The sequence below is a fragment of the Condylostylus longicornis genome, unplaced genomic scaffold (assembly GCF_029603195.1).
Source record: "Condylostylus longicornis isolate FDR11 unplaced genomic scaffold, ASM2960319v2 ptg000044l, whole genome shotgun sequence".
NCBI lineage: Eukaryota > Metazoa > Arthropoda > Insecta > Diptera > Dolichopodidae > Condylostylus > Condylostylus longicornis.
The window spans coordinates 1,847,109-1,915,061 of NW_026578013.1; the positions used below are offsets into that span (position 1 = coordinate 1,847,109).

The 67,953-nt window shown below is 25.3% G+C and overlaps 1 protein-coding gene across 1 annotated transcript; it reads left to right on the plus strand.

Moving 5' to 3' along the window:
* Positions 1–10,946: 10,946 nt before the first annotated feature.
* On the plus strand, positions 10,947–60,647 carry LOC129610381 (carboxypeptidase A2). Its single transcript, XM_055522948.1, has 10 exons — positions 10,947–11,100; positions 11,161–11,406; positions 11,473–11,926; positions 12,022–12,302; positions 14,928–14,946; positions 39,647–39,747; positions 59,256–59,519; positions 59,991–60,095; positions 60,429–60,547; positions 60,633–60,647. The coding sequence occupies exons 1-10, from the start codon at positions 10,947–10,949 to the stop codon at positions 60,645–60,647; spliced, it is 1,758 nt and encodes a 585-aa protein (XP_055378923.1).
* Positions 60,648–67,953: the final 7,306 nt, after the last annotated feature.

The window sequence follows — 67,953 nt, forward strand, 5'->3', positions numbered from 1 at the left end:
CAATAGTTTGTTTTCAACAGAGGACCTGGAAACTTTGATATATGGGAGTTATTTAAGTTGCTATACTGGCTCAAAGAAAAGCTGCCTTATGTTAATATTTGCAGCAAAATCTTGTATTCCGTCTTTTCAATCATTTTTTTTTATAAACTGACAGATCAAACGAAATACCTTACCCTTAGCGCTCCGTGCGTTTTTGTACAACTGCTTACCAGCAAATTCGGCACATTTTCGCAGCGGAACGAGTGAGAAAAAAGGCTCTTATTTTAAGTGAGAAGAATTACACGTGCTTGTGAATGTTTTTGATTTTATTTATTTTATATATGTATATGCACTTTCTTCTTGTAAATGAACGATAAATTTTAAATTTTGTAATTCACCATTGTGTGATATCTTTGGAAACAATCTCTTAACATCTTAAGCGTAATCATGTTAAAAACATTGGGCTCCTCAGCGGAGCCCACGGAGTTATGGAACAAATGACTGACGGCTCCATAGCGGAGCCAACGGAGCGCTAAGGGTTAAATTGAATTTGTTACTTACACTAATAACAACTTGTAACCTTACAAAAACAAAGTGACACGACAAAATTCTTCTTATTTGAAAATTAAATTACAAGAACATAATAATGCGCAGTACTCAACCCACTTTCTTCTCACTCTGTGAGTAAAAAGGCGTGATACATAATCAAGCTTTTAGTATTTTTTTTTGCTCATACTGATATACGTATGTTAGTGTGAAAATTAGTTCACTCTGATGTATGCGACTGCATATCCGAATAAAAATTGAAGTATATTCGACTCTTACTGGCTGTCAGTATGGCAAATACTTTTTAACGTAAACCAATTGAATTTATTAAAAAATATTTCGATCTCTGAGAAAATAACATTTTGGTAAACCCAAATAAAATATTCAATTTTGATTTTCTCAAGCGCAACATTTTTATAAACAAAAAACAAAAATATGGGATTCCGACCTTTATTCAAATGAATGAATTTTGTCGAAATTTTTGCATTTTATTTTTCCTCTTTTTTCTTCTTTTTATTTATTTATTTTTTTTTTCGTTTTAGGTCTCCATTTAATAAGTGCAAAATATTAAATCACTTAAAAAGAAAACGCATGAAACGTAACGATTTTCAAAAAGAAAAAACAAAAAAAAGTTCAAGGATTTTCAAATTTTTTTTTTTCACATTAAATTTTGTTTTTGGTGAAATTTTTGTTTTATTTACTTTGAGGTTTTAGGTATACATTGGAATTTTAAAAATGCCCTTGAGGTTAACTTTAATGTATAATTTTTTTTTTAGACCTTAAATATTTTTTGTCAAATTAATTTGAATTTTTAATGAGGATTATCTATGTATGTATGCAGGGGGGTTTTAAAAAAATATTTTGCGAAATGACCTTTTTCATTTTTTGGTATACAAGCGAATATGGTATTTTGGCTTTAAATTCTTATACCTATGACAATTATTGCTATTGTAAAATAATTATAAAAAAAAATTATTTAAAAAATAACAATTTAAACGAAATTCATTAAAATTCAAATTTCATTTCTCATTTTACAATTTATAGAACGGCGAAATGTAATTGTGATTTTTTAATAATTTAAATTAGTCTCAATTTTTGAATTTTTTTAATAACATTACATGAGGACTTGGTGACTTGGTCTTAAAACAAATAGAAATTAATTAATTCGACAACTAATTTGTAAAGATTTTATTGTAACAATTGTTTCGCAGGTCCTAGGAGAATATTGGTACTTTTTGGGAGCTAGTTTAAATTAAAATTCTTAATTTATCTAAAAATTAATTAGATCGGAACATAAAATTATTAAATAAATTATAATTGCAAATAATTCAGTCATACAAGCTGAATAACAAGAATGACAACTGAATTTAACAATTCCAGCTTTCTAAATTAATTTAGAAAGTAAAAATTATGAGTAAAATACCAAGTAACAACACCATATTTAAAAAGTTAATGTAAAATTTCTTATTGTTACAATTGATAATTAATTTTTAATATTTAATTATAATACCTACCCAACTAGCACTCCAGCTTACAAAAGTGGATTTTATGAATCCAGTTGTCGGTCACTTTATATAAAATACATATGTGAGATCATTTTCGTAACATAATCAATTCATACACTTTTCATATAATAAATTGATTTTTTGATGCGTTATGTAGATGAAAACATATGGTACATAAATTCATATACCCATCTAATTGGGTCATAGAAGAATTACTTTTATATCGACATATAGTGCTCCAGGTAACGATTTCTTATTTCTTATTAGCATAAACAGCAAGTCCAATGGTTCAAAGTTTAGTGGTTTATAATTACTTGAACAGTTCATAAATAAAATCATTATGAAATTATAGAAAAAAAATCTACTCCTAAAAAATTTATGCTAATGATAAATCGATGTGAATTGACTTCACGTATAGCTATCCACACCCAACGCCAGATCTATGCAAAGTAAAGTATATGCAATAAACGCCGAAATGGAAATGGCGTCTTGAATAAAGTTAAAAAAAAAATTGGTATTAAAAAATAGAAATTTTTTCAATTAATTCTAGAATTTAATTTTATAACTAGTCTTACATTCAGCTTGATAAAGTTACATGAAAGTGATTTATTATTCGCAATGCATAATGTTTATTGCAGGAGGAGGAATAGAAGGAGTAGGAAAGGACCCTTTTTGAAAACCGCCAAATGTAGAACGTCAAATAAGTTAGAATTGAGCTCGACAGCACTAATACTCTGAAATTCAAAACGTTTATATTGAAAATTCCATTATTTTAATAACGAATATGTCTAGTTGGTTATCAATTTGTCTGGTCGTCTTACTTTATTTTATTTGATCTATTTTTTCGTTAATTTAATAGAATTCGCATAAAATTCCATTTTAAATTGAAATTCTACTCCTTGGTAAATCAAAATAAGAAAATAATTTTAAATAAATTTTTCAAATTAAATTCGAATAAATTAATGTTAATATTTTCATTTTAATTTCTCATATTTCAACTAACAAAATCTCCATGAAAAGACACGCACAGCATAAATATAGATGTTACTTCAACACCAACGTAAATTTCTATTCCAGCATAGACAACTAAAATTCAAGTCATTGTTGTTTTAAATTTCAAAAATTTTTAATAAATTAAACAGAAAAATTATTACTATTTTTCTTTCCAAAAAAAAGAGATAACAAACTCTTTCTCACCTTACCTTTACCAAAATACCCTTACTCATAATCTATACAACATATGAGTTCTTTAATAACTATAATTTTATTGATAATGATTATGATGATAAACTAGAAATTCACAGATTTTAAATTCACATAAGTTTTTACCAAAAAAGGCAGAATTACATATGTATGTGAATACGTGTATATTAAATCATTCGCTTGAAGTCTACATACATACGAGTACATTGCAATCTCATCCCAAATTTTTTGTTTTTATGAAAATTAAAATAAATTTTCCTTTAGCACACAATAGCAATAACATGAATGAAATGAAAAAGAAGAAAACAACAAACAAACGACAAAAAAAAGAACATGAATAATTTGTGTTGCCAAAAATGTATTTACTTTCATCACCTTCATAAGTCCTTCAAAACATATAAAAATACAAAGAGAATAAGAAAAATATGAAAATGAAATAAGAAAAACCTTAAAATTACAAGGATACACACAAGTTTGCATACACACATTTTAAAATCATTTTTTTTTCTTTTTCTTTTTAAAATTTTATTCTCTGCTTTTCTTTACGTTTTATTTTTTTCTCATTCTTTGTTTAGAATGAAAATGAAGAGAACATGAATTTCAGAGGGATCCTTTTTATTTTTTGTTTTTCTTATGAATTTTTGAAATCTTGTTCAACAGTAACGTTGCATATGTTGAAATGTAAGCATATATGTAATTTTTGGGGTGAATTTTTTTTAAGAAACGTGAATTTTACGTTGTGATATATGAGATGGATTAAGTACATTTTTAACTAACCTAGGTACCGAATCATACCTATATACATACATGAATATTAAACGCTTTTATGTATGCAATAAATTTTTACAATTTATACATATATATGTACATATATGAATAATATGCGAGTAACATGTTTTGCTCACCTCATTAAAATACTTAAAAATTTTATTTTATCCAAGGATTATTTTATGTTTTCTTTTGGTGTGGTTTAGTTTCAAAAAGGACTTAATATATTGTATGTTGGTGGTTAATGATTGTGTTACAAGTATTTTATATTTTATAATATATAAAGATGTATAAAGTATATTTATAACGGGTATATATTCGAATTTGCATAAACATACACTGTTATGGAAAGTTTAAAAAGTTTAAGAAATTACAAGATTTTCTATTTTATTTACAATAGGTTTTTATTTATTGTAGATCATTTAAATTTCCCATATAATACTAATTTAATCATCAATATACTATGTAATCCACAAGATATCCATGTGGTCTTAAACATAATATTAAGATTGAATATATACGAGGTATTGTATGTAATTTATAACTTTATAATTTCAATATTGTCATCGATTTCGTTTGTTTAGCTGAGAATTTAAGATTATGTACAAAACAAGATTTTTAAGAAGACAAAACAAGATTATGTATTTTAGGGAAATTTAATATAATATTAAGTAATATACGTTACATATATACAACTTATAAATTTGATTTTACTCATAAAATGATTTTCGTTTTTATTTTTTACTGGAGATGATAACCCTGAAAACAGGAGCACAGTATACGCATTTAATGTATAAGATATGGGACATTGGGTTGTTAAAAAATTGCTTAATTGAAGTCGTCGTAAGAATGTCGAAGCTGCAAATAGGGTAAATGTTGCAATAACTAGAGAACGGTTGGCAGTTTATCTTCTCTTTTAAATTGTTTTATTCGAAATTATATTTATTGCTACATTTGAGCTTATTCCAAATATCGAATAACTGAATGATGATAAAATTAATTCATTGTAAAACTTTGAAATTTCTTATTCATTTAAAAACTTGGAATTCATTTAAATTTCTAAAACTTTATTATAGACAATAATAATACCGAATTGTTTACAATACAATATCATTATCATTTAATCATTAGTGATTCGATTCTCTTCAAAACTTATTTTGAATTTTTCGGTATCTAGGACTCAAAAAGTACGATTTCGAAAAGTAAGGTTCAAAAAGAACTTTTCGTTGATGTTATACAGGATAATATTCACTTTAATTTAATTATTAAATATTTACAATAGTTTAAACAGAAAGGTACTACTTTAACCGAGTTCGAGCGATCTCTGTTAGTCCAAGCTATTCTAGATTATTAAAATTAGCTAAAAATTACGAATTAACAGTAATTAATTTTTTGATCTAATAATTTTTTTCGTGAAAATACATAGTCTTTTGTTAAAAACCATTTTAAATGGACATTGCGTTAAATAAGCAATAGACTTTTCTACAGCTAGATGACAATAGGTTGAATAGAATACTGAGATCTGAGAAGCTTAACTCTGCAGGTATTAATATTGCTCCAAATTTATATTTAAATTATGTAATTTTTTTTTGGTGTTACATATGTAATAATTTTAAAGAAAAATACCATACATACTTACATAGAGCTTGCGTGTCAAAAAATCTATTTTATATAACTATGCATGCCATCAGATTTGCTCAATAATTTAATGCATCTACACAAAAATATAAGCAAATTTGCAACAAATTGATGAATTCAATTATTCTATAATATCTTAGAATTTGTTTACATGTACGGCTAAATATAAGATTTAATCTGAGTGCAATGAAAGCCTTATATCACATGTAAAGTTTTATCAGAACAGTTTACATCAGAATTTGTTTGGTGGCAAATAGTAGAAATTACTCTATTCTTATAAGATTTACTCTCAGATTTTTTAAACTGAAAAATGTCAACAATTAATTTTATGTCACAGTTCTGGATACTGATCAGCTAATTTCGGTAAATACACATCTTTTTTTAGCAAATTGTTAAGTCTAAACCCTATCAGATAATTTCTTTCTGACATGTAAGCAGTCATTAGACTTTGTCTTAAATTTAGTCTTAAATTTTCTCGTATATGTAATCGACATTTTACATGTATTTAAATTTCTTAAATGTCAACCATTTGAAAAAAAAACAACCATTTAGGATTTAAAATTCTTCTTTTCATTCGTGACAACAAAATTTTAAAGGTTGTTAAAAAGTAAAAAAAAATTACTTTCTAATTAAAAATAAAAAATTGTTTACTTTTCGTTACTTTAAGTTAGTACTGACACACTTTTCTTCTCATTTAATGAATCGCATGAAACCATAAAAATTATTAAGGCGCAATAAAGAAAAAAGTAGTCCAACTATTTATAGAAATCCTTGAAATAATTATAAACTAGTTTAACTCTTTTAACTCTTCATTTTCGTTCAACACAATTTCATGTTCCCCTACAATTCCGTATCCCTTTGTATTTCTAAATTTTCTCTATATAAAATATTAAATTAACTTTCAATTTATGTACTGTACTCAATTTAATTGTCACAAGGTCTAATTATTTACATAATTATTTTTAAATTAATTTCATTTACCCTTTTCCCTCATATAATGTTGACATTCTATATAACATAAACCGCCACAATTTTTTTTTTATATAACTGCGCCTGTTATAAGGCAATTTAAATAAACTGAAAGAACGAAATATTTTTTGAAAATTTTATTATTATTTATTAGTTTTGTTTCAAGAAAGTAAAAAAAAAACGAGTATTTGTTAAAAATAATGAAGAAAATTATCTTTTTATTGTAAAAAAATGCAATAAATAAAGAATATTAAAAAAAAAGAAATCGGATTGGTTTTGTACAGAACCACATTTCCTATAAATTAGTTACTGCATATCATTAGGAAGAGGACATAAGGGAAATATCAACATAATAGCCAAATTATGTGGCAATAGTTAAGTCAACTAATAGTCGAGGAGATGAAAGATTAAAGTCTTTGCCAGGAAAACATTTTTCTGTTAGTTCTTTAGGAGATAAGTTGTCGAAAATTGAAATTTTGTAACTTTTCAGGAGTTATAATTTATGAAGAGAGGAAAGTAAATCAACTAGTAGAAGAGGAAAGTAGATCAACTCTTACAATTTATAATCAAAGAAAAAATATAGTGTTAAAATTCAAAAGCAACTTGATCTAATTTAGGGATTTGGCTTTGATGCCGAATAATCACGGCTTGAGCACGTTAAGTGTTTCGAAAAAATTAACTTTTAAGGATTGGATGAACGAGCCACAAATTTGTGAAGGGGGTAAGAATAAACAATACTTTCTAGAGGAATGCTTTTCTCACAAAAATAAATTTGTGTGTCAGCATTCATTAAGAAATTTATATAGGACAGGGGAAGAAAAACGAAGGAATTTATAAAGGAGAGAAGGACGAAATGAAAATGTAGTAAGAACTTTTTCTTTTAAACAAGAACAAAAAAAAAAACCTCAATTAAAGGAAATTTTACAAGTTAAATAATTTCCTTCTTTCTTTGCCTCATTTGCTTCTTTCTTTACAGGTAGGCTGATTATTTTTCTTGTTTTGAGGGGACAAAATTTCATTCATATTTATTAACTTTTTAAATTTTATAGTCACGAAATTATTTTTTATTTTTTTAGTACCATTAAAAGTTATTGATTAGTTTATACAGTTATGAAAAGGTGAAAACAGCAAATTCCAAATAGGCTTCAACGCAAAATAGATTGTTCTGTTTTTTTTTTGTATTTCGCATACATTCAACGTTTTATATTTGTTTTCAACCTACCTACATAATATTTCCAATTGGAATACAGAACCTTTAAATATCCTTATTAAATATGCAAGAAGTTTTCTTTTTTTGATTTTTTGGGACACAGCAATACTATAAATATATACAGTGAAACACAAATAAATGCAGTATGGATAAATGTAAGTAAACAGTTTTGCTATTTATATGTACAGAGTTTTAATGAATTACGTTGGGTAAGTGTAATACGAACAATTTCCTGTACATATTAAGTATACAAAAAAAATTTATATACTAATTTTAACATGTTGTAAAGTGCATATTTTATTTTTTGACAGATATTACATTCATGACACTTTATCTCCATACCTAAAATATTTAAAGCCGTGCGAATTCTGTTCCACATAATTATCATAATTGACAAACAGCACTGTTAAAAATGAAAGCTTTGATTACGTGTTAGTGCGCATTTTTGTCCACTTATGCATAAGCATTTAAAATATCCGAGTGTTCATTTATTTGTGCTGTACTGTATTTACTATGTGGTTAGAATAGTGTTGATTTGATTTTACGTTATATATATCCTGATTTCTTTTATTGTAATACTGATAAAAATATAACAAAATTATAAAATATAAAAATTTGGGGTTCTGTTTGAACTTAATATGAAATAAATAGAACTAATAGATTTTATAGATTATTATTATTATTATTAGTATATAGGAAGGAAATATAGCGTAAGGGTGAGAATAAATGAGAGTAACACAGGGGACAGAAATATAATTTTAGATAGAAATATTTCATTTTATATTACATGCTACATTTATAACTACAAGTTATAAATAGATATATAGATACATAATATATAAGAATATCGTTTATTTGCTGAGTTAAAGTTTAAAATAGTTTTCACCTTTATTAAATTGGGGTAGGATTTATATAATAATTATTTTACTGTTAAAACGTAAACCCAATTGACAATATTATTATTTGTATTGAGACAAATTGGTAAAATCTTGTAGTTAAACAAAAAGCATGGGAAGATTCTGTATATTCCAATCAGTATATTCGAGTTTTGTGAACTTTATTTGCCCGAATATCAAGTAGCACACTGATGGGTGAATAATTTGTATGGTGATGAATGCAGTAAGGCTTGTATTTGGGCAAATTTCTGACATTTGATATTTTTAAACAGTAAGTGCACTTGTCAGCTTTGATACTTCTCATTTATTTTAGGGGTTCGTTGTTTTGCTTGATTTCAAATTGCCATGTTCATCATAATCTTCTAATTCGTATTTTATGATTTTGGTATACATATTTCAAGCAACACCATTAATTGAATCAGAAATTTTCGTTCATAAAATTAATGTGAATTATTTCATATTTAATAAGTTTATAAGCTGCGACCTTTAAAATAGTGTATACTGCCGTTTAGCAAGATTGCTTTTCCATTTATAAAATATTTGCAATTAATCTTTGAAGTTCTTTTAATGAAAATGAAAAATTTAAAAATTCTGGTACGGAATACGTATGTATGTATGTATGTATGTATGTATACACTAAATCTTCTTATTGAATCTAACATCAATTAAATGAACTTCTAATAGAAAATTCAAATTCAAAAAAATTTTTTTAATACCGATATGAAAAAAAAAATCAAATCCTCTTGACAAATTTGTCAAAATTTGAAATCATTACAAGTAATTTTGTAAGTTATAACCTTTTAATATAAGCATATAATAGACACATACATTACAGGTACTTGTAACAATCCTTATACCATTGACAGATAGATGGACAAGTATAACAAACAGTAAAAATATAAGAAAAACAAAATATATAAAACACGAATTGACATTTACATTACACGTCACAGGAAACAATTATTAAATAACGGTAAAAAAAACAAAGCATATGTTTTGTTTTTAAATCCATATTCATACGAATTTTATACCTATATGTGGCAGGTACCAGAATATATGTATATTATGAAAACAATACCTATGTATGTTTAAGTAGTGTACAGTTTGTACAGTAGTGTTCGCTTTGTTAATTCTTCACAAGTTCTTCCTCATTATTATACCTGAACAGCACTCTAAATGAATACATCATTTAGTAATTCCGTTGATTTTGTGAGTCGATAACAGTTTTAAAATCGATTATAAATGAATTACCGTTAAATATATATCTATATATGTCCACATTAGTAGAGTCTATGTGTATGTATGCACGAGTATATAATTGCATGTACTATTATATAATAGACTTATCTACACATTAGCTACACATTATTGTACACATATTTCATAAGCATAATACTTAAATAGCTAGTTTAGTTTTAGTTAACATTAAATGTACTTGCTAAATATTTTGCATGCTAAAATGAAATTTGGGGCGTTTTGATCTTTTCACTATTATACTTCCCTTATGACTTCGTTTCTCTTCTATGTATATACCCATACTACTTTTAATAAAATATTTTATTCTTATTGTGCTTCTTCTTCTTCTTCTTCTTGTTATAAGCTCATTTACATATTTAGGTATACCAATACCTAGTATATTTTTGTGGTAATGTCTGTGTCTTGTATGTGCTTCTCAATGTAATAATTATTATCCTTGTTATTTTTATATAAAACGATATAAAATAGTGTTTTTAAATCAAAAAGTATTTAAGGAATAAAAATATTATAAATAAACATTGGAAAATAAAAGAGAGCAATTCAACATAAATAAAAATAATAAGAAAAACAAAAAAAATATAAGCATTTTAGTGATAACCGTTAACAACCGCAGCAAGCAACCTAAACAAAAAATCTGAAAACTCTATATACAATGCTTTTAAAACAAGGAAGAATAAAATTATTGTACGAAAGACAAAATTATGTAGTTCCCAGTTTTTATAGTAAATTAACGCAGTTAACATCGTCACGCCGTATTAACGTTGTCTCTAGACTGTGGTACCTACCTACCATTGCTCTATACAAATAGAATTAAAAAAAATTTTTTTTTTTGTTTTGAATTGTAAAGTCAATTTCGAAAATTATTAAATTTGTTTTTAAATTTTTTATAAAATATTTAATTAGTTTAGTAAAATTGTCACTTAATTTCAAAAAATCAAATTTTTAAATTGACAGTTGAAATTGTTTAAAATTAGAATGAATATTATTAGACCTGACATTCTAAATAATTATTTACGTCATGTTGAAGTTAACAGTTATTTGGATTATTTAGGAAATCGTTATAAATCATTTGTAAGCGTTTATACAATTGGTAAATCATATGAAGGGCGAATAATAAAAGCAATTAAAATTGATTTATTAAAAGATAAAAAATATAAAGAACAACTTAAAGAAAATAAAATAATTAAAGAGAATCTAATAGAATCAGGACCGATTTCACGAAAACAACAATCAAAAAGTGCCAATATAATTAAATCACAATCATCACAATCACAATTAAATAATAGAAAATTTATAAAATCTTCAACTCTTAATAATACTGGTAATAGTAGTAGTAATGTTAGTAGCAGTAAATCTGCTAGAAATCCATCAACAAAATCTTTAACAATATCTTTAACAACAAATTCTAGTTCAACTAATGATGACGATAATTTAAGTATACCCGATTGTAACAATAATAATAATGACACAAAAAATAATAATAATTCAAATAATATAAAAAAATTACCAAAACGAAAATGGATTGTTATTGAAGGTGGTACACATGCCAGAGAATGGACATCAATTACTGTCGCCCTATATTGTATTTATCAATTAACTGAGAAATTTTGTCGTAATATTGAAATATTACAAAAAGTAAAATTTTTAATTATACCATTAGTTAATAGTGATGGTTATGAATATTCACGTTTAAAAAATCGTAGATGGCGTAAAAATCGTAAACCAAATTCTATAACACGTTCAATTGGTACAGATTGTAATCGTAATTATGATATACATTGGGAGAATGGTACAAAACAAACATTTAAATGTACATATCGTGGTGATACACCATTTTCAGAACCAGAAACACGTGCAATTAAACATGTATTAGAACGTTTAGGTTCTAATTTAATATTTTATTTGTCATTGCATTCGTGTGCACAAGCAATTATGTATCCATGGGGTTATACAAGGTAAAAAGTGATGTGCACAGAATTTGAAATAAAATGCATTCAACTTTTTAAGAAAATTAATTATTTAAATTTTTGTTTTTCAATAATTAATATAGGGAATTACCAGAAACATGGTCTAAATTACATAATCTTGCTGAATATGGTAAAAAAGCGATACAATATGCTACTGGAAGAAAATATCGTTGTGGTAGTATATCACAAGTAACAAATCGTACATATTCTGGATCAATTGCTGATTATGCTTTTGGTATACAAAAAGTTCCATATGCAATTGTTATGGAATTACCATCGAAAAAATTAGGTTTTCAGCCGCCACAAGATAAATTACAAAAATTAAGTGAAGAAAGTTGGATTGGTATAAAAGCAATGTGCCAACGTGTTTTAGAATTATGATGAAATTATAATAGAACAAAATAAATGCTAAAAGAAAACATTGTGAAAAAAATTTCGAACCAAATTAAAAATGAAACTTTTGTATAAATTTTGAAAACCAGTCTCTTTACAATAAATTCACTACAACTCCTAGCTCTAAATGGCCAATGCATTTTTTTGTGTTTGAAAGGAGTTTCATATCATACAAGTTGAAGGGTTTCAAACTTTAAAATTTTATTTGTGTAGGATTTTAAAAAATACATTCAATCTTACATTTTCCAAATAAACTGAAAACATCAAAGCCTACAATGCGGAGCCGTATATTAAGTAACAACGGCGACTTATCACAAAAAACAATGAGAACGAAAATTGCTATTCGAGAAATTAAGCAATTGCGAATTTCAAAATATTAAAAATTTAAAAATTTATTAAAAAATTATCAGCGTCATTAAATAGTGAAGGTCTAAAAATTTAAGAAACAAAACGGTAAAGGACCAAAATTAATCTTTAATATTTAAATGGTTTCTACAAGAAATAAAAATTTACATAAGAAAAAGTGTTAAAAATTACCATAAAACATACGCACATATGCAAATCTACACCCACACTTCTTTTATACTCCTGTCTCATTTATACTCGTAAATATGAGTATTAGAACGTATATATGTTGGTATTTTAATATTGTCATATTGTATATGTACATAATACATTGTGTACATGTGTATCAACCGTATTTAAGTATGTGAAACATTTATGATTTCAAGGGTTAAAATAATTTATTATTCCTTTTTATTTTAATATTCCTTTTGGAATAAAATTATACAAATTTGGTTTTTTACTTTCTTTGTTTTTTTTTTCTATAAATAAAATGTTATGAAAGGAATACATAAAATATAACGGTAAAATCACAAGGGACATGAAAGACTACACTATACAATATGTTCGGATTCATTTTCCTTTATATACTCTGGTTGCATCAATTTAAAATTTATAATATCGTTAAAATATTCATAATTTTTATTTGAAATATGTACTCTGAGTATAGATTGTATAATCTGTAATAAATTTTGACCCTACTCTGTCAAATTAAAATTAGACGGTCAAATTGAGGTTGAAACGATTTGAAAATTTTCTCTTTTCAGTTAATTTCCCGCACTTTTAGAAAATCTTACTTTACCGCAAATTCTTTAACGTCAAAATTTTGATTTTAGTCTGCAAACTGTCTGAAACTAAAACTTTTACGGACAGAAATGTAGTAAACTTTTTACCCGTAATTGACTTTGAATTTTGATCATCCGTAAACGTCAAAAAAAAAATTTTTTTTAGATTTAAAATAATTTTATACTTACATATTAAAAATTAATAAAAAAAGTATTTTTTATATTATTTTTAACGTAATGATAGTCACTCAATACATCAAATTTATTTACTGAATTACTACGTCAGACTGTCTGCATATAAAAAAAAAAAATCTACAATTTTGACGCTTAATTGACTTTTTTTAAACGTTTAAGAATTTAAACTTTGACTGAGAGTAAAAACGTAGTAGAGTATCCGTAAACTCAGACAACTCAGATTTTGTAAAATTTGACGTTTAAGAATTTACCATTAACTTTGTAAAAAGGCTTCCTTTGTTTGCAACTTTTAGGAGTCACGCAACCAGCAATTTATAGATTACACTTACAGTTTTGCAAGATAATATTTTAGAAAGTGCGAAAAATTTTGGGTTAGAAGAGTCGTTTTTAATTTATAAGACAATATTTAATCCCAAGACTGTACAATAGTCCACTATTATAATTACCTCAGAACAATTGAACTCCTTGCAAGTACAAATAAATAATTTGGATAGCAAAAAGGAAATAACTGAAAATTACCATTACCATAAAGAGGTCTTCGTGTAAACTATTAAGATAAAATTTGGAATATTTTTTTTTATTTTTAAAAACTAAAATTTTGTGTGTTGAAGTCAAAGGTGGATCGGATCGCGTTTTCACGTTCAGTAATAGTATATATGAGTGTTTTGGAATAATGTGAAAGTTGGTTATTTATTGAATTTCTTATCGTGAAGCTTGCATATACATAATTTATTGTTTATAGTTTCTGTAGTAATGCAAGTAAATTTCATATATTTTGAGTTATAAGGAAAATACGTCAATTGATGCTTTGGCCAATTCATAATTTAATGAGTAGAGTTATGTAAAATAAGGTAGATAATATACAAAAAATTTGTAAAAATCTTAACTAAATGTGCTTTTGAAATATCTCTGGGGCAGACAAAGGCATGTCGAGTAGAAATAAACGTCTTTAAAGGCATCTTAAATCTTTCAGCGTTACAAAAGGACTGGGTAATTTTACCGAATACCTTTCATAAGAAGGCCGATACCTTAATTATAATTGGAATTGCATTATTCAAATTTATAGGGGACGTTGTTATAATATTATATTTATGTATGTGGTTCCCACTTTCTTCTAATTCAATTAAAAAAATTTCAAGATACTATAAGAATTAGGAATTAATCTCAAAGAAATCTGTTTTAAATTACTTCACTTCACTATATATCACTTTGAAATTGCTATACTTCGATATTTTACTTATCGTTACACCTACTCATGGTATATACTGTACAAGAACTCTTGCAAAAATACTCGTATTTTTTTTTAATCCCACTCATCATTAATCAAAATATTTCAACAAAATTTTTGACGTCATCATTTTTAATGTTAATCCCCAAGTTGTATATATGAATTGTATTCCAAATAACCTTAAGAATCTAAAATAAAAAAAAAAATCATTTAACACCTACACAGTATATTTTTACGTTATTATCTCACATTTTACAAGGACTTTTGACGTCATCATCATATTATTGTAATTTAGTAAGAAGTTCTTAGAATTTTACTATAATTTTTAATTAAGGTACGAATATTATATAAAATTAAAGAAAGAGCAAAGTTTTCATAGAAATATTCAAAAAAAAGTATAAAAATTATTTTTATATCTCTTATAAAATTGTGTAGGCGAAACACGATTACCTACTATAAGTTAGTAAAATTTATCAAGTACGTCAAGGAAGTCTGATTTATTTTTTTGTATTTAATGTATTTCAGATTAAATTTTAAGTAATTTTTTGAATGCTTCTGGTAAAATATAAAAAAAGGAAGAAATTTAAAAAATTTTTGAACTTTTGATATGAAATGGAAGCCTTTGCACATTTGTGTACTATGCAAGGTACAAGTGTGCAAGACACTAATCCAAGTATTTCAAATTATTTAAATTGTTTTGTTTAACAATACGGTTTGCAATTAATTTCAACCAATATTTTCATAAAATTTCATAGCTATTCCCAGATAATTTTTAAAAACACAAGCTTTCCAAAGGTCAGGGTTGTATACTGTTTCTGACTATGCTTATAACAATATTATAGAAATTTTTGACGTCTCCTTGAACTGAAATCTCTTTTGAATTAATGTTCCCAAATGTTTTGTTTTATAAACCTAATTTAATCTCGACTATTCTTAATAGTTGGGTCAAACCAATGGTTTGTAATGAAACACTTTTCTCTTCAGCATGTGAAAATGGTGGTTTTAAAAACAATCTGTGTACCTAGTATCTACGTTGTTAAAATTACTTTCATTCGCATACGAAGCTCAAGTATGGTATGCCGCAATAGAAGAAGCCAGCCAGTATTTTTCTGCTTTTAAAAAATTTGAAAAATACTTATTGTTTTGTTGCAATGATTACTTGAAAAGTGACATTTTTAGGGTTTTGCGGGGCTATAATTTTTAGAGAGGGAGGAGATAGGTAAAAGTTTTCTTCTACGGATATAATTTTCTAGTAAAGATCTATGTACGTTACATATAATTTAATTTAATTTCAGCTTTTTGCCTTCAAGGATGTAGAAATTTTGTAGACATGGCCAGGGACGAATGGCCGGACAGTGTGAAACTAATATGCATACAAACATTAAATTTTTAAAAATTTTTGAAAATTTTATTTAAAAAACCCTTTCTTAATTTTATAAAATTTTAATTTAAAAAGCAAAATTATAAACAATTTATCAAAATGTCAGATTTTTACATAACGCAATTCATTTAAACCAAAAAAAAAAGTTTTCGATTAAAACTCTAACGATAAACTTTTTTAAAAAAAAATTTCATGTAAAAATTGAACCATACAAATAAAGGACAAATTTATTTTCTATTTTAAAGAAATTCAGATAGTAAAAGTTTCCATTTCAATTTTTTCTATTCTAAAGTGTAATCCTTTTCAATGTTGATTCTGTTTAGGTTAACGACAATAAACTAGCTATTTTTGTGTTTCATACATAATCAAATTTTAAAAGTTACTCTTCCCTTTTTTTTCTAACAATACCAATTGTATTACTGAGCTGCAACTGTAATGTACAACTTTTGTTCTATAATAGAATTTAGAAAAGTGAATGCAATTTTAAGAAGTTTTAACATGCGAGACGAACGTTTTTATAAGTCATTATTAAAATACCGTGTTATGAATTAAAAATTAAAAGGAAAATGTTAAAGAAACGAAAGATATTAGAAAAATTAAATTAGAAATTAACTAATTGTTTGTATCTATATAAATAAACCAAGAGCTAACCAATGCTTGATAAATAATTGAAAACAGTTTTAAGTAGAAAGAATGTTCATTTACATTATTCTCCTTTTAACAATAGATTTGCCAATTGCATAATTTCAGGATGAAAAAGAATAAAGAATTACAAGAGGCGTAAAACAAATTTTGCAATTAATTAAATCAATTTAAATATATCGTAATATTTTCTAATAAGCTTCTACAGTTTTAAAGAAATTGGTAATTGGCAAAAAAATTAAAACTTTAAATTATCAAATATAAAAACACAAAATACTTAAGTTAAGTACAGTAACTAACTTTTACAAAAATGAATCAAGGCCAAAATTATTTTCAGAAATTTAGATATGCCTACTTACAATTAATTTTATGTGATTTTGTCGATCAGACTACAAATTTATCTCAAAATTATAAAAAAATAAGTGGTCCGTTTTTGCATGGATTTGTTCTCTATAGCGGTTGAGTTTTGGATTACAAAAGAGATTCTTATAAAAATATTGTATTTGTTATACATAGCTTTTGTTATACGACTAACGAGTATTACCAAAGTCTGGCTGAATAAAAACTGTGATTATTAAATCGTACTGCACAACAGTCTGCCAACAATATACAACTGTTGACAATTCAACTAAAATGTTTATTACTATGTATGTATATTAATCTATATTTTATGTGGTAACTTCAAAGTATACATATATGACAAACAAACAGAATAAATGGTATAAATTGCAAGTTTAGGAATTAAAATAAAATTATCCTGTTGTTGTTGCTCTGTTCTGACTTTGAATTGAAATTGTCCTAGACATTTTAGTTACCAAAAACAAAACAAAAAAAAAAATCTTTTTCTTTTCTCATTCTTCCTGTTCTTTTGTAATGCAAAATGTTCCGTGAGTTTTTCAAATCCCGCATACAATTAATTAGAAACTTTGTTTTTTTGTTTTTTTTTTCTTTTTTTAATTTTGTTACTCAATTGCTTTTATACACTTATTTTTTTTTCGATTTGAGTTTCTGGAATTCACTTTTGTTTAAGGGTTTTATTAAAACAATGAAACTTAAGATAAAATGAATAGGAAAAAAAATAAAAAACAAATTGAAAGAAAACATGAAAAAGAGAAGTAGGACTTATGTGTACGAAAAGGAATATACTGGGCTTTGTGTGGGTTTTTTGTATGTATGTATAGAAGAATGAAATAAAAAAATCATTTAATTTTACTTTAATAAATAGTTGTTCTCATGAGTAAGTAAATTAAAGGATTTGTCTTTTGCTATCGCTCGAACAAATTTTGTTGGTTTAGTCATTATAAAGTTAGAATTCTATTTTGAAACCCTAAGACGGTATGAGATATATAGACATTGAATCAAATTGCAGCGTTAAATCTTGCATCCATTTCGCAATGCCCGTTTTTCTATCTCTAAGTATACATTTTCACATATTGATGTTGAAAATAATTCTGTAGAAATTTGCCAAAGCTCAGTATCACAAAATTTGTAGAGTTGTAGAGAGGGAAGTTTATGTAAAATATGCATTTTTCGCATGTCTTTTCAACACGTTTTACTGGCAAAACTACAAGTGAGATAGAAGGAAATATCAAAAGAATTCACTTAAAACAAAATACTGAATGAGGCGAGCTTCATCTCGAAAAGTATGGCTCAAATCAAAATGATTGCAATAAAAAAATTAAAAAACAATCAGTCACCTGTAAAAAAAAAAGGCTCGATGGTTACTTTATGTCGTTATATGCATTTATATATATGCGGGAAAAATCTGGTAACTGTTAAACAGGCCGTAACTCACAAACGAGTACATCTGAACCCTTCTTCCCTTTCAGGCGATCGTTGTCTAAATAATTAATTTTTTTGTTTAACACGTTAGCAAAGAGAACAATAGAATATTAATTAAAAATTACCTAATTATTTAGGTGCATAAATAGTCCAACTTTTAAGCATTAAACAAAAAACCATTAACCGTTCCTTTGCGTGAAGTTATGAAAAGTTTTTTTGAACAAATTTTTTGTACCATTTTAGATGTTAGTTTAAAATTCCTTTTTACCGACCGTATTGTGTAAACAATAGGTAGGTTATTTTTATTAATTTTATTCATGCTGCTGGATCTTTTTTTTTCTGGTTCACTATTTGGGCTATTTTCAGAGTCATCAGAGCTGTTTCCACAATTTTTTGATGCGTTATCTTTATCACCAGAAGAACATTCTTTTGTATTACCATTACGTATGCTTAGAAACGCATTTTTAAAAATTTAAGAGATTCAAATAATATCCATTCTGAAAGATTTTGTAAATCTTTTAAATTACTAGTTGTTAATAAATTTTGACAGGATACAAGAGCTGCACAATCAAAACAAAATACAATGCGGTAACGAGATTTTTCTGTATATACTCTCAAATACGCCCATTCATTTTCATAGGAACCCAATATAAAAACATATTAATAGCTGCAACTAATTTATTAAAATCAAATTTTAGCATCCAATTAAAATTCGAACTGAACATATAACTTCCCATCGGCGTGATTTCTTTACCAGCTATCCCTATGGTTGGTAAGATCCATGAGAACTCTATAAGAACTCCAACCATCTGTTAATTTTTGCTTAATATTTTCTGTCATGAATAAAGACAGATATAAGAGTGAATGTTCAAGTTTAAGACGTCGGTTTTTAATTTCATAAATAATAATGTTTCGTAGCTCATCTAAACCAGTTTCTTGAAATTTTATATGAACAGTACCATAAGCTGTAAACCATTCTTTGGGATATTTGTAAGTTATTCTAAAGTTTTTTTTTACCCTTTAAAGTTTGTTAGATTTCCTTGTTATTCATATAATAAAGATGTATACAATATAATATTTGACAATATTTGAGTGATATGGTTGACATTTTCCGGTTTTACAAGAAAATTCCTAAAAAAAAAAAATAAAATGTCATATTGTACTCGTAGTAAAAATTTAATACAAATGAAAATTCATGTAAAAAATTTAAGTATTGGTTTTTTGTTCTATAATGAAAATGTTGCAGCAAAATGAAAATGATCATTTCTATCTATTCATCTTACCAACCTATTCAAAATTTCATACCATTTATGCTATTATAGTCTTAGCGGTACTTGATTAAATCTTTAAATTTTTTTAAATAAAAAGCGCAGAGTGTATAAAAATAATTGTTTTCTAAGTATGATTTAATTGGTTCACCAGTGATACTTAAAATTTTTGCTTGCCAAAAATTTTCGTTGATATCTTCAATACCTACATAACGAACTTTCATTCAGTATATACAAAACATATGCCGATTTACAGACCATTTACTCTAACAACAAATTTTGACAAAAATTCAAAATAGAAATGAATGAAAATAAAATTGTGAATGATTTTTTTTTTGTTCTTATTTCAAATCATTCAATTAAATTTCTCTTAATTTACTTAATATTTGAAAAAATTTCTGAAATGGATTAAAATTCCATTATGTATTAAAATCAAAATATTTCAAATATGTAAAATTCATATATTAAAAATTTGATGTGGTCCGCGTATAATCGACAGAATAATTGTGAATTTTTTAATAATATTTAAAAATTCCAATAAAACGGAGTGAAATTTGTTCTTAATATTTTTTTAGATACAATAGAATGAATGCCAAAAAAGCATTCAAATTTTCTTAAGAAGTTTATCATTAGAATCGTTACCCAAGAGAATTCATTAATTTTGAAAGAAGTTATTTTAATTATTTGACTAGATATATGGACAAAAATTTGAATGAAATTTAAGTGTTTATGTCCCGTATATTTTTGTAACAAACGCAATTTTCTTATGAACAGCTAAAAAATAAAGTATTTGTTGGTATCTGGTAAAATTAAATTTTTACTAACTGATTTTCCCTGAAAAACCTTAATGACTCATTATAATTTGATTTTCTTAATTATTTTAAAATAACTAAAACTGTTAAATTACCCTACAATAAATATCTGATTGCAGGCTTCTATAGCATTTATGCCAAAAGTTTGAATCTAAGCTATAAATTCAGATATGCGACATGACAAAATATTTTCTTCCGAAAACAATACCTCCTTTATTGTATGTAATACGGCCCAATGAAAAATATTACCTTAAAGTAAAATCTTATTTTACATTATCAAATTTAATAATACGAGTATAAAATAATTTCATTCATTACAAATTTGTTTTATAATACTATTCATACATATATAAATATATACATATATTCACTTATGTATGTACTGAATGCTACTCATAATGCCAAGCATTACCAAAATATTCAGTAGCTATACGTAACGTAAGTAATGTACTCGAACTCAATAAATTTTAGTCATCATAGTTTAAAAATTCAAGTACAGTGTTATATGTATATTTTGTTATATAGGATAAGTATATTGTAATAATGTGATATGTATGTATATATATGTATGTATATAAAGATTCTATAAATTTTATGCCATGGCTATTTTCACATGGAGAATAGAAATTCTATTAATACATACTTATAAAAGTAATACCATAAATATGTTAATAATTGTGTGGATTTGAAGAAATATACACATAAGATGAATGTATGTGTTAAAGAACGTGTAAAGAAGAAAAGATTTTAAAAGTTGCCAACAACTTGTTTATTGCAATTTTTGGACTATAAATGAATCGTTTTCTTTTTAACATTATTGCTATAACTTGTATAGTATTAGATTTGCTTTGTGTACATTATATTTATCTTTATTTGAATACATGTATATTCGTTTTGTTCATAAATTCCTGATCTGCAAACTTTAAGTTTTCCACAAATTTTTGTTTTTTCTAAATAAATATTTCATTTTCGCTTCTTTTCTCTTTGTTAGGATAGGAATTTTTTTTGGTTTGATATAACTTGAGTGTTACCAGACTTGAAACATTTTAGGAGCCAAATTCAAAAAAAAATTAGACATTAAATTAAATGGAGACATTGAATTTCAAAAACCACAAACTGATGAACCGTGTGATTAAATTTTTTAATATGTTAGTGCAAAAAGAACAGAAAGAGATAAAAAATTTTTGACCACCATTGTTGTAGTATTCCAACTAGAATTCAGAAATTGGAAAACTAATCTAATTTATAGCAAAACTACAACATATTGACAAAAACGGCAACACTTTTTGTAATTTGTATATGTATAAGAAGATTAATAAAATAATTTTTTTCGTACTTATAATTTTATTCTAATTTCTCTTTTAAGAATGTTATGTTTTCTTGTATTTTGCCGGTGCTTTTCTATTTAATCTAATCTCATTTTCTTTTCTTACTCATTTAATAAAATGCTCTTCCATAAGTTAAAACCATTTTGGCAAAAGAAGAAATAATTTTTAAATTTGAGAAATACAGTGGTGCCTCTACAACTCGAAACTCTACAACTCGAAAATCTCCTTACTTCGAAGTCATAACTCATATGGTCTTGAATATTGGCATAACTTTTTTTTTCTTTTCAACTCGGAATCTCCATAATTTCGAACTGCTTTAGCATGTGACTTCCAGTTATAGAGGTTCTACTGTATTTAGAAAATAAATATTGCCCCTTCATTATTTTCTCGGCCTTGCTCTGTTTATTTTGTTCTCATGAATTCCATAAAATAAGTAAATGAAACTAAAACTATGCCTTTAACATTGCATGAGTCCGCATTTTCGAGTTTTTATCAATAGAAATAAGATTTAAAAAGAAGTTTTAAACGTGTGAAAATGGTTATATGCCAGGGCAATGATCAAATGCCTACACTTAAATTAAAGTTCAAAATACTAAAATAGCTCGAATTTTCCTTTAAACTAATAGGTTTTTAAAATGGGATGAGACAAAAGTTTTAAATTAAAGTGTTTCGAAATTTTAAGGAGTCATAGTGTAAGTGCGGAACGATTTTCGAAAAACTCTTGCTCCAATCAATCAAAAGCTGTAAAACTATAGATTTATGGTATTTAATGTCTAAAAACAAAAGAAACAGATTCTAATTAAAAAGTACGTTTTGCAGATTTTGAAACTTTTTACAGATACGACATTGTAAGTTATTCAAATTTAACATTTTTAAAACTTTGAGAGGCTGCAATTTTAAGAGTGAAATATTTATATAAGCTATAGAAAAATTAATTTTTTTATTTACAAATTTTTGTGTATAAAAATTGTTGATCACAACAGAACACATTAACATTTACAAACGGCAAAGGCTTTTGTTAATCGCCGTCTGTCATTTTTGCTTTCGCATTATCCATTATTTTTGTCATAAGTTTAAAATAAACTTAAAAGGAAGGTTAAAATAACATATTCTTGTAGATGCTATAAAATATAATATTGTTGCTGCTAAATGGTGTGTAAAGTGCATTTATTTAATGTAAAATTTTTGCATAAAATCTGTACGCGTCTCACAACTTTCACGAATGTTATATTGAATTTACATTGAATATAGAATATATAATAAAAAAATCACATGATGATGATTTCATAGAAAATCATAAACTATCAACAGAGTACCCTTTTCTTAGTAGGTATAGGAGTAGATTTTTTTTCTATACAAGCCAATGTGTACATCATGTTGTGTATTTTCTTTTTTGCCTGGATCAAATATAAAGCACTTAAAAATGAATTGCTTAAGCAGTGTGCAAAGTAAATTGTAAAGAAAAATATAAAAAAAAAGATATAAAAAAACAAGTAAATTTTGAACACTATGCACCGCCCCCTTGCAAGTCTCATGTTCATGTGTTCATAGTGTTCTTAGCATTACTATGTTGTTTTGCTACTATAACGGTTTACTATTACACTGGATTATACTATAACTATTTATTATTGTTATTGTCGTTTCAAATAATTTTAAATGAAAAGCGAAAATAGAAAGTTTCACTGAAATAAAAAAAAAATCACAAACAAAAGCATTTTGTACAGATTGTTTAATTCCTTTGTTTGTGGTCTCATTTTGATATATTGATGGTAATAAAATTACTGACGAAAAAAAAATAAAATACAAACTCAATGAAAAGGTAAAAAGAATTGTACATAAAATTAAACCGCAATTTATACCATATATTTACATATTAACATACATAACGGTAATACATAAGTATATATACAGTCGGACCCGTTGATAGACACATTTCGTGCAGTTTTCGATTACTTATATCTGATTTTTCATTATACACGAATTCAGTTTTAAGTACAATTTTAGAGCTCTCTTATATTTAGAGAAAATTTTCTTAGATTTTCTATTCATGAACGTAGCTTGTCAAAGATTTTAAAAAGTTACGCACATGAGATTTCGAATAGAAAATTTTGTTTAAGCTTATTGAAATTTAATTTATGACAACTGTAATGTCAGTATTGGATTTTAGATGAAATTAAGAAAAAATTTGTGCTAATTTTTTTTTTTGCTTTTAAAAAGGCCTCAATATTGGAAAAAAGAAGAGGTAAATGCGACAAATTTATTTGTGTTAATTAAAGATCTTTGCTTGTAACTTGCTAATAAAAGAGTTTTGCTTTTATGCAAGTTGCTTATCATCCGGCAAAATACATATATGTACAAACATGCTATTCTATTTTGGAAAATCAACCTTAAATTTTTTTTAATTAAAATGGCAACTTTATAAATATTCCCGACATATTGGGTATTCTTTTTGCAGAAACTCCACTGCTTATGGATTCATAATTCTAATTCACTAGTTTTACTAAAAGTTTTATTAGATCAGAAAATTTTAGAAAAGATTGTATTCTTTAAGATACGCTGAGGTAAGCACTATCAAAATCTGTATTTTTTTATTAGGGTAAGTTCAAATGTTTTAAATTTCTAAAGCTTTTCTCTATAAAAGCGAATTTTACTCTTATCCCCGAAATTTTTTTAATTTTTTTTTCGTTTCTTCAATTTGTAAATGTAGACGAAGTGCATATAATATTATCTATTATTTCAAACAAGCTTACAACTTAACTTTATTAAATTTGTGAAGGTTATTGAATAAAATGTAGAAAAATGTTTTCAAAATAATTTTTGCTTAAGTACGCCAACTAAGTATGCTGAAATATTGAAACTGAAATTTTTTGCAATTAACAAAATTCTATAAATATTTTTCTATAAATATACACATTATACATATAAATACCATATACATACACATTATTTATGCGTATAATATTTGAAGGTATGCCAAAAAATAAAAAAAAATACAACTAAGAAAAACAAAATAAAAATATACGAGACGGCAGCCCAAATAAATCAATAATTAAATTTTTTCGACAATTTATTGGTCTAACAAATTTTTTTACCGTTTTTTCCATATAGTATAACATAAGCACATACTTATACACAGCATTATTTTGGCATTCAAATGTTTTGTACTCACTGATATTTTGACATTCATATTCTATATAGCGTCAAAGGTCATTTTCAATTTACATTTCTGCTCACAAGCGTATGTGCATATAAAAATAAAATCATATAAAAAGATGACCGATACATTTCATTGCAATTAACCAGCTTAATTTTTCATTATATTTTAAAATTTTTAATTTTTTTTTAATTTTCTCGAATGAAAATTTTATATTAATTCTAATAATATTCATTGTTAATATAATTTTCAAATAAAAACCGTGTCAACTATTTATATACACATACGGTTATACTTTCAACGAGACCATACTCTATCTATTGTAAATTTGATTATTAGGTAGTATATAAGACCACCACTTCATAATTCGTAAATCAATTACAAAAATATGATTAAGGGTTAACCCAATATATTTTACATCAAAAAATTGAATTACGTAATTAATATAAATAAAACTACCTCAGAAGTAGACTCCAACCCGACCTTTGAGGAAAACTTATTCCTAATATTACATGAACAAGACAACCAAAAAATCGAATGTAAATGAGGAAATTTTACCTATATAGACGAATAGGTTATCGCAGCAGAGTGCACGAAGGGAAGTTCAATAACTGTCAAACATTTTGATGATTTTTGGACGAAGTTTTTCAATGTTACACAATTTAATTAAAATTATACGATTATCGTAAAATTATACGATTATCGTAAAATTTTACTTATGTAAAATTTTACTTCAATACTTTAAAAATATTTGAAATATTTTAATATTTAAATTCAAATTACTTCACTTGCAAATGCCAACATTATTTAAAATTTTTTTATAATAGGAAATTAAAAACGATTGTGAATGATTTGGTAGTTTTTACTTTATTGCAAAATATTAAAAAAAATAAAATGTAATAAAAAGTAAAGTCATGAAAATAAATTTAATAAAAGCGTACAGCGTTAAGTAATTATTACTTTTATGATAATTTTTTTTTTTTAGTACAAATTCATTTTCGAAACATTGTGTTGTTAGAAAAATTACATTTCGTATTTAAGTCTAAATAAAATACGACAGAAACCATTTTTCATTTAGTTTTTATTCAAAACCTTATGTTAAATAATATAAAATTTGCAAATAATGCTCTAATAATGATTTTGTATAAAGCACTTTAATTTAAAAATAAAGAGAATTAATAATTTTAATTTCAGTTTTGAATACATTTCAAGGAAGGCTGGTCTAAATATAAGGTGTGTTTACACTTAAAAATACAACAAAAATTTTATGCCTTAAATTATTCCCACGCATTTACCACCAAATTATAATAATGAAATTAAATAAAATTAATTTTAAAAGCAATTTGTTTTTATTGTTGAGCATGTATTTGCAAACAACGAATTTGTAAAATACGCCGAAGGCCCATACAACATAATTCAAGGTATAGGGATAAAACACCTGCTAGGGTCACTATAAAAATTATTTTCAATAATATATACGTATATCATAATATACGATAAGTAAAAAAAATAATATTAAAGTAATCACGATTCTGCATTATTTTCGATACCAACAAAAATAAAGAAATAAATATCAATAACCTTATATTTAATTGAAAAAGAAACTACGACAGGTTAAACACCTAACCAATTAAAACCGAATAAGCAACAAAACTAAGCCTTGCTGTCTATAACATACGACAGGTTAATCACCTGTCTAACTACAGCCGAATAAGTTGCGAAACTGAGCCTGGCTCTCTATAATATAAAGCAACAGGCCTCCAACGGCCTAAAAAATAAAAAATAAAAAATTAAATTTTTTATAAAGAAAAAATTATCCTGTTCTTCAAATAAACTTAAAAAATTTAATAAAAATGGTTAATTAAGGGCTTGATTATGTATTTTGCCTTCTTACTCACTCAGTGGAAAGAAGAGTGAGTAAATATCATGTATTCGTATTGTATAATACAATTTTCAAGTGAGAAAAAAACTTGCTCGTATTCCATTTTGTGTTTTTTTTTTTACAAAATATATGCAAAATTTAGTCACAATTTATTACTTCCACTTTGTTCTAGACAGTGACAAGTTTTGTCAATATTTTCAGTTTAAAGGTGACAAATTCAGTCGATATTTTTGGCAAAAAAGAAAAACGGATAAAATTTAATTGAAAAAGTGAGAAAATTAATATTAAAAAAATTACGAAAATTTTGAATTGCAAGTCATAAAAAAAGAATGATTGAAAAGGCGATGTACAAAATTAGGTTGCAATTAACTGTAATATTTGGCAAAAAACTTGAATCTTCCGTTCGTTTTTACCATGTTTACACTTTATCACTAAATTTTATTGCAAAATAACAAATTATTTTTGCAATATGTTCAAAAAAATTCGTAATTATTATAATTATTTTTTTTAAATAAAATAAAATTTTTATTTTGTTGTAAGAACCGGAAAACTGTATACATATAATTTAATATATTATATATATTGATATATATTAAATCTTTAGGTACACAAAATATTTCCTGTATACACTTACATAATATACATATAATACAGTTATAATTATAGCATTTTGTGTATACAACCAATAAAAAGCATTTCAATGTTACAAATTTTTAAGTAATTTAAAAAAAATTTAAAACGCAATACAAAACTCATAAAAAACAATAAAAAAAAATTGCAGCAAAATAATAAAAAAAAAATTTAGCGTTCATTACATAAAATAAAAGCGATTTTTATGGACGTAATTTTACTACTTGGAAATACTTTGTAATTGTATACAAAAATATCATGTTAGCACATTAAATGGAAAAAATACAAAAACACGGTCGAATAAATTTACAAAACACAGGAAAAACAAAAAAAAAATTAAAAAAAAAAACTTTTTAAAATTCAATTTAAAAGATTTTAAGGATATGTTGCTCTGTCATGCTACCATTTGTTTCCGTTTACGAGATCAAAGTTCACTTGCATTTACAAAAATTTGTTGAAAATTCTGAAAATTTTATTTTTTTCCCCAGTCCACTTTTTCTTGATTTAGAGAAAATGTTTAAAAAATAATTATTTCACTTGTTATTCACATGAAAGTAAAAAAATTTATAATTAAAAAATATTTGCAAAATATAATAAGTATTTTTTAACAATTTAAAATCTTTAAATTCATTGTTACACCAAAATCGTTTTTACAATTGTTGCATTTCTAATAACCACTCAAAGAACTATGTGTGCAGGAGAAATCTTTGAAGGCTATAAATATCTTTTAGAAAATTATAACCAGAAACGTTTTAAGAAAATTATTGAAATTGGGCAAAAATAAGTGAGTAACACATAGTATAAACACAACTTTTTTTGAATTTGTGGGGAATTAATGAAAACCAAAAAATACACCTTTTGCAAGAGGTGTATGGTGCGCAAATCCGCAAAAGAAGGAAGACATTAATTGTTTGTTTAGTTTTCAAAAGCTAATTTAAATTCATCAGGGTGGGAAATACCGAGGTGTTTTCCAGGATATCTAAATTTCCGACATATGGCACAATCTACTAATTAAGTAGGTTAAAATTCATTGATACCCTAATATAAATTCGTCTAAACAACTAATCAGAATGCCGGCTACACTATTTGAACACTGTTATCACATGGTGGACAAAGTAATCAACGAAGGATATTTTTGATGTAAAAAAATTAGAATGGAAACAAGAGAACTTTCTACAAGCGTAAAGTAAGAACAAACAACACAACAACGCAGTTTGAAAAGCGTATATTGGAATTTTGTTCAAACTTATTTCTTCTGCCATATTACGTTTGGCTAGTACGAATTTTTGATAGTTCGTACCCGTTCCTATAATTACTGACGAAGCCATTTGAATCGAATTAGCAAGCCAATTTCTTTTAAAAATGAGAATCTTATATAAAAAAAAGATACCTAACATGTTGTTGATATGAAACCATAATTTTGTTCTTTCTAAATCGTTCCAAAAGCACTTAAAACTGCATTTCTTTACATTCATCTCGCATAAGCGACTACTAGTTATGCTTTCAATTTAAAATTTTGTTTTCGTTTATTACAAATTTTAAGAAAATTAGAAGCCTTCTGCTAATACATACTTCGAAAAATTTCATAGTCGATTCTTAGTAGAAATTTACTTGTCATAAAAACTTCTTATAAAGCAAGAACTCTTACACATGCACACATACATTTTTTTCGTACGACGTGCAATGTTTATAAAATGTGCAAAATTAATTACGCGTGTGAATAATTTTTTTTTTTTTTTGAAATATGAAATCCCAAAATGACATTTACAACTTTTTCTATTTTTTATATACATACATACATATAATACATTAATTTCCTTTAATTCACACTCATATTTATGAAGTGAGAATGTGTGTACAACCAACGTATGTACGTCATAAATTTACATTAAATTATTTACTGTCAACGTGTTAACTATGTTATTTGAGGCTTATTATTTTTTGTTTCTCTAAAATTATGGTTGGACACAATATGCAGCTATATTATCGAGAATAAAATATTTAGTATCTTATATTTAATTCTTATTCCTGTTAGATATGAGTTTTATTGGAAAAAAATGGAAAAAATTAACCTATTGTTAAATTTATCCTTTTAAAAAATGTGTTTTACTTTAATACCCTTATAATAAATTTCTTTATACAACTTTATTTTCAACTATAAAAACTTTTTAGTTTCGTAGAAAATAAGATGAAAATACCATTTTACTCGAATATAAAATGGAAAGGGTATAGTATACGATAGTCGTTTAAATATCAGAAGAACTGTCTACAAATCCCCGCATAGTAGGTTTAGATAGCTAGAATGGGCATAATATATATATATATAAAAATAAATTTACACCATGTATGTTTATACATTATATAAAATGTTCGTTTAGTGTCTTAAAAAGCTTAGGTACTTGAAAACCTTTTTCTTATACAATTTTTTTTCTTTTTGCATTTTAGAAAACTTCAATCCCTTACATATATCATGTATTAGGATCGTATAAATTCTTTGTATAGTTAACAAGGGAAACTAGCTTTATACATGGGCATATACAACTACATACATATTTATGTATACATTGGCACATACATATTGTGTATACATAATTTTTTCTGGAAGGATGTGGTATAACACTAAAAACCTTAAAACTTTATCTTTAAAGTTTCTTATAAAATTATCAAAAAAATTTTTCTTGTTTTGTTTTCGTATTCTTGTTCTATACGTGCTTCTTCAATAAAAAATTTAAATATAGTGTCTATTTTATACATATAAGTAGCGCAGCATATACATCTCATGTGGAAAAGTTTAGTATACAAATAAATTTTAAAATTAAAGTTGTACAGCTGTGAATAATGTTTGATCAAACACTCAACAAAATATTAAAAAATTTGAAAATGAGAAAAACAAGACCGCTTAAAAAAAAACATAAGATTTAGATGCATTCTCATTAAATTTTTATCAAACAAAAAAAAACTTATTGTTTTTTGTAACAAATTTGTGAATGCATTTGAGAATACAACATGTTGCATTTCGAACATGTATTAAACTGCTTATCACTCTTAATGTTCGATTTCATACAAAAATTTTAATATTTTTTCTTAAGAATAAATTTTGTTGTTTTCTAAGACGGCATAAAAACAAAACCAAAAAAAAATATACTTTAAAAGTTTTTTGTGCATTTAATGTGGCGCGCCATAAAATATTTTATACCATTCGTCCTTTTATACAATCGTTATCCCCAATTTTTATTCCCCGAGGCATAAAAACTATATAATACCTTACATTTGGATGAATAACATGAAATTTAACTAACTATAGGAAATTGTAGATATTATGCACTAAAAGTTGTTACATTCATTCATATAATTATATATGAACACTATATAAATAAGATACACATGTATGTACATACATTGATGTACAGGAAGAAATAAAATATTTTAACGCAATCCATAAAATATTTTGAATCAATGGGGGTCTCTGGGAGTACAAATAATTGCATTTATGTTTAAGTATATATAGTTATACTTTACAATATTCAGAAGAGTGGGAGTCAGGAACTGGGAAATGGGAGAATGACTACTTCAAAATATAAAATAAAGAAAAGTATAAGAATAAATTGAAACTTTTTTTTATTATTTTTACTTTGTTGTTGTTGTTGTTTGAAAGGAACTTTGATTGAAAGCTAAATTGAATTATATAATTTTTTTTCCTCCCCATATTTTTTTTATTATCCTTCAATTTATATTCTATATTTTTATTTGCTATTTCTTTAGCCGTATATTATACTCGTATGTATACATAATTTTGAAATATGACTATACCTATAATAGTTGTACAACAAAAACTGCAGTACATATAAAAAAATTCTAAAATATTTTCAAAAATTTCTTTCAAATACTTTCGAAATTAAAAGGCGACACATTTTGAAAATTTAAACTTTTATTAAACTCGAATATCTTGTAGAGAAAATATTGAAAAATTCTCAACTATTTAAATTCACCTGCATAATATTAAAATATGTGATTGTGCAGATGTATTTAGAGTGATAACTATAGTATGTTATGTATATTATGTGTGAATGAAGTGTGAAGTGCATATGCATTTTCATTACACAAATTAGTATAATGAAAATGCATATGGAAATTTTCATTTTAAAATTATTGCCCCTATATTTGATGTATATATGTATATGTTTGTAATTAAATATTAGTAAATAATTTTATATATAAATATGAAATAAAAATTATATTTAAATTAATGTTAAAATTATATAAAATTAGTTTATGCGGGGACTTTAATAACTTAGATTCCCTTAAGATTTAATTTAAAAATTTTGCTTTACTAAATAATAAATTTCATTACAATAGGTCTTTAGAATTTTATCAAAACTAAATTGAAAATATGAAAACTTTCAAGGAACTTTACGGTTTCAGCACTAATAAAACATTGCAGTAAAATTTCCCTAGAAGGAAAAGCTGCCATATAAAGGAATGAGAAGAATTTGAGACCTTGCAAAAGTACTATAAAATTTACTTAGTAGATATTTATTTAATTATAACTAAAGTTCAGAACATAACTTTTTTAAAGTTCAAAGTTTATATCTTAAATCTTCTAGTTTACCATCCTTGACTTCCAAAATGCAGTAATACGGTATTTATACACAATTCAGCTTATAATTGTCAATTGCTGTCAATTTTAATCTTTGTTATTGGCTTAATGTTTAAAGTTTTCGCGTAAAAGTTTAAACTAAATTTTTTAAAGTGTTTATCAATAACAATAATTATAAAAAATATAATTATTAAAATTTGCAATTTAATCGATTGAATATTAAAACTTTGAAAATTTCAAAGTTTCGAAAAAATATCTTACGAAATCATCGGGTTAAAGAAAACTAAAAAAAATAAAAAAAAACGAGAAAAAATAGTGTTGACCTTGTCAACTCTGTAATACCCGTGATAGACTATGACTTTAAAATGCCGTATTACGATATTAATTTATGCAAAATTTCAGTACTGTGGTTTTCAAAATACTGTAAGTGCCAAACTACTGTTGAAGTTGTATGGCAGCTACCAGAAAGAGCCAAGCAATTTTAACTACTTTTATCAAACACATTGGCCCTACTAATATATTCGTTTGTGTGAAATTTCAATACCACAGCTTTTACAGTTTCTGAGATATTGCTAAATAAATTTTGAAGTTGTATGGCAGCTACCCGAACCAGTGCCCCAATCATGTCCAATTTAAATAGGGTTCTGGCACTTACTTCAATAAATCATATGTGAAAATTTGGTGAACTTACCTCGATTAATTTTTGAGTTATCGTTGGGACGGACCGTCGGACTGACAAAGCTAAATCAACTCAGAATTCGACGCTGATCAAAAGCATACCTTGAGTCTATATCTAAGACCGTTATTTCTTAGCGTTACAAACGGTAAGAGAAATTTAGTATATCCTTCGAACATACGTTTAAAAATAAAAAGGCTAAAATTTTATTTTTCCTAAAGTTCGAATGCTTGTTATTCCGAAAGTACGCAAAATATAAAACCAAATAATGTTGATTTTAAAATCTATATTAGGCCTTTCAAACACTGTTTGTTTGAAACCTTTATCTTTTTCGAAACGGAAGTTAGAAGCAAAAAAACTTGAGCAAGTACAAATTTCGTGAAAATTTGTTAAAATCCCTATAACTGGCATATTCTTATGATTTGGCACCTAGCCCAGAACAAAAGTTTTACCCATATTTGACCCTCCAATTAATATTATATATTTTCTATATTCTAAATCACCCTGTATATGTTTATTTTGAGACTTCGGGAATAAGGAAGAGTATTAATAGCACTTTTCTGTTACACCACGAAAATTTTTTTGCGCTTTAACAATACTACTGCATTTAATATTTTCTCAATCATAATTCTATTTTAATTTTATTATAATTTTGCAAAACAATATTGTATGTAGAGCATTAAATATTAACAAGATAATCTCTTTCTGCGAAATTTCCCTCTCTATTGTACATACAATATACACAAATAATGTTATCCTTTACATAATCCCTTTTTTATCCTGTAAATCTTAGACTATTATTACTTTAACGTGCCCCCATAATATTATTAATTACGTTATTAAAATCATCTAACAATTTGAAATAATAAAATTCAACTATAGGCTAAAATTTTCTTTAGTATAAGAAGGAGAAAAACCGAAAATAGTGCCAATTTACTACGGTACTTTTACATTTTACTTATATTTAATATTCTATATGATTTTAGTTTTTTTGTTTTTTTTTTTTTTAAATATCCATACCTCAATGGAATTATTCTTCATTTTGAAACTGCTCTCTAGAGAGTCATTGTTACAGTCTATTAATTTCAGAATTTCTTCATTTATTATTATTATTATTACTATTATTATATATTTATTCTATGTATGTACATAGACATAGCATATCTATAATATGTAAATACATGCATATACATATTATGTATGTACATGATTCGTATACAAGCAGTAACAAAAGAGAAAAAACTCAATTATTTTGATATTTTATGAATTAAACATGAAGTTAAATGCAATAAGAAAGCAAGAAAAGAGCCACCAAAAATATTTGCCATTTATTTTTTGGAGTGTCACACAATTCGTAATATGATATACACCCTAACAAACCATAATAAATATAATATATAATCATATATACTTATACATATATATTGTATTTTGTTTATTCAAATTAAATGGGAGAACATATTTTCGGATATTTAATTTAATGTAAAAGGATATTGAAAAGGATAATATAGAAATTTTTTTCATATTCGATTATAACCAATTTGGATGTGGACGGAAATGAAATTTGTAAACGTTTTGTTATTTTTCATTTTTGTATTAAAATTTAAACAGAAGGAAAGTAAAACAAGTCTGAGGACATTTCATTTATAACATCTACATATAACAGTACACAATAAATCCATTTTCAAAATTTAAATGTTTCATTTCATAATATACTCTAGTATGTGTATATATAAATATAAGGGATTGTGTTGTGCGACACGCATATACGCCAAAAATTTCTACATAAATTCAATTTGTTTTTTATATCGAAGAATAATTTTTGTGAATATTTCTCCATTTCTCATCTAAAAACGTATCGTAAAATTTAAAATGTGCTTTCAGTAGTAATTTTTATAATTTAAACACTATACATAGGTTGATTATATTGTACATATTCTCGTACAATAATTAATGAATTTTGGAAATTAATTAAAGTAAAATAATTTGTTCATATACTAATTAAATTTTATAAATTTAAGTTAGCAAATTAAATTTAAAAACTTCCGAATTGAGTACAAATTAGAAAGTATATATAATTGCTATAGCTCTTTAATACAGAATTTTAAGTTAAAACTCCCAATTTCAAAAGAAGTATATACAGAAATTCAAATGGGAGACGAGCTGTAGAATGGGAGAATGGGAGATGAGGTGTAGAATTAAAATTAAGGAGTACGGAGTTTCATATTATAATTGCAATTCTAATAAAAAATACTTAAATTTGTGTCTAGGCTCTATATGGTTTTCTTCCGCTTTTATTCTACCAAAACATTTTCAATACGTTTTTATTTCTAATAAATAAAGTCAACACTCTAGTGTCACACTTGCCATTAATCTACATATATACGTTATACACATGTAATATTGCGTTTTAAATTATGTACAATTTTAATAATAATGATATTTCTCCATAATGCATAATTACATATATACATACGTATGTGTATAAGTACTTTCCAAAATGTATTTTTTAATCATAACTGTATAATAAGTAATAAAATATAAAAAAAAACGAACATTTTAATAAATTTCTTTAAAAAGTCGTGCACACACGAAGTTTGCTACTTCGTATACGCATATGCTTGTATGCATATATGTATATACAATTTTAAAATATTAAAATTTAATTTTCCTAAAATATTCGTACCAAACATGTAAAAAAATTTCTTCATGTTAAAAGTTCTTATCTTACAAATTTTAAACGACAATTTTTTTTTTCATTTCTAATTAAATTTAACTGTACCATAGCGTTTCATATTTTAATTGCGAATATCGTTCCTACATAAATAAGTACATACGTACAACGAAATACTTGTATTCTGATTTCAATCTTTTCAAATATTCTCTTAACATCTTCACCATAAATGTGTGTGGGTGACGAACATTTTAAAAATTAAAATATGAAAAAAAAATTTTCACGATTTTTTTCAAATTAAATTTTATGGTAGCGTGTTTTTTGTAATAACTGCAAAAGGGAAAAATGTGCACATTTTAAATTGTTTCAAAACGTTATACGATAATGTTATGTTTTTTGCCACAAGTATAATAAAAATTTTTTGGGAATATTCAAAATGAATTAAACTTGCATAGTCATAGCATCATACGATAATGTTGAAATTTTTGTCTTCAGTAGATCTAATTGGTTTTCATTAGACGCAAAATAGGCCGCAATTCTAAAATTTACAAATTAATAACAAATTAAATTAGATCAAGATTTAAACTTTTACATGAATACATATGTATGTATTTAGAACTTCAAATATAAAACCTTCTGCATTCTGTTTCAGTAAATTTTGTTCTTTCATTACAATTAAATAAATCAGTCCTTCAGAGCTCACAGCCCTTTGTGTTACATCCCTTCTGTCGACTCCGATTTTAACATTCCTTTTACCTTTACAAATAACTCTTTTTCATCCATTTTGTTATTAATTTTATCATTTTAATTTATTTCTAATTCTTTCTATATGTTTCAATTCATAATGTTACTCTGATTGAACTAAAAAATTGTTTGACTGGTAATATTTATTCCGATTTGAACTGACAGCTATGTATCTTTAATTTTCATCAAATAGTCCCGACTCAGAGCTAGATTTTTCAAAATTTTTGCATTTTTTGTTTGTTTACGAAAATATTACCCCTGAGTTCAAATCCAAATTTTACCATTTTTAAACAATAAAAAATTTTTTTTTTGTATTTGAATTTTTTTTAGTGAAAAAATTTTAAAATAATTGAAAATTTAAAAATTTTGATTAAATACTTCAGAAATTTTTAATTAAATCAGAAATATTTTTAAATTCAACCATAATAAAAAAATTGTAATTAAATGAAGAATTTTAAATTGCAAAAAAATTAGTTTTAAATAGAACGAAGTTTTTATTAGATAAAACGAATTATTTAATCTAGGAATGAAAAATCTCAAGGCATAATGATAATGAATTATTGTGGTTTGCAAAATAATAATTAGAAGATATGAAAATTCCTAATAGCATTACAATTTTAATAAGAACATTTAAGATCGCTGTCCATATCGGCAGGTGAGATTGGATAAAGGCAAATTCAAGAGGAAATTTTTTATCAAATTTAATAAAAAATTTGGTTAATAAATTTTCTTTCATAGCATATTAGAAAAAAATACTTTTTAATAGCTGGCATATTGTTATCGCTGACTTAAAAATTTTAAATAACAAAAAATTTAATAATAATTGAACTGGTTTTTTTGAAAGTGGTATAAGTCCACTTGTTAAAAAAGCTAAGTTAATGGTAATTTTAGTGAGTTATAGACAACTTCTCTCCACTATTTACAATCAAAATTTCAACAGAGTTCTATGTAGACATAAAACTAACAAATTATGTTATTGTGGCCAGAATTTTTAAATTGATTCAAACGCAAGCCCATAAATATCTGAATATACAAAGAAATGGACTTATACAACTTTCAAAAAAACCAGTTCAATATGCAATTTCTAGTTTTTGTATGGTTGCCAGAATTACCTTAAAATATAGTCCATACAACAATTGTACACGTACATATTGTTGAATTGGGCAGGAAAATATGAATGAATAGGCAATAATTCAGTTTAATTTAAAGGATTTTCAAGAAAATATAGGGTTAAGGCTTGAATCAATGTGTAAAGTAGTACGGTTAATCAACTTAAAAAATTATAATACACTTATTTATACGTTTAATTTAATAGTGAATTAGAATAAATTGAATACACATATATTTGATCTTTCATAATCAACTCTTTAATAAAATAATCTTCTTCCTTAAAGAAAACAATTTTAATATCATAATTTGACTTCTCGTAACAGAAAATAACAAAAATATTATTAATTTTATTGAAACAGATCGAAGGCAATAATAGAGTGTCGTGAGAGTTTATTCGAAACAGTTCAAAATAAACTACAAACTGCTTCGCAGCCATCTAAACTAGTTTAATAAATTTACTTAAATATACATAGCCATTTCTGTTAATTTGAAACAAATCAGCCGAAAATCTCTGCTTGATAACAAAAAAAAGTTAGGTCAAACCAACAGGTGAAAATTCTGCTTTTAAAAACAATCTAGCGATGAACTACATTATTAAAATTACTTTCACTATATTCCTATATATTTGATATTATTTCGTATTTTCGATAAAATATATTCTTAAATTATTTCAAAAATCCATACCTTTAGTATGAGCAATGTATTTAAAAAAAAATAATTATACTTTTTAATGGCACGGCATTTACCGTTAGCTTTCTGTATTTGTAGAAATTTGGAAAAGCTTACAGTTTCGGAAATATAAGCTACCAAAAATTCTAATTTTATAATTTTCAAAAGGCAGTAACTTTAGAAGGGGTGAAGATGGGAAAAAGTTTTCTTCTAACGGAATGAACTATTTATTAGTGTCCTCTTATCAATAGGCCATACTTATATACTCGTATTTTGAGTTCTTTTTATTTCAATTCTGCTCAAATTTAAAAAGAGTTCGATGAGGTTTTTAACATAACACGAAGGCATTTCATTCATTTATAAATATTTCGCAACATAAAAACTCATCGAACAGTCATTTAGCTAATTTATTTTCACCAATAATTTTTTTCATATTTCATTAATTAATTTTTCAAATATGCAAAACAATTTCTAATTAGATCATGTTCATGATTTCTAATGTCATAAGGAAAATCAATAAAACTAGAATTGATTAAAAAAAAATTATGATTGCATAGCATTTTCTATGTTAATTTCTAAATCAGTGTAACCAACTAAATGTTAAACTGTGAGCATTATTCGATACGAATATACTACATATGCCTGCATACAAAATATGTACATATATATGTACATCATAATTATATTGATACATTCATAACTTGCTCATAATAACGTGAAATAAATTCATCACATTCGTACGCCTACTGCATTATTCGACCAAACTCTAACATGAATTTTTAATTTTATTTTTGCTATTTTGCGGATTACTTTTAACAGATTATAGAAAAAACCGTTTATTTCGAGTTCAGTTCAATATACAAACATTTATATGGACATTCATGCATATATATATATATATACGTATATCTGCACTTCTACATAATTTGTGCATAAACATACATACATACATATGTGAATAGATAAATCCAAAAATAAGAATCTTGATAAAAATGAGCACATAAATTTAAAATACAAAATGTTCGTTCACAAACTTGTTTAAAATTCAATTCAAAATTGCTTGCATACACATATACATGCGTCATAAATTTGTACATATGGACATAGGTAGTATATATGTACATACATATATGCAATAATACGTTACTTATTTCCATTTACATATTATGTAAGTATCTATGTGCATATTGCGATTAAATCTTGAAGAAATTTTAATTTTAAGTAACATTTTTACAATTAATTCCATAAGCATCTCCAATGCAATGACATATTAAGTTAGGAAACTGCATCTTCGTACAAAATGCATTAAAAAAAAAAACGAAAAAAGAAATATGTATGTACATATAAAATTGGAATCCAAAGTAAATCGCTTTAATTTATTTTCTTTAAATTTTTAAAATTTATTTGAAAATTCAGCACCGGTGATAATTACGTACAAAGATGTAGTGGAAATGGATGTTTGGATATGTGTATATGTATAAAAAGAAATGATGATATTGTACTTGTTGCTGGTTTTGGTACAGTTTTCTAAAAAAATTTTGAATTAAAGAGAATTGTAAAATAAAAAGCACGAATCACTTTAAACACACAAATTTTTTTCTAAAGTACAGCATAAAATTGATCCAAGAAAAAAATCTGATAAGTTTAGCACAAGTTCACCAAACACCAGACCGCATATCCTAAAAAAATACGTGGATAAATTGTACAAACGTGTTAAGTGAATAGGTTGTACAAGAATATCCAAAATAGCTCAGTAAAGGTCCAAATGCTTTAACCAAATATTTCCCGAAATTTTCAAATTAAAGTATAGAAATTTGCTTGAAAAATCTTCCTGGACTTTAATTGCAACAGAGTATACAGATATATTTTTTTTTATATTGGACAACTTAAATTTTTGCCTACATAACAATACCTCCCTTATTATGTACAACGCAGTAAAAGAAAATGTTATGTAGAATATAATACACCAAGTATTGTATCTACCTACCTACTTGGTTTCATTTGTGAAGAAAATGCAATAGAAAATCTTGAGTGGTATTTAAAGTGCGAATATGAATGATTTTGTTAATTATTTTACAAGTAAGTGCGATAAGGTTTTGGAAATGGAAAATATTTGTACATATGAATTTACTTATTCTAAGATTTCATTGAAAAATTTTTTGTGTTATATACATACTATATGAAAAAATGGAATGAAATGCTGAATAAATGAATTTTATCACATTCTTGAGGAAACTTATTATGAAAATCAATGAATTTCAAAATGGAAAACGAATTTTTCACCCAAAAAATAATAGAGTTGGTATTAATTAAACAAATCTAACAAAATTTGATTTTCAAGGTACTCGTATAGGTACAAATTGGCATTCATTGAACTGAATGATGCTGTATGGACGCCAAAATATTTGATGTTTAAGATAGAATGAATACATTATATAAAATCCTCACCAGTCCATTATGGAGCATTAAAATTTTTTTATGACTGACAGTTCTTCCACGAAAATTTTAATTTGTTTTATGTATAAGAGACGATAATGCGCACATATGTATGTATGTATACATATAAATCCATGGGTATAAATTTTTGCACAAATGATTTAAATTAAAGAATAAAATGTTTTATCGACCTTCCGCAAATTTCAAAATCTATTCTGCTTTTGTTCATATTTATATTAAAGTTGGGTACGAGAATAATAGTACCATGTAGCCGTAGCTACATATATATGTGTGCGCGTTTATATATTCCTGTTATACTTTAGGTATCATCATATTTTTTACAGGAAAAATTTTTCTTTCTTATAACAGGAAATTGAATTTAATTCAATATAATAGTAATTACATTGAAATATGCTACCATCAATAATTCACACATCCTTCATCCTTATTATTATATTGACGTATGCATGTACAATATGTATGCATGTGCATATTTGATTCTATTATTCTGTGTTCCGTAAAATTTATCTACATAGGTGTTTTGTACAGTTATGTGCATACATACCTACATACATATGTATGTAATCTTATCCGGTTTCAGGAACGAATCCAATTTTATTTTGAAGTTTTTCGTAAATTGCACACTCAGAAATGATGCTCTTTTTGCTATAAGCAAATGTCTAAAAAATTTAAAAAATTTATTAAAATTAATTGAAAATAAAATTACTTATGTAGTTTTAATTTACAGATTTATTAGAAATTCTAATTGGAAGAACAAATAATTTCAGTTTTTAGAAATTCTGATTTGAATTTTTTGATAGCTTGAAAATAATTCCATTATAACGGTGATTTTCCCTTTATTCAAGATTCAGCCGAATTATTGTATTTAAAAGCGTTTAAAACTTTAAAAGGCAAATATACAAAACTCTTCTCAGGTAGTATACTTAGAATCCTATGTTTGTATGTAGGAATAAAAAGGAAGTTAACATTGTTTAACCGCGCACTTACTTAACTTGATTAAAATTCAGAATACTCCGACTGATTGACATTTTATATTAGTCCATTTTGTTTTAGTCCAGAGTTGCCCCTCTTGAATAATATTAATTATTATGTCATTGACATTTTTTTTACTTCAACATGTTTATTTATTCTAAATTTAGTGGGACGTGCGATCAACTAGTGTGATTTCACAACGTAAAATTTTTGACAGATTTTTAGCGTGAAGTTCTATAAGGTTCAAACACCCTTAACAATATTTGGAGTTTCCAAAAAAAAAAGACGGTGAGATAAACCAGATTTTAGTGCGAAGATTTTTGTAATCAAATTTTATATAAAAAATTTTTGAAAAAGCAAAAAATTAAAGTTTTCTTAAAAATTTATAAAATCGTCCAAACGCGATTAATTACGAAAAAAAATGGGTTGTAGACCCAAAATAATTTTGAACAAGAAAAATGAGCCACAATTGACCAAAGTGGTAACACTGGTCGAATCTAAATAAAAAGCGTCATTTTTATTTTACATTTCCATAGCACCACTTGATCGTGAATTGCAAAAATAGGTTTGTGTCAACAATTAAAGTTGTTTGTGTGAAATAGTTCATATAATTCATATTCATATTAGGTGTGTCAGACGAGTGTCTGTTATAAAACTTGAAAAAACTTTAAAAAGAGAAACAATGACGTAATTTCTCGCAAAATAAAAAAAAAAATCTCACTTAAAAAACAAAAAACCAGACAACTTAAAAAAACTTTTAAAAACTTTATAAATTTGGGATAAACGTCAAATTTCAAAGAATATATCAATCATAAACGAATATTTTTTGGTTATACCAAAAACCGAAAATTTTGATTTTGGATTATAAAAGTATGGAACTTGAAAAAAACCATTTGTGAATTCATTTTGTTTATTTTATTTCTAATTAAAAAGTTTTAAAAAAAAATTATTATTGATGAAAAAATTTTTTGTTTTTCAAAAATAAAACCTTTTTCCGTAACCAAGAAAAACATATATTTCGATAGCTGTGAGATTTTAAAAGTTTTAAAAACATTACACTTTGCAAAACTTGGTAAAACTTTAAACATTGAGAAAATAACAACGTCATCATTTTCTATCATTTCTGCTCAAAATGTATCCCAGGCGCTTTGCATGCAAAAACTTTTAAAAGTTTTTAAAAAGTTTCAAACAGAAAAATTTCTCTTTGGTAGCGTTTCCTCATCGACAAATTTTTAACAATTTTGCTCGTTTGGATGGAAATCTGATAAAAATTTGACTTGTCAACGTCCAAAAAAGTCTAGCAAAATCGAACGAGAAAAATAAAATCTTTTCAAATTCTTGTCAAACTTTTTTTGACAGAAATAAAAAAATAAAATTGCAAGAATAAATTTTTCACATTATGTGCGTTATGATCAGCTGTTTATTGTGGCCAGCAAAGTTTAGAATGTATTTAATTTTAAATTATATATTTTTACTTTGACTTAAATTATTTATTCTTACTTAAATTTATTTTATATTACTTATTTTTTGCTTATTTTTTCTTTGTAAACAAATCACTCACATCTATATGTAAATATACCTCGTTATGAATACTTTTGTATTATAAATTAAAATAATTTGACAACATATTTGATCAAACAAAGTTTGATACACATATAAATAGAATTTCTTATCCAATTTTATAATTGTCAAGTTTAATCGTCCAACTCTGCTTGGTGTGTGAATGATAACTTTTCCATCTTTTTAGCAATAAATTGCCACCAGTTAATTTTATTTACATGGTCAAACTATACATGTGTAGCTGTAGCTGTAGCCAAAACTGACCACAACTACACTACCTTGAAGTTCGAACTCGAACAAAAAATTTATAAATCTGAGCATAAAAAGTGTAAAACAGTTTTTCAGCTAGCGGATTATTTTGCACACTTACTTTAATATCTAAATTTAGAAAAAGAATTATAAGCAAGATATTAATATCTGAATTATAAAAATTATAACAAAATTATTAATATCTGTTTAAAGTGCGCGTATTAATCATAATGAATTATTTTATTTTATAAAAAGTATATTCAGTTTTTTTAACATAAAACTCTAAGAAAATCTATTAAAGTGCCATATCGATAAATTGTGAATATGTGTTTTAAATGTGTGATTGGAGTAAGAAATTTGTTTTTAGTACATTTCTAGGAAAACTGTAAAAAAATATGCTTACTATGATTTCATACTACCTGTCTGTTCGTGCGTCAGTGTCAGTCTATGAAAATTTATTTAAAAATTCTATTCATAGTTTTCGTTAAACACATTTCTTTTAATCACATTAGACAAAAAAAAAAATTTGTCCACCGATCCTGCTCGAAAACTATGTACAGAAACAAAGAGTCAGTAAATTTTTTGGAAATATCAGGGATCGGAAATCAAAGTTTAAAACTTGGATCGATTTTATATTTTTTCACCATATCTGAAGAAATAGCTGATAAGATCTTTTAAAATTTAATATTGAAATTACGGTAGTCACTGAAATTAATTGGGAAGCTATGCAACAAATGGATCCTAGAATTTACAATTTTTAATTAAATGGCTACTTGCTACCTTTTTATACCTCATAGAACTTAAGGTAAGTGTATATTATTAAAAATCAGAGTTTTTCAATTGTATGTATGTATTTTAAATTATTTAAGGAATATCTGCTTGTTAACAAGCCATTGCTTCAATCATAATTACATATGTATGTATATTTTTTAAAATGATATCTGCTTGCATAAATTTTATTATAAAAAATTATAAATTTAATGTGTTTTCGAATTCTAAATGCATAATACGAGTTTGTGTGATTGTGTATAAATACATTTGGCGATGTATTTTCTTTGAAAATATTTTAAAATATGTATGCATACAGCATGTACATAATATGTACATACATATGTACATATGTTGTTATATACACAGATATTATAATTTTATTATGTTTTGAAATGAGAGAGTGTAGAATATAAAAAATAAAATAAATCTATAAGACTCTTTAATAAAGCAGATGAAAAATTAATTTCCTGCTAAAGCAAATATTATAAAAATAAAACTCTTTAATGGGAATTTATAATAATTGCGCAAGTCCGCTACACCAGTTGGCACATATTATCATTATGATTATAAAAGTTGGAACTGGACTTTTTTTTAATGGTATTTATTTGCGTATTTTGTGCAATTTTCTTCTTGAGAAATTTCTATATATATTTTTTTTTTTTTTTGGGAATTCAGAGTTCTTGAAAATGTTTCCTTTTCTGTTATTATACATTGTTTTTTTAATTTTTATTTTTTCATTTTATTAATGACGATATGGGTATAATTTTATTAGGTTTGTCTATATATTATTTATTTTATATTAATAATATAATGAACAAATAATGTGTAAGGAAGAGATTCTGACATGATAAATGAACAATTCAATATCTAGATATTAATAATGTATAAAGTGGACATAATATTATGTAGGTACCCATGAATATTTTAGTCATTTAGTGACCCTATATAATGTAAGAAAATGCTTATACTTGTTTATATTTATAGTATCAGATTCAATTCAATTTTAGTATTCAATTTACTACAAAAATTTTTTAAATATTTTATTTGGTTTGTGTTTTTTTTTTTATATTAATTGGATTATATTAAAAAAAATCCTTTTTTATGAGGATGTTCATTAATATATGTATATAGTAGAATGAATGCAACTGAATTTTGAATTTATATTGAACTTATGCATAAGCATTTTTATAAACCAATAGCAAATATTTTATTAAAATTAATTTTTTATATCTTTTTACGATTATAATTGTATTCTAGAAACTTCGTTTATTTAACACAATAAGCAATTAAAATCGTAAATTTGTTGTGTTGTTGTATTAAATATCAACACTTAATAAGTTTGTAGGTTTGATTTATATATGCATTGTTCAAAATCGACTCTTCAATTATGAAAACGAATTTACTTAACTATTTACTTAAACACATTAACGGCGGTAAAAGTGACCACTAAATATAAAGCTATATTTAAATTGCAAATTGAATTCATTATATAATTTAATATGAGACAAAATTTCCTTTCAGTTTGGCGTACATAGGTACATTTATATATAGAATATCTATAAATTATTATACATTCTTTAACATTTTGAACTTTTAAGAAAAACAAATCAAGAATTGAAAACTCTACAGGACTAAATATTATTTAAATGTAATAAGTGTTTACAGTCTATGAAAGCTATTTCAACGCTGTTCACTAAGTGTCGTATATACACACATGATTTTAAAAAAAAATATATTTTTGTATGAGCTTTAACTTCAAATAAATTGTTGTCCCTTTGAAACATTATTAATGTTTTCTCATTTTCAGTTTAAAATATTTTGCTCTTCCAATCCTTGTATCATAGGACTGAAGGAAAAATAAAATTAATGGTGAGATCGGAGATCAAATTGTTCAAGGATTTTATATAATGTGGTTCTTATTTTTTTTCACATTCATGGTAACAATTCTCTTCTCATGCTAGATCTTCTCACTAAAAATTTCATTTGTTATATAACATTCGAAAAAGTAAATACATACACAATAAGAGAATTTAAAACAGAAAATAACTAATATACTGCGCCGCCCGTGGTCTTTATAACATTATACATACATACATTATTATTTATTATTATATAATTGTCATAATATGGACATGTATACTTCTATTATAATATAATGAATACACATTAATTACATTTATTATGCAACATATGTATGTATATAAGAATGTTCGAATATACATTTTAAGTACATTAATAAATATTCCAATTAACATTAAAAGAACATGTAATAATTTTGTTATATTACATATAAGTAGATATTAAAGCCAAGAAATTTTCTCAAACACTCATACTACACACAATTATGTTCTTTTATATAACATGGTGGATACATATATTTTTTTCCTCATACCAGAAATATACTCCATATTCCTTACTACTCCACTTTCACCACTCCGATTCTGAACATACCATTAGGAGTATAGTACAAAATTAATTCCCTCATACTTAGATATATACACATTTTATTTTAATAGTTAAATATGGCTCTTAATGGTAAATTATTGATTTTCTCTTCTATACAATATTATTATTTAACTTACATTTAAATGCATATAAATATGTATGTAATTATATATTTACAACCTATATACATAATAATACTTAATATAAGTTGGTCTAAGTATGTAAAGAAAAATATGTATTAAATAGCATACATATTATTCTATATCTTTATGAATATATTATATATTATATATTATGTAAAAAAGAAGGAAAAAAATTGAATAAAATTTTATATACATACATATATTATATTTATATAAAATACTGCTCATTAAAACCAATACATATGAATTTAATATTTTCATTTAAAAAAAAACCCACCCTCACTTTACTATATGCATTAAAATATTTTGTGTATACGTCCAATATGTTCGTGTTTATGTATATTTTAATATAGAAGAATTACCATCGCCTCTTTTCCCATATACTCTAATATTAAATGGTGCGCCAACTATTAAAAAGACGAAGAATTTTAGTAATTATAATATTTGTTTTCATATTTAAAGGATGGAGTAAAATTATGAATTACAAAAATAATAAGAAAAAGTTTAAAATTTTATAATCATTTAATCGATTTTATAAATTAATGAGCCTTAACGAAATAATTGAGCACGAAAATAAATAAAAGAAATGTAGCAAAACCGAAATATAAAAAAGGTACGAGTATCCGTTTTTAAAAAATTGCATTATTTTGGGCATATTTAAACCAAAATTCACAGTTTATATAGTATAATAAAAAAGAAAATTCAAAATTTTCGGATTTCCTTAATAACAAATGTAAGTCTTTCCAAAGATTTAGCTTTTTGAGATTCGGACTGTTATTATCAATACAATGATTTGTATAATAAAATGTTACCATACTAAAATATGTATTGGAGCAATAAATAAACCTAACATAAACGATACTTCAAAATAAGGGTATAATTTTATAAAATGAAACAGTATTGTTCGATCTTCATTTCTGTAAAACTTAGGTAATTTACCCTTCTTACATAACAAAAAAGACACTATAGTATATTCTGTGATCTAATAAAGTTCTGAATCCAAAATATTAGAGAAATATTCCGTTTAGATCTGAAAACAATATATTGGAATCGGAGAAACTAAATACTTTTACTGTCTTAGTATTTTTCAAACCGAAATTTTCAAGTTAACAGCACTTGATTTCGGATATCGATACGTCATATTAGTTCAATCTATAGTATATACAGGGTGAACTTGCAACGTGGTAAAATCTCTCGGGAGCAGAATGTGGAAGATTTTTTTGGAAAATATTGTTATTTTTTTCTAGGTAAAAATTATATAGGCTAACTAAACTAGGATAAAATGTAACATGTAATAATGATTTTTCCTGGAAACCGTCCAGTTTACAACCGAATTATATCAGAAAAGGAGCATCGCCAAAAGTAAATTATTATGAGGTAGTTTGAAGACCACATTTTAAGAGAACTCTCAAAATTTTTCGATTTATGAAAAAAAAAAATGAACAGGATAAATTTTTTAGTAATTCGTAACTTTGTGAAAAATTTGACACTTTTCTTTTTCTCTTTTTTATTTCTTCCCTTAATTACTTTTTAAGTAATGCCTTAAATCACTAACTGTTTTTCTTTTTAAAGAGCTACTATTAAGCATTTTATTGCATATTAATTTTTAAAATCGGTTTATAATTATAGCCACTTAAGTCAATACACCTTTTTCTTGAAACCAGAAATTTTCAGCTGGGATTTGGAGGTTAAATATTCATTTGCAGCTGTCCTTATCCCCTATCTCCCAGGCACGATTTTTTTCATAAAATTTCCGGGAGACTAAGCCATGTTACACGTTCATCCTGTATACTTATTATTTATATAATTATGCAAAATTTAAATTTCACTCCACCTTATATCAATTTTCAATTATTTTAAACATTATCTTTAAATGGAAATTATACAATATCGTTTTTTATCATTACATAAGTTTTTATTATTATCATAATGTTTCGAACAAAGTGCCAACCAACAAGAATAAAAATAATAAAAAGTAAAAGTAAAATAATAACAGAAAAAAAAAGGAATGAGTAGGCATATTTTAATTTTATATTCGCATCCTTTTCTCTCAAACTTTTATACCGTAATGCAAAAAAACATTTTCACATTTATCGTATATGTAAATGTGAACATAAAATATGAAAATTATTTTATGAAATTTGTTATTTTATTTAATTTTACATGTATTTATTATGTAAGTCATCAATATACATACATACATGTGTGCATATATGACATACATACATAACATACAATTTGTAAAATTTTATTAAAAACAATAAGTTTTAATATACATTGTAGATAAACTTAAGGATAAAAAATATGGCTTTCTTTGAAAATATTTTAGAAATTCTAAGATTTTTAAGTCTTCGAGGTCTCTATAAACTAAGAGATTTTTCTATTCCAAAATATGCTTAAATGGGTAAAAATTTCTCTTATTATAATACTGAATTTGTACACATATTATACCTTCTTCAAGTAGAATATTAGGACGTTAATAAACCAAATTTATAATTATTAACTTAGTCTAATATGATTTCAATTTCATATACTTATACATTATAAGACCCTGAGTATTTACATGGTATATAAAACAAATACATACCTAAATTTTTGTTCGGTTTTACTTTAAAATGATAATTAAAATTCTAATGACTTTGTTTGTCTCGTATTCTTAAACTAAAATTTAAGAATATTAAGAAATAAATTAAAAAATATTAAAAAATACATATTCTATTCTAGTTAAATGAAAGTGTTACAGAATATTATAAAAATGTCTGTTAAAAACTTCTTTGCAATTTTTAGGACATTAGTAAGCTTATAGTTAACGTATCTAGAAAAATGTAAATTTGGCTCTTAGTAGAGTTTCGCTTTGTGCTACCCGAATTTCCTGAAATGCTCGCCAGTTAGTTTCGGTAACAACCAGAACTCAAATATGAAATTTCAAGAAATTCCATCAATTCGTTCCGTAGATATGGTGAAAAATGTAAAATCGGCCCGCAGATCAGTTTTCGAGCCCTGATCTTTCCAAAAAATTTACATGTTCATTGTTTTAATACGAGGAATTCAAATATTAAATTTCAATGAAATCGGTTGATCATTTCTCTTTATATACACAAAAATGTATATTTGGCCCGTAGTAAACGTCCAGTTGCTGATGCCTGATTTGTTCTAAAAGTTAGGAATTTTTGATCACTCAAATATGTAATTTCAAGTAAATCGGTTGAATATTTTCTTCAAAATGGTGAAAAATGTAAAATCGGCCGCAAATCAGTTTTCGAGCCCTGATCTTTCCAAAAAATTTATATATTCATTGCTTTAATATGAGGAATTCATATATTAAATTTCAATGAAATCGGTTGATTATTTCTCTTTATATACACAAAAGTGTATGTTTGGCCCGAAGTAAACGTCTAGTTGCCGATGCCTGATCTTTCCAAAAAATTTACATGTTCATTGCTTTAATACGAGGAATTCATATACTAAATTTCAATGAAATCGGTTGATTATTTCTCTTTATATACATAAAAATGTATATTTGGCCCGAAGTAAACATCTAGTTGCCAATGCCTGATTTCTTTCAAAACATAGGAATTTTCGCGGACGGTCGAGCTGAGCTTATATATAAAATTTCAAGTAAATCGGTTGAATATTTTCTTCAAAATGTTCAAAAATGTAAAACAGGCCCGCTAAAAAATGCAGTTCCCGATTCCTGATATATACCAAAAGTTGATCAATCCGTGCCATGGTGGAAATAAACTTACATATAAAATTTCATCAAAATCGGTTCAGCCGAACTTGAGATACACGCGTGCACACACAGACTGACAGACGGACAGACCGACGGACCGACAGGTTGTTAAAAATAGTTTATTTACTTCCCTACTATGGAGAAGTACGTTCACACCGAAAACTCGATATGCAAAATTTGTTGCCATCACATAACCTACCTATTGTTTACACAATACGGTCGGTAATAAATGCACACCTCTTTCAAAATAGTAAATCATATGAGCTTGTGCCGAAAGTGAATGTAAATTTTTTGATATGAAATTGAGCTACAAAATTATTACCAAAAAAAAGTTCGAAACACCTCTTTTTTTTAGTATTTGTATTCTTACGATTCGAAAATTCGAACATACGAGTATATACACTTATAAGTGTATATAAAACAGTTAACAAAAACCGTGCTTTTTTCAAAATATAACCCCTTTCAACAATCTCTACTATTGACAACTAATCCTTGAATTTTTATAAGCACTCCAAGTCTACAATATCCGAATAAAAACTAAGTACTCAAAGTTAATCAATGGATTCCGAATAAAAAATATTTTTTCTTCCAAAATTTATTTCAGATCAACTTATTTGTATAAATTCATGTAAAAAAAAATTCATGCAAAAAAATAAATGAAAGTTCCAAATGCAATTATAACCAAAAATTTTCAAATTGATTTCGCAAATGAACTTTCTGAGCTGTTTATACTTTCAAACACCCCTCAGTAATTTGATTATCTACCATAGAGACAGGCGCACATTACACATCTTATTAAAAAGATGAATGTTAACAGAACCATTTCAAAGCTGCATGTATAAATTAACAATTTAATAAGGAAATTAAATACAAGTTTTGAAAAATATTTTTAATTTTTTGATCCTTCTGAATAAGGAACAACCAAAAAAATTCTAATTGCTATGTGCTCCTCTTTCGTATGTCGTTTGAAACTCAAGTTAAACCACTTATCAACTTTCCTTTTTATAATCGAAATGCTTATTATGTATTTCTTTGTGTTGTGTTGAATGACACGCACTTGTCATACCATAAAAATAATTTAATTGAAAAATTATCCTATAAAAAAAACTGTACTATCGTTTATTTTGTTTTTAACATGGATTTTAGTGTTGTTTCTTAATTATATACATGAATACATACATATACACATATATATTATAATGATTTCGTGCTCTTAAATTTTATTTTCATTTCATTTTATTCAGAATGAAAATTATCCAATTAATTTTAGTATTAACTAATGTCAAAGAACACTAAAAATATGAGAGAAAAAATAGCAAAAACTTGGTTCTAAAATTTTAATTAATAAAAAACAGGCAATAGTAAAATAATTTTGTTTCATATACATACTTAGTTTTGGACACCTTCAACATGGTTTATTACTACAATATAATAACCTTAATGAAGCTAAAATTTCTTTTATAATTCATAATTTCAGTCGGATATGTACTGAAGTACATAATACATAAATAGTAGCTGTGAGAGACGGGCGCTGAATATAATCAAATATTAAGCATAACTAATTATTCAATAGTTTGCTTGACAACAGTTTAACAAAATTTACTTTAGAGCCTCACGTTCAGAAATTTCGAGTTTAACGCATGTTATTTACAACAGTATTTTGTAATTTTTGACAATTCCAATGCCAGAACATTGTTCAAAAAATTTAAAATTTCCAAAAAATAATAACCTTCCGTGATATTTCATTTTATTTAACAAAAAACGTACTCGTATAAGTAGTTAGTGTAAGTAGACCGTCTTAAGACAATTTAATTAATTCAATTGCAATCTAAATAGACAAAAAAGAAAAATTAATTAAAAACGTTCCCGATAAGACAAGATCATGCAATCACAGTTCTATCTAATTTTAAAATAATTATATTTCATGTTAAATTTCAAAAGAAAAAAAATTACTGATAAATTTAAAATTAATTTAAAACGTGCATTCATTAAATTCTTTTCTTAATGATATATGATACAATTTCAATACCCTTATTACTCTGTCTCACTTATATAACAACTTATATAACAGTATAATATTCAATATAAAAACCTCAACCGCACATGCTATGCTTGTGTGTATAGCAAACGAAATAATCAACGTTAAATGGTATAAAAAAGTAAATGAAAAAAATGTATGCATAAATGTATCTATATATGTATGTAAAAATAGTTTACAGGTTACAAACTGATAATCACTATACCTTGTACATTCATTTATTCACATATAACCACATATATACTTATATATATAATATTGATAGAAGGTAATAAAAATATAATATTAAAGGATTTTTAATCTATTTAATAACTTTTGTAGCGTATTATCCTGAAATCCTAGTGTCATTGTGGTTAATAATCATAGAAACCAATTTCATTTATAATTATATTCAGTTATTAATCCCGTGTAAAAGTTTATATGAAAAGGTGAATTTTTTATGTTTGTATATTTAAAAAATATTAGTGGTTTTGTTATACAAATACCCACCGACAGTATATAAATAAAAGGACGAGAGTTAGATCTTATACATATGCACATATTAATTGTACAGATTATAGCCTATTTTATTATGTACACCATATTATGTATGTGTATATCATATATTATATAACACCCCTACTTAATTTATGTTGACCTATATAACAGGAAGAGGGGCATGTGTCCTGTGCCATAGAATGTATATTTGTCTTATAATCCAACCTAAAACGATTTCTTAATGTTCACCCATCTGTCTTCCTGCCTAGCTGTTGAAACGTTCATTTGAAATCGGAAATAACTAGAAGCCTGGCTCTGATTATTTATATTTCACTCAAACGAATGTTTTAACTTTTTGTTCACGAACTACATATACGATTATTCATTAAGTTATTTGTGTTTATACGACAACAGAAATTGTTTTTTGTAATTTTAGTTTCTATTTTTAATTTATTTTTTTCACATCAAATTTATTTTTATAATTTTTAACATCAGAAGAAACGCATCTTTGATTATTCTTAAAAAAATTTTTTTTTTCACATATATAAATGTTATTTTTTTAGAAGAATATTGCAAAATTCGAACGACTTTAAAAATGAGATCTTCTGTAACTAGTTTATGATTTGAAAATAAGTATATTAAACTTTCTAAGAGTTAGCCTTGTACTATTACAAAATTAATTCTTTTACAATTCACCACAATGTCCCGCTCTGTTGAACAAATAATTATTTAAAAAGAAAATACTCAAATTTATTTCGGTCTTCATTTGCAGCACTTTTCCAAAAAATTGAAAAAAATTGGTTTTTAACTTATCTCTGTCCGTTTGTCCGTGTGTTTACAAAACTTTCACACCTTTTAAAATATAATTATTTATTTTAGCTCATTCAATTAACTCTTGAATTCAGCCATAACTCTTTAATATTTTTTTTTTCATCCTAAATGTATGCAATTTTTTTTTAAATATTTTGGTATATGAATGGAAGTAAGCTTGACTTCCAAAATGGAATAGTATGGTATTAATACATAATTCAGTAATTCACACATATAAGTTTAATTGTGTATTTATACCGTATTACCGCATTTTGAAGGTCAAGATAATTTAAATAATGTAATAGACTATGTATTTTTAATTGCAGTATTTTCATTTGTTGAGCTCTACAAACCTTTGGCTAAACACAATTTTATTATTTTCAGGTTTTATCAAATACTGCAATATTTAATAACGTAAATTCATAAATATAATTATTTTTTTATCATGACACGAGTTCTTTATATTGTTCTAAGAGTTGTTAGTTTCGTAAAATGCAAATTAAATTTAAAAATAAAAATATAATATAATCACATATTGCAGCACATATACGTATACATTTTGATTTTATGTCAGTCATGACTCCGTAAAAATTTTTAACCAGAATTATTTTATTAAAAATGAAATATATATAAGAAAATATTAACCATGCATAAAAATAAAACGGATGTAAATTATATTGTTCTACAAGAATTTCTTAATTATCTTTAATAATCAAATGAAAATGTACTGAAAATTATAAAACCACATTTGAGTTTGATTTATTTAGACTTTCTTTTAAATAAATGTAATTTAAAATCTTTTATATTCAAATTTTATTTTTTACCTTTTTAATAAATATAGGTTCAAGTCTACTTCGTATATAAATAAATATTACAGTTATAATGAACACACAATTGTACTGTTATTTTTTTAAGAGTCTAGTCAGACTAGTCAGAGTAAAAATAAAATACGAAAAAGTTTTCATATTATTGGAATTTTAATGAGCAAGAAATATTTTTAGTAATATTTTTAAAAAAAAATTTGTAAAACCTCAAAAGCGTTTTCTGGCTAAATTTGAAGATATAGAGCGTTTTAAAAGGGTTTTTGTGGTCACGTAGAACTTACTGATTCCGTCAATACTTTAAAAGGAAACAAAAGTCAATTATTTTTAGAATTTCGTGCCTAAAACCCGAATTATAAAACTACTGTTAAAATTCAATTTGACTGCAGAATATTATAGCATGATTTTTTGAAATGTTGTAAAAAATTAATACCGAAATTAATGCTATAATTTTGCTTACATTTTATTGTTTGACAAAAATTTATTATCTAACATTAACATATAACAGTAATTAACCTCAAACATGTCATAATATCACATTTTAATCCTCTTTTTTTGTTTTGGTCATTACAACAAAATATTTTCATACTTTATTGTAATATGCTTATAATTTAACCAAACATAATTTTACTTTAATTTCATGGTTATTATAGTGTGGGTTATAATTTTAAATTTTTCAATATTATTAAATGAATTACAATGTTATATTAACACAATATACCGGCATACATACATATATGGAAATCTACATAATATAATCATGTTATATAATATCAAAAACTTAACATTAAACTTATTGTTGTGGTATGTATGATAATGACCAATAAAGAAAAAATTTTTATCTACTCTACAATATACAATATGATCACAATCAAACAGAAGAAATTCAATTTACATAATATATATACTTGCATACATATATATATTTAGGTACCATTATGTGTGACCGATGAACTTATGTTTGAATCAGTTCGAATACTTTACAAAAAGAACAAAAATTAGAATAAAACAAAAAATATATATATATATATATTTTGAAGTTTTTACTTTGTGGGTTCTCGGTTCTCTTATAACATTTTATGTTTTATAATAAAACATACTTATACAAATACATGCATACAATGTAGGAGTGAGAAAAATACCAGGCGAACATGAAATTTCAGAATTTAGGAGATAAAAATTTCAAAGAAAAATTTTTTCTATCTTTAGAAAAAATCGTATACACTATAGCGGCTCTATAGAAATAATAAAATAAAAAAAAAAACAAAGTATTCATTCATTCAGTGGGCGATCAATGGTTTGATTGGAACAAGAGAATGGTGATTTATCTAAAAAAAGAGAAGTAAATTGAACATTATAGACTTTTTAATATGATTTTGGAATATAAATGTATTTAAATACAAGTTGGATTACGTAAATTGTAATTTCATGGTTGCAATGCTACAATTATTTAAAAATTTATTCTTTAACCCACTGACAACCGAAAATTTAATATTAAAATGCATGAAATGGTGGCAAACCAATCTGGTCACTCAGCATGTTATACATGATACGTGACTCAGTGTTTTGTATCTGATATTATTCGCTAATTAAAAAATAATTTAGAATATTTCAAATTTTATGGGAAATTTTAACTACAATTTTTGACAGAAAAATGACAGTTTTATCAAACTGCAAAAGTCAATTAACTTTGTAAACATCATTTAAGAATTTTTTTTGATAGATACAAAAAAAATGTAATTTGATTTGGAACGAAAATAAATACGAAATTTTTAGTTTCCATAATTTTTGAAATATTTAGTCATAAACTTCCCTACAAAACTGTGCCGGTGTCTATGTGTACATATGTTAATAATATTGTAGATCTTAAAAACCACAAATTTTCAAAATACTCAGCCACACACCTTATGCGTCTCTTGTCCATCGAATAATTAAATTTAAAAAGAAATAAAGATTACCCGAAACAGGTTGTTGATTGCGAGCGCTCCTATTTTAAATGTTAAGTTCATACATTTACATACATACATACATTCAAATGCGTATACATACATACGAGTGCCTACATGCATGTATTTCATGTTTCGGAAATATTTCGGGAATAAAAAAAAAATAAAACAGAAAATGAGAGAAAAGAAGCAAACAATAACGGAAGAAGAAAAATGTATAAAATAAAATGAAATCTAGTAAAAAACCACATAAAGCAAGATACTTTAAGAAACCTCAAAAAAGGACCACAAAATGTGAAAATATACATACATTTTTATTATATGTAAAAATATATGTAAATATATATAAAAGTGTATTATGTAAATTACGTACAACATATAAGAATAAAATGTGTATATACGAGCACATACTAATCCGCTAAACTTATGTGTGTTTATTTACATTTAAATATTATAATATGATTATACATATATATATATACAGTTATATATGTAAGAACGTGTGTATGTTACATGGTTTCCGGTTTCAGAAATATTATTTTTTTTAAATTACATTTTTATGATTTAAATTTCAATTATAATTTGTTATAACTTTAAACTCAAGAAGAGAATGGAGCTCATACACAATTGTATGTGAATGTACATAATTTATACGATTTGAAATTTTGTGTATTTGTTTAAAAGGATCCATTATTATACAAAGCTTATAATGAAAATCAATTTAAAGAAGGATAAAAGATATTATCATGTATCAACAATTATCCAATTCAAGTAAAATTGTATTACAATATAAAACAAAGAGAAAACACATAACATTTAAGTGCGTCATTTTATCCTTGAAAAATTGAACAAATTTCAATGTTAAATTGAAATTTAAAAGAATTGGGATGAAAGAGAAAATTTTGGGATTTCATTAGAAATGGAAATTTAATAACGAAAATTAAATAATAAATTTTTTCTTGAAATTTTTTATCCTTATTTTTTAAAAATTAATTATTTTGAATTAAAAATTAAAAATTTTACAAATATTTTAGTTGTTTTCTTTAACAATCTGTGTAACATTGGCAAAACAGAATCTGTTGTAAAGATTATATCACTTGGATATCTTATACATAGTATGCTAAAATTTTTTGAAGGTTTGTTTAAAAACTCAATTCTAAAATTTTAATTTTATTAGCCCTTTCAAAAACTGCTTGTGTGAGCTTTTAATCGTTTTCGCGAGTGAGGTTTTAAGTAAAAAATACTCGAGCAAATAGAAATTTTGTGAAAAATCGATAAAATTTTTGTATATCGGAAATCTTTAACATTTAACACTTGAGAAAATTTTTTTGTTCTAAACAAATTGTTTCTGTTTCATACAAAAAAAAAAAATTGTTCTAAGCCAAATTTTCTCCAATTTTACTCTAAATGATGGTATATTTTGAAACATTGATTACAGTATCAGTGATTACAGAATCAAAAAAATACTGTGCCAGCTACTGGGCCTTTAATCTATATACGGGAAGAATTTTCATTTTTGTCCATGTCTGCATAAATATAATCAAAATTTTTCATTGAAATTTAATAAACAAAATATCTTTTGTGGAACAGTTAAAAAAACAAATCTTTTGACTCATTTATCGGGGGTTGCAAACGGAACATTCAGTAGCGGTTGATTTTATTTAAAGACTAAATTAATTAATCGGATTGCTTGAAAATTAATTTTTAAATTCTGTTTGTAAAGGAAACTACAACTGAGCAACTATATAAGCGAACAGGAAACTCGGACCACAGAAAGTGAACATTCTTTTAAAAACCAAATTTAAATATTTTGAGGTAAATTGCTTAAGAGGCCATTATTTAGGAGGATTTTTAATATTATTCTGAAAATATACATTTCTGTCAGTTATGTGCTGACCACACCAAATTTTTAATATATGCGTTATCAATTATATAATAATATAAATTTTATTGTTTGGAAAAGTTTGTTGTTACACATGTGTTCCAATAAATTCAAGATTATAAATAATATTATTTATTTTCTAAGTTTGAAAACTATTAATAGCCGCAATGAGTAATTTTTTTTAATTAAAACTAAAATTAAATTATTTTTACTGATAATTTTCTAATGGCAAGGTCACTGTTTTATCAAGGAATTATGCAATATTTTTGCAAGAAAAATTAACAAATATTTTTTTTTTCTAATATTTTCAAAATTTATGAAATGAAATCTTATAATCTTTCATTACGAGTTAAAGGTCAAAAAAAAATTAATAAAATTTTGTGATTATAGAAAAAAATTAAATTGAATATTAATTTTTTTTACTGAAAGTTCCACCTTAATCAATTCAACAGACTATGTTTACAAATTTTATAATCTTAACAAAAAACTTCCACAATTTAACAATATACAAAAAATATTTTCAGTTATATTTTAGCCGCTTTTCTGAACGTTACCTCTAAAAAAATTAAGTAATTTTCTGTGGAGCTGACATTATTCAATTAACTTAATTTTCCAATAAAAATTCCAAAAATAAAATCAAAAATGAATAGCAATTTATTATTTGGAACATTATTAATATTTTGTGGTTTAATATCATTCGTGAAATTAAATTCCATTCCAGTAGAAGACACTGACACTGATATTATCAATTATATAAACTTAATTAAGAAAAATACAAATACTTCTGCAGATAAATGTCAAAATTTCACTTTGTTTGCTTGCAATGATATGATTAAGGAACATAAAACAAATCCTGAAGCTTGGTCATCATTAGTTGAATATTTTTTAGCAAATTATAAGCCAGTAAGTGATGCTGAAAAGAAAATTCATCAATTATATTTAATTGTAAATGAATTTGAACGGAAACAAGATCAAAATATTGAAAGTAATTCAAAAATTATATTTGAACAACTTGATATTTTTAAAAATATTGCACCACCATTATCATCGACAATTGAATCGCCAGATAATATGAAAAATTCAATTAAAATTTTAATAGCTGAAATGAATTCAATGTTATTAGATATTTTCCATTATTTTATGTTTGAGGATAATGTATTAAAATTATATCCAAGCGGTGATAGATATGTATTTGTTACAGAAATTCCAGATGATTTTTTTAAATCATTCTCAAAGGATTCAAATAAAATAGAAAATCTTCAAAATAGAATCAATAAATTCCATGAAGAATTAAAAGAATTTGCAATTGAAGCTAATCCAAAAGAATTTAATAATACATTAGAATTGAATTCAATTGATGATTTAAAAAAATTAATTCCAAATTATGATTGGGATCAACATATTAAAATTTTAGAAAAAAATTGGAATCAAAGTTTAAACAATAAAAAAATTAAAGTATTTGATTTAAATACACTTAAGAAAATGCTTAATATAATTGATTCTACAGATCCAGAGACACTATTAAATTATATAATTGGAAAAATGATATTAGCAATAGATAGTATGCCAACATCAAAATTTGAAATCTTTTATAAATATGCAATAATACGTCGTTTTTGGAATGAAAATTTAACACCAGAAACTGTTAAAACTTATAAAAATTATTTAGATGATTTCGAATTAAAATTAAATGAAACTTTTATTAAAAATCCAGCTAATTCACAATATAATTTAAAATCAATACAAAAATTAATAAATGATAAACGTTTTGTATTAAATAATTTTAAAACAATAATCACAGATGAATTTCTAAATGATTTTTACGGTAATGTCAAAATATATCCAGTTGATTCGTTTTATAAGAATATTTTACAATATATTCATAATTTATTAGGAGTTTCTATGAAATACATGAATCGTGATAATGATAAAATTTTACAAACTATTGTTATTTATGAGAATACCATTGAATGGGATGTTAAAGATAAACCATTAGTTTATTTTAATACAGTTGTAGAATTTAATTTATGGTATTCATTTTTCAAACAAAATCAAGAATTTAATAATTTTCCAATTATTAATGAATGTCTAAAACAAGTTAATGCATCATTAGACTACACTAATACTGAAATAGAAGAAAGAGAATATATTGATAGATTATATTTAAATAGTTATGCTGCATTAAAATATACAATTATGCAAAATAAATTTAATATAAAATTAGAAAATAATGAAAAATTAAATGATAAAGAGAAGAAAGAACGTTATTTTTATATAAATTATGTTGGTATTGCACAAAATATGTGTTTATCATCAAAAAATGATTTTATTCCAAATATTGCGATTTCATCATTGTTTCAACATTTAGATGAATTCAAAGAAATTTCATCGTGTAGTAAAGATTCAATGTTAGTTAAAGGAAATGCTTGTAAATTAAAGGATTGTCCAAAAGAAAATATTTTTGAAACATTTCCAAATTTGGCACCATTCAAAATTGAAAGTTGTAATTGAATAAGTTTTATATGAGCTTAATAAAATTAAAAAAAAAAAATTTTTAATACATGATTAAATAATAAATTTTTTTAATTAATAATATTGTTGTTTTTTAATTGAAAATAAGCGAAAAATCTAAATCTAAGACAAGTAAACTGGATGGGAGTTAGATGGGATTGGATGGGTTAGATGGGAGAAACTGGCGCATATTGTTAATTGGTAAAATAAACTTGAATGTGTTCAATATTGTATAGTATTTATAGAATATTTATCGAATCCTGTTTGACTGTTCTTTTTTTCAAAGTTATTTTTTAAGAAAAGTTGCTCTAGAAAGTTGCTTTAATAATGAACCAAAAGCAAAATATAGGGCAGAATTTATATGCTAAAGTTCTAATCACAAGTATGAGAATTTCACAATTTAATCTTCATTTGTATTAGCTGAAAACGCACATGGCCTTCAAAGACTGTTGTTCACATTTAACACAGTTGCCGAACATTACAATATGAAAATATCGATCGAGAAAATGAAATCAATGACTATATCGAAGGAACCAATTAGGTGAAAAGCGATAGAGCAAGTCAATCGCTTTAAATACCTCAGTGTCGATATTACTAATTCCCGACAAGTTGAAAAAGAAGTTAGTTTTCAGACCGCTAAAGAAACAGCCATCTCCGGGAACTTACGCGATGTTATTTGGAAAAATAAATACATGTTAATAGACAATAAAATCCGAATTTACAAAACCTGCATTCGACCAATAATGACATCCGTAGTAGAAAACAGGGTCGATGCCGCGAAGACAGGGCAAATATTCCGAAGAACAGAAATGAAAACTCTTAGGCAAATATGTGGATATACGCTGCGAGATAAAAGGCGAAGCGAAGATATAAGATCTATACTTGCGAAATACAAGATGTTGTTCGGTGAACTAGATTTAAACGGAGGAAATGGAGAGATCATGTAAATAGCATGTTAGAAGACAAAATCGCAAAAATTTGCAATGAATAGCAAGTCGAACACCAGAAGACCAGCAGGAAGACCATCTAAAATATGGAACGAATGCTGGACCTCTTCATCATATGACTACGAAAATTAAGGCTGCATTTATATGAAAAACAGGGTCGTAGCCTAAAGAAGAAGAAGAAGTTTTCATTTAAATTGTATAAAAAGAAGGAACCCACCAAATTGTAAAATTATGTAGAGCCCCTCTCTAAGTACAATAGAATATATTTCTATATATTATCAGTGTTTCCTATTTGCCTTTAAGAACAAAATGTGATTTTCGAAGTTTTTTAGTTGAAAATAATAATTCTATTATTCCTTCCTTATATCAATACTTTGTTAGTTTCTTTAAAAAATTGATTAATCCTATAAATATGCAGCATAACTATGGTGTTGATTCGAAAAGTTTTTTAATTTTTAATGTATCAGGAAGCAAGCCGAATAAAAATGGTCCAAATTTATACCATGTCGTAACTCGAAATGTCGTATTAGAAGATGTCGTATCTAGAGGACTTAGTGTAATTATAACATTAAAATACTCCAAAATGTTCACTACTGCAATTTAACTTGACTTTCACATAAAAAATGTTCACATTATTAAATTGCAATAATCTCCAAATAATTTAAACATTTTAAGAGCATAATATCCTCAACTTTAATAATAAGTAAAGACAACAAAGTAAGTTTACTTAAATTTATTCAAGAATCTTAATTCTCTCATTGAAAGCTCATTAAAAATAGCAAATAAGAACTTTCACAAAAACAAACAAGTCACATAATTTCCTTTTTCATTAAATTTCATATTCATCCCTTACATTATTTCTTTTCTCCTTTTCTAGTTTTAATTCCTTTTTTTTTTTTACATAAACGTGTGCTTTTATATTTTACCTATTATTCATTTCTTTTTGTTCCCTTAATTTTATAAAAAAAAACCAAACATATTGTTAAAATCTTATCTTTAATCATTTTAGGTTTATAACATACTCAATTGAATATGAATGCCACCATATGGCCGTTGTTCTGCAGAAACATTGAAAGCAGTGCCGTGTTAAAGACTAATTTTTCTTTTCATTTCCACACGTTGAGTCATGATTCTTCCTTGAGTTATTCTTATTGCCTGAAAAGTGCAGCGGAGACTGCACAATCTCGTAAGTTCATTAGGACATTGCCCTAGCAGCTTCGAGGTTGAATGAATGCACGGCAGTATCGCACCTCGTCTATACATGACTGACGCGATACCTTGTAACACGCACGTATCCACTCCTAAAACGACTACATCAATTACCACAGGCAGTTAAATTTTGAATATAAAGGTTTCGAAACAGCTTTGAAAATCATTGTTTAAAATATTTTATTTTTATACCGAAACCTTATTATCCTGAATTTCGAACAATGTTAATAGTCTCAACTTTCTTCAATTATTTCAATTCTTTATTTCTGTATTTTGTTTTTTTTTATTACTTTTATATAGATATACTTTCATTATTCTTTTGTTTTAAATAAATATTTAAAACATTATTATAACAACCTGTTGCGCCTATAATTATGCCTTATAGCGTCATATATTTCTATTATAATTATTCATACAAAATATAATAAAAAATACTATTGTAAAGCTTATTACACATAAATATTTCTTTTCTCCTCCTATCTCTTTCTGCTAATACAACTTAGATGTACAATTTAAATGTATATGAATGTGACGGTTTTATATTATAGTTTACCTTTATCTAGAAATTATAAACAGGTATATTTTATAATGCATAAAATAAGGCGTACTATAAGGGAAGATTTTTATATTTATTTTTTATTCTGAACGAATGAATGAAAGATAAATTTGTTTTCCTATTTACGTGTATTAATTTATACCTATTTCTACATATACAGTTCACAATATGATAAATGCATTCTTTACAATTATATTAACATATTTACATTGTATGCATTTGTGTATGCATAAATGTCTGCGTGTACTATGTAGGAACAATAAGATTTTCTATAAAAGAAGAAGTGCATTTTGAATAATAAAACGTTTCGTCAGTGATGATTGTAGTTAAAAGAAAAAGAATGAAATTTTTATAATATATGAATACGAATGATCCTTATTCACGCAACCATATACATACATACATTTACACATATAAAGTAAGATTAACAGGAACAGAAATTGTATAAAATATTCCCCCTTATTTCATATTTTATTTTCAATTTATTTTAATGCAAGTAAAGAATATTGTTATAAATATAAAAAAAATTATTGTAAAATAGCTGTTATCTAAATAAAGAAACGGGTAAAGTAAAATAAAGGAAGTTAGAAATAAGAAAATGAATATTAGAATAGCTCATAGGTAGTTGCTTTTCTTTTGTTAATTAATTTTAATAGACCAGAAAGCGAAATTTTAAATGAAAATATTTAAGAATTTAAGATTACTCATTTTGTGTATATTTTCGAGCATATTATATTTTATGTAAATTATTCTTATAGCAGAAATAATTATGGTGCCTTGCCACATTACGGAGCTATATATAATCTCATTTGAATTTATTATATGTAACTGACTCATTAGATTACGATATAAGCCACAAGAGAAGCCTATTACAGTACTGGTATAATTGAAAATTTTAAAAAACAATTAGTTATAATGAGAATTAACTAAAATTTTAGCAAGCACAAATTATAGAAATTTTCCACTAAGAGCTCAGACTACTTTAAAAATATTAGCTCTTAATTAAGGGGAGTTCAAAAACGTAAAGCAAAATTGATAGTTTATTTGATTCCGACTAGATTTTCATCAGAGAAAGTAAAAATAAATATTCGTCACTTAAGAGAGGTTTTAGGGACAACCAAGTATTATCTGTAGATCATAATTTTAAGGATTCCTAGAACATAATGGGGTTTTATCATTTCAAAATTTTTACATACCGACGTTTATGGAGAAAATTTTTCATTTGACATAAGAAAAATTTAAAAATTTTTTGCAATTAATAGAGAGATCCTTTCTTTAATAATTTGTCTGCATAAGGAATAGTAGTGAAATAAGTTTGTAATGAATATTAGTGAAGTAGTATATTAGAATTTTTTCTATAAATTATTCAAAAATTTCCAAAATGTGTGTTGATTTATTCATTTCCAGAGAGTTTTCCTTATAAACCTTATAACTTAAGGCTTCAATTTTATACTTTTAAATATTAATAATTTGTTATCATTCTACAATTAATTTAAAATTTAATTTTAATGAAAAGTTATCTGAAATAGTCTATATTTTACGATTAATTATATAACTAACTATATTATAATTATAATCTTTGATTTAATACAGTATGTGGCCTCTATATACGAATTATACTCAGTACATTCTACTATTAAGTTGCAAATCATTGATCTCTCACACAAGAGATTCATAAAACTATAAAATATAATTTTATTCTAAACTTGCAATGGCACATTAGTGTAATGCATAAATATTTATAATATAAAATTTAAAAAACATTTTGTGGTTAACAGAAACATCATACTACACATTTGTATAGCAAGTTCTGATTTTATTATTGTAAGTTAAATGAAAAAATAATCTAATTATGTGCAGAAAAAAGTGAACCGGAAATCATCCAGACGTCATTATTTTAAAAGACAACTTATTTTTAATGTTCTTATTTTTCTTTTTTATGATGAAATCATCAAGGTAAATTTAAAATATGATGTTATTAAGTTAACAATACTAGTATATAATGTCGGTCTAATTACTGTTGTAAAATAAATACAATATAACAGAAGGGGCTATTGAAAAATGATTATTAAAAATATATGAAGTTTTAGATGAATAGAGCTACATAATCAAAAATAATAAGCTATCTAGCACGTCATTTTGGTACTTGAATTAAAATCAAAAAAGGCAATTTCTCTTTTTCTTGCTAACGCCACTAAAATTTAGTAAAATTAAAATTTCAATTGAATATTCCTTTAAAATCAATGTAGTCTTCTTTTCAATACAGGAAATATCGTGTCACCGAAATTTAATATAACACATCAATTTTTTTCCATAATTCATTGATTTTCTAATATTCCTCCTAAATTTATGCAAAAAAATGTTTGGTCAGTAATCTGGCCAAATATGTACATTTTTATAAAAATTTCTGCAATAGAACATAGTTTCTTTGTTTTTCTTCCCCTATTATCACATCCTATAAAATAAGGTAGCTTTCATTTTCATCAATATAACTCCTAACTAATATTTCATTAATTCAATATTGTTTAAGATTATGTCAACAATAACAATAATTGTTATAAAAACAAAACATTTAAACGATAACCCAATTTCTTGATAACATAATTTGTAAGTATTTTTAATTAATTTTAATTTTAATTAATCATCTAAAATAATTCTGCCCCTGTATTGATATTTTTTTGTTTAGTCTTCAGTTTGCTCCGAAATGTATGCAATAAATACATAGTTTTTATTATTTTAATTATAAATTCGGCTGCCAATCTAAGAATTAAATTATAATAGCAAGCTTAAAAGTTCACGTTGCAAAATATAGAAATCACATGCGGTTTTTATATTCCGTATTCTTAAATAATATTTTGATTCAGATTATTGTTGATTTATTCACATAAATTTTACTTTAAAAAAAGCCTCCACAAAAAGTAGTCTAATAGGATAAGAACAAATTCTAGTGCTGATTATTCTAGACGAGATTACTGCACTTTATGTGATATTGTGTGAGCGAGTCCTTGAAATCTTTGATTCTCGTATAACAGCTTTTAAGACGTGCTCGTGATGAACATTATGTAATTAAAATTGTAGTGAGTTACTTTTTTAATAAGAATAGTGGAAAATTAAAAAATCTAAATGTTTGCATGTTTCAATATTTACCCGCGACTTTTGAATGACTCTATTATGTATGTTAAATGTACATTGTACATAATGTTGCTATTATTTCCTATAAGTATGTACATATACCTATACGTAGAGTTAAACATAACGTTATTGCTACAAATTATTTCGCTGTTATGACAGTGATGCTATGAATTTCAGATGCAAAATCGCATTTAATTGATTTTGAATGCGACAGAGGAAATATTCAACAACTCGTTGGGTCTACTCATGATTATTTCATTTGAATTTTGTCAAATTACAATATTATACAAATAAAATGTTTTATGTACGTTCTAGTACTCGTATATGCTTTACAATTTGCAAATAAATTTAAACACTAAAATCCTTTTATATTATTTTTAAAGTATGCAAGATAATAAAATAGAATCCTCTAGAAAGGCCAGCGCCCGGTTTATTACGGCAAGTACATTCGTAAGCATGTTTGTACCTAAGTACAAAGACAGCATAATGCGTTTATGTATGTATGTATATAATAAGTACGTATAGTTGTTTTACTCGTAAAATATAAAATTTATGTGTCAGCATTTTTACTGAAACGAGAAAATTGCAATCAATGTTTTATGTTTTATAACTATTTTTGTTTTTTTTTAGTTTTTTTTTTACACTCTTGATATGTTGCACTTACATTTTTAGGTCAGATCTGTTTATTTATGTCGACAAGTGATGTAAAAATAACCATAAAGAAGAAAAAAAGCAAAAACACTATAGAACGATGTCAATTGCTTTTTTTTTTTAATTTTATTTTCTCTTTCTTTCTTTTCTATCTTTCGCTTTTCTTCACTTCCCATCTCTTTCTTTTCACATTCTTTTACTCTGTTTTTTTTTTGGCTTTTATGTTTTTTCTTTTTTTTTCTACTTTACTTTAAAATTGAGGTCATACACAATTTATATAAAACAAAATAGTTATTATCAACGGAGTCGATAAATGTGAACAAATTTTATTATTTTAACTCTTTTTTTTCTGTGACCATTTAAATTTTGGGATCGATGAACTTTCAAGAATCAAACTAAAAAAAAAAAAAAAT

What these genes read in the sequence shown, in the direction of transcription:
- LOC129610381 (XM_055522948.1), top strand. Translation starts at nt 10,947, where the DNA reads ATGAATATTATTAGACCTGACATTCTAAATAATTATTTACGTCATGTT. An exon ending in TATCCATGGGGTTATACAAG is followed by an intron (nt 11,927 to 12,021) that starts GTAAAAAGTGAT and finishes TAATTAATATAG; the next exon opens with GGAATTACCAGAAACATGGT. An exon ending in AATGATATTAGCAATAGATA is followed by an intron (nt 60,096 to 60,428) that starts GTATGCCAACAT and finishes ATAATTTATTAG; the next exon opens with GAGTTTCTATGAAATACATG.